Raw genomic sequence first — 72,089 nt, 5'->3', positions numbered from 1 at the left:
GAACAGAAAATAAATAATTTTTGAACCTTTTTTTTTATCAGGTTTCAAACAGGTAATGAGTGAAATAATTAAATATGTTTAATCTAAAAGTTTGGGATTTTTAGGAACACTTTTATATTTTAACTGTTTAGCAATGGACACGATATAGCCATCCGGGATAAACTGTCGGTAGATAAATTTAAAATCAAGGTTTCTTAACTGTTTAATTATTGAAATCATTGTAAGTTTCTTTTGTCAATACACACGTCCCTTCAATTTATTTTAATCCGTGAATCAGAAATAGATATGTATTATTATATTATCATGATTAGTTATTCCATGATCTAATAAGTTAAACGAGTGTACTGTATGTGTTTTGTTTCTTGTCTATCTATTTCTATCTATATTCTATATACACCTACATACACATATCCAATGCAAGAAAGATATGAAACCACCATCCCTCAATCTCTTTCTTTTTCTATTTAATCGTGATCAACCAACACCACAATATAAACCGATCATCACTCCATTAAACCACTACTACGGCATGCTTTCTTTTGTTCAATCAACCAATATACGATCAAACACCAGCAACCATCCTATAATCACCTTATAGCCGCCACCACCTGCAGCTCCTGTTTCACCATCGTCGAACGACCACCACCATCCCATGGTATTTATTTTCTTGTCTTGTTTTTCTTCCTTTTGTCGGGATGACCGAGAACCTTCACTAATTAAGCCGATGGATTGCAACTGTAAAACTATCACCACAAACCCGATATATAAATCAAGTAAGCTGTTATTTATTTCTGTTATTGTCCTATCCAGCTTAACCATCAAACCAATCATTATAAATTTTGTTAATGCAACAACAAGAAGGATGTTACTATTGTTGTTGCTCGATTGTAACCTGAAACCCAAAACCCATCGCCTTTTAAAATCACCTTTCTCAATTCTGTTCGTGAAGTTCATCTCCACCATTAAATATCACGACCTTACAACAAACACCATCATTGAAACCCTACTGCTACTCACATGTTGCTGTTTATTCGATTCAACCAAATTTTTTTTTTAACCGTTGATGATGATGAAAGTTGTTAAGGAATAAAGAAGATAATGATGATATTTATATTAATGGAGACATAGAGGATAAAGATGAGATGTGGTGAGCTGTGAAATGATATAATAACAAGGAGTAGGTAAACAAATAAATTTTTTATTATATCCTTATTTTCGTCGAGCAGTGTTTTTGTTTCATCACCGACACCTTTTTTCTTCTTTTCTCCCCAAACTTAATCTGATTAAATAAATGGCGGCCTTGTCTTGTTTACTTAAAGTGTTGGGCTGTTCCTTGATTAAATGGGCTGCCATGCCCTTGTTTCTCCTACTGGACCGTGATTTTGTTGTGGAATCAGTTTTAAAACCCACCTTTTTGCTCGACACAATCACATTGCACAGCTGCTACTTCGTTTATATTTATTTTTTGACGATGCATGATATGATAATGATGATAGGTATAAAGATGATGATGCCGTAACTTATTGATGATGATAAGCGATGATGATGATGATAATGATACCGATGCTGACAGTATGATGATTATGATGATGTTGATAATAATGACAGTTGTGTAAACTTGGTGGAATTATATGTTGATGAGGTTAACCAGGCTCGTAATCGTTAAGTAGTATAACGTGTCAAATAATTCAAGAAAACTAGTAGCAGAGCAATGGTTTAGGCATGTGATCGGGGAACGAGAGGTCTCGGGTTCGAGCCCGAGCAGTGACGTTTATTTTATTATTTTTTAAGCTCATTACTTGGAGGTAGTAATTTCAGTATTTTATTTATTATTATTATCATTATTATTATTATTATTATTATTATTATTATTATTATTATTATTATTATTATTATTATTAGAATAGAATTAGAATTAGAATTAGAATTAGAATTATTATTTTCAATATAAGTACCAATATTAGTATTATTATTATTATCATAAAAAGATACAAATTTTTATTTACTATTATTTTACAAAAAGTTATATAATAATATATTTAAAACATATCGCATAACAACATTAATTTTTTTTATAATAAATACTGATTATGTATCCAAAGTATACAAAATAAAAATAGTTAAATAAGTCATTAATAAAACACATAAATTATTAAAATAACAATTAATAATAATGTGTATATTTGTTCGATTACAATTATATGTGTTAATATATGTATATACTTAATATAGGTTCGTGAATCCGAGGCCAACCCTACAATTGTTCAATGTCGTCATATGTATTTTTACTACAAAATACAGTATGGTGAGTTCATTTGCTCCCTTTTTACTCTTTATATTTTTGGGCTGAGAATACATGCGCAACTTTTATAAATGTTTTACGAAATAGACACAAGTAATCGAAACTACATTATATGGTTGAATGATCGAAATCGAATATGCCCCTTTTTATTAAGTCTGGTAATCTAAGAATTAGGGAACAGACACCCTAATTGACGCGAACTCTAAAGATAGATCTATCGGGCCCAACAAGCCCCATCCAAAGTACCGGATGCTTTAGTACTTCGAAATTTATATCATGTCCGAAGGAGGATCCCGGAATGATGGGGATATTCTTATATGCAAATTGTGAATGTCGGTTACCAGGTGTTCAATCCATATGAATGATTTTTGTCTCTATGCATGGGACGTATGTTTATGAGAAATGAAAATCTTGTGGTCTATTAAAATATTGGAAATGATTATTTATGTTAAACTAATGAACTCACCAACCTTTTGGTTGACACTTGAAAGCATGTTTATTCTCAGGTATGAAAGAAACATTCCGCTGTGCATTTGCTCATTTTAAAGACAGTATTTGGAGTCGATCATCGCAATGGAACCAGTTGTTGGTGACTTCGTCCAGATGGATTAGGATGGGTCCTTTCAGTTGGTATCAGAGCGATGGTCTTAGCGAACCAGGTCTTGCATTAGTGTGTCTAACTGATAGTCGTTAGGATGCATTAGTGAGTCTGGACTTCGACCGTGTCTGCATGTCAAAAGTTTTGCTTATCATTTTTGTCGAAAATCATCTGCTTATCATCCTTAGGAGATTACCTGCTCATTATTCTTAAAGTCTAGACACGTCTTACTGCCTCTATTGCATGGACTGTGTATAGATAAATTCATATCTTAGCGTATCTGTTATTGTTACCTTTGCCTGACAGCTTCCGTAGATTTCTCCATAACTTATGGAGTTTTAGTATATATATGCATATATAAATTATGTATTGCAGGGTACTATTCTACATTTTATAATCTATTTTTATTGAAAATCCTTCATCTGATCATACGGAATGAATCCTTCAACCAGTTCAAGTCCCTCGAATTCCGATAACTATTCTGATAGTTATTTCGACAGCTATTCCAACGAAGACGTTCACCTAAAATCCGAAAGCAGCGTCACCAGAATGAACCAACCAACCATCCCCAATTCATAAGATGAGTTCGTAGTCTACTTAATCATTGGAGACAAGAAGAATCGATCCCTTTCACCCACCATATTGTTCGCTGGGCGAAGAACTTGAAACATTCACTGGCGAACCAATCCGAAACACCATCTTCACCCTCATTTCCAGAGTAGCTCGACAAGATTATATTCTATCCACAATTCTGAACCTTATTCATCCGCTCGTTCTGATCGACAATCATCCTGGAGTAGTAAGTCAACGAACTTCGCGCTCGAATAATCAATTCGGAGAATGTGGTGCAAAATGTACCAGCTTCAGCAACATCACCGGCACCAACAGTATCATCAATAACAACACAAGTACCATCAACAATCCATGCTTCAATATCATCATCTGTACTTTGAGTATGATCTTCGTTCTACGTATCGTTCTACCTCATTTATCTTCGTTCGACATGGCAAATATGTAATCTCTAAAGTTTTAGAGATTATTTATTCTAGTTCCAACCGAAAAGCAAATGAATTTAATATCATATTAACTCATTAAATCCATGAATACATCTGAAAAAAATATATATGTATATACATATTCATAAAGATTGAAATTAAAAATTCTCTGGTACAAACTGTTAATGATGAAAGTATTTTAACGGGTAGGTAATACACGAGGAATATTTAAATTTCACATTAATAAGTTACACTGTATATTCTCCGAATCTGATTCAACAGTTATTCACTATCCTATTTACAACCACCGAGATACGTATCCGTTCACCAAAGAATAACTATTTTCATTCAAATTCAATTTCATATTTGGATTTTGACCTATCAGAATTCAACAAGTGGCATAATGAAGAAATAATGGACAATAAAAATTGATTAGAAACAGACTAATTAACAATATTAAATTTTATTAAGAAACCACGCTAACAAAATCCTAGCTAACTGTTCCTAGCTAACTGTTAAGTCCGTACTACATTTTATTTATCGCAATTTAATTATCGCAATTTATTTTATCGCAATTTATATTCTCGCAATTTTATTTAATGTCATTTAATTTCTGTTATTTACTTTACGCACTTTATTTATCGTCATTTAATTTCTGTTATTTATTTTACGCACTTTAAATATCGGGACACGTATACAAGTTTTGACATATCATATCGACACATCTATATATATTATTTGGAATCACCATAGACACTCTATATGCAGTAATGATCGAGTTCTCTATACAGGGTTGAGGTTGATTCTATAATAATATATATACTTTGAGTTGTGATCGAGTCTGAGACGTATACGGGTCACGACACGTATTAATTAATTCAAATATTATATATTAAACTATATATGAATTATTGGACTGTCAACTGTGGACTATCGACTGTGGACTAATAATATTGGACAATTAAAATGAATTAAAATATGGATTATAACATATGAAACTAAACAACACTTCAAGTTTGCCACTTGATTTCATTCTAAATCTCATTTGTATCTTGACGATTCCAATCTGTGTACAAACCATTCATAATTCTTGAAAACACCTCAATCGAGAGTATGAACCAACCGCACTTCATCTACGGAAGAAGAGATTGACGCATATAGTTATGCACCTGAAAACACTCGGAACCTGAGTAAAACGTTTAACCCGTATCTGTGTTAGCTCCTTTAGCATTATTATTACCCAAAATAACTTGGTAATCCCTTTCAAAGTAGCAAATTTTATCACAGCCCCAGCAAGTCAACTTTGACTTTTCGTTCGAAACAACCTTATTATAACCACGATATATAAGTTTGTCTGTTGTCATCGTTACCGGGGAACCGTTTATATTCCACCACATTAGCAGTAAACTTACCAGCAACTTCATTACTCATTGGCTTAAGTCTCTCCGAAGAACCATTATAGTTGTTCGTTAAAACCTATTCATATACTCATCCGCATATTGTAACGAGAACTGCCATAGTAATTACCGGGAATCAGCAATCAGTACTTTGAAAACTCACCGCATATCTACATCAACAGTTATAGATATAACATTTATCTCTTAGAATTATGACCTTTCATTATGAAATTCTGAAAAGCACTCAGTCTACAAATCAATACTCTGAATGTTGAAAAAGCTGAATGAAGCAGCAGAAATCGTAGACAACCGTAAATGACCTTAATCATCGGAAGTTTGATGATAAAGAATAGTATGTTGGAAAAGCTCAGAAAAGTTGGAACTGGAAAACGGATTGAGCTAACCACGAAGGAGACCAAGGATAAATACAAGGACCATACCATATATTCAAAGAATCCAGGTAATTTTGAATCCGATGAAACCTTCAACGAATATCTTGCTCCGTACTCATGTAAAAATCTTGCGGAAAATCTTCCTCATCAACCATCGAACTTAGAAATTCCAAAATATCATCATAAATATCTTCGATATTTCTGAAGATATTTTCATAAATATTCTCGTCCGAAATTAATTATCTCTCCGCGCTATCTGTATTATATCATAAAAGGAAACTGTTTTAGTTTCTATATTCTGTGAACCTTCAAATTTAAAATATGAATGTTTTGAAGTAGTGTTGGAAACTGATGCATGAGTTAGCATAATATAATGACACTTGATCAACGTGATTATATTACAGTAAGTCATGCTGAGTTCTAATGGGACATGATGGTTCACAGTAGATCATACCACCATCATGTGTCATGTTACATAACTCTTTCATTCTAATTAACTTCTGAACATATCAAGAAAGTATATTCTTGATAGCCCTATTCTCAATGATTCTGGTAATTTGACGAATGAAATCGTGCTATTACGTTCTTTCTTGATTATAACATTAAATTCATTCGAAACTCCATACTTACAAATTCTAGACCATTACTCGTTTTACTAGAGATCGAGAGGAGATTAAAAAGACAAAGAGCTCCGAAACATAAAGGAAGATATAAAACTCGACAACAACACTGAAATTACAATAATTAAAAATTAAAACATCACGACAATTAAAAATTAAAAGATTACAATCAAACTACTCGTCGTCGTCAATTGTCATCTACAAAGTAGCGTTCACCAGTCATTTCACCATCTGTGAGGTACTCTGGAGACATCGGTATTTCTCTTGATGCCCCAACTGCTGCTTCAGCTGATTCATCGAGGTAACGATAACCCAATGTCTCTTCATCTTCAAGAACCGCATACAAAGAAATGCGTTTACCGCGATCTTCAATGGTATCTTTTATAAAGTACCATTGATCATCGGTACACAGAAAATTTGCCCTACAATCCGCATCATAATCGTCTTTATACAAGAACACAGACGTGAATTCACAAGGAATTTTTTCCTTCAGAAAGGATAGCAAGTCTTGTAAACCAACATCACGAATGTCGATATATTCAAACGAAATACTTTCGCCCCACTTATATTCCTTCATTTGATTACGAAAATCACCTCCGTAATGAACATCGACTGAAACAATCATTGGGGGAAGTGTTAACATTTTGTAGTTTGGGAGTGATTGATTTTGATTTTGAGAAAGGTGGAAATATAAAAGAAATATATAATTGAGTGTATAAAATGAAGTATATGGTTGATGTTTTTATAGTGTAAAAGTGACCGTTGGGATAGCCGTTGAATTTATTTTTTATTTTTTATTTTACTAACGGCTAAAAATTTGGGCAAGTTTTTGGGCGAAGGTGGACGATTGCCCGTTGGGATCTCTCTCATGATAGTTTCATTCGTGCTCTTCGAATAATCGAATTATTTTATATGTATTATTCTGTAATGATGAAAACTCTATTTATCAGCTCATATTCGTCATGAAAACATTTTTATTGTTAGCCATGGCCACCTCACTCAAATTTCGGGACGAAATTTCTTTAACGGGTAGGTACTGTGATGACCCGGGAATTTCCGACCAAATTTAAACTTAATCTTTATATGATTTCGACACGATAAGCAAAGTCTGTAATGTTGAGTCACAAATATTTTGAACTGTTCTATATATTCGTTTGACTTTCGACCATTCCCGACGATTCACGAACAACTATTTGTAAATAGATAACATATATATTTAAATAGGTATTTATAATTTGAAATATAATTTAGAATATTATATAATATGATTATTAGGATTTATATTATAAAATAAATAAAATAAAATGCGATTAATGGAAACTATAGAATATATAGATATACATATAAATATTACTTGTAAATATTACTTGTAAATATATAAAGTTATATTAAATCTATTTGTTTAAAAATATATAATATATTTGTTTTAGTAATTAACTTTGCTATTTTAAAACTGTTTATATATAGAAAGGGAATATAAATGATTTCGAGCTTAATTAGTAAACGTCAGTAATACTCGGTTGACATTTCGTTAGCGTTCATATAGATTTAATATAAGTTTATGATGGATTAAAATAAAAGTTGAACTGTAAATCGATTACAAAGATTTTAGATTTGTTAAAAGTATTTTTTTTTAAGTTTAAATATTAGTACTCCGTACATATAAATCGGAACAGAAAATAAATAATTTTTGAACCTTTTTTTATCAGGTTTCAAACAGGTAATGAGTGAAATAATTAAATATGTTTAATCTAAAAGTTTGGGATTTTTAGGAACACTTTTATATTTTAACTGTTTAGCAATGGACACGATATAGCCATCCGGGATAAACTGTCGGTAGATAAATTTAAAATCAAGGTTTCTTAACTGTTTAATTATTGAAATCATTGTAAGTTTCTTTTGTCAATACACACGTCCCTTCAATTTATTTTAATCCGTGAATCAGAAATAGATATGTATTATTATATTATCATGATTAGTTATTCCATGATCTAATAAGTTAAACGAGTGTACTGTATGTGTTTTGTTTCTTGTCTATCTATTTCTATCTATATTCTATATACACCTACATACACATATCCAATGCAAGAAAGATATGAAACCACCATCCCTCAATCTCTTTCTTTTTCTATTTAATCGTGATCAACCAACACCACAATATAAACCGATCATCACTCCATTAAACCACTACTACGGCATGCTTTCTTTTGTTCAATCAACCAATATACGATCAAACACCAGCAACCATCCTATAATCACCTTATAGCCGCCACCACCTGCAGCTCCTGTTTCACCATCGTCGAACGACCACCACCATCCCATGGTATTTATTTTCTTGTCTTGTTTTTCTTCCTTTTGTCGGGATGACCGAGAACCTTCACTAATTAAGCCGATGGATTGCAACTGTAAAACTATCACCACAAACCCGATATATAAATCAAGTAAGCTGTTATTTATTTCTGTTATTGTCCTATCCAGCTTAACCATCAAACCAATCATTATAAATTTTGTTAATGCAACAACAAGAAGGATGTTACTATTGTTGTTGCTCGATTGTAACCTGAAACCCAAAACCCATCGCCTTTTAAAATCACCTTTCTCAATTCTGTTCGTGAAGTTCATCTCCACCATTAAATATCACGACCTTACAACAAACACCATCATTGAAACCCTACTGCTACTCACATGTTGCTGTTTATTCGATTCAACCAAATTTTTTTTTTAACCGTTGATGATGATGAAAGTTGTTAAGGAATAAAGAAGATAATGATGATATTTATATTAATGGAGACATAGAGGATAAAGATGAGATGTGGTGAGCTGTGAAATGATATAATAACAAGGAGTAGGTAAACAAATAAATTTTTTATTATATCCTTCTTTTCGTCGAGCAGTGTTTTTGTTTCATCACCGACACCTTTTTTCTTCTTTTCTCCCCAAACTTAATCTGATTAAATAAATGGCGGGCTTGTCTTGTTTACTTAAAGTGTTGGGCTGTTCCTTGATTAAATGGGCTGCCATGCCCTTGTTTCTCCTACTGGACCGTGATTTTGTTGTGGAAAATCAGTTTTAAAACCCACCTTTTTGCTCGACACAATCACATTGCACAGCTGCTACTTCGTTTATTTTTATTTTTTGACGATGCATGATATGATAATGATGATAGGTATAAAGATGATGATGCCGTAACTTATTGATGATGATAAGCGATGATGATGATAATGATACCGATGCTGACAGTATGATGATTATGATGATGTTGATAATAACGACAGTTGTGTAAACTTGGTGGGATTATATGTTGATGAGGTTAACCAGGCTCGTAATCGTTAAGTAGTATAACGTGTCAAATAATTCAAGAAAACTAGTAGCAGAGCAATGGTTTAGGCATGTGATCGGGGAACGAGAGGTCTCGGGTTCGAGCCCGAGCAGTGACGTTTATATTATTTTTTTTAAGCTCATTACTTGGAGGTAGTAATTTCAGTATTTTATTTATTATTATTATCATTATTATTATTATTATTATTATTATTATTATTATTATTAGAATAGAATTAGAATTAGAATTAGAATTAGAATTATTATTTTCAATATAAGTACCAATATTAGTATTATTATTATTATCATAAAAAGATACAAAATTTTATTTACTATTATTTTACAAAAAGTTATATAATAATATATTTAAAACATATCGCATAACAACATTAATTTTTTTTTATAATAAATACTGATTATGTATCCAAAGTATACAAAATAAAAATAATTAAATAAGTCATTAATAAAACACATAAATTATTAAAATAACAATTAATAATAATGTGTATATTTGTTCGATTACAATTATATGTGTTAATATATGTATATACTTAATATAGGTTCGTGAATCCGAGGCCAACCCTACAATTGTTCAATGTCGTCATATGTATTTTTACTACAAAATACAGTATGGTGAGTTCATTTGCTCCCTTTTTACTCTTTATATTTTTGGGCTGAGAATACATGCGCAACTTTTATAAATGTTTTACGAAATAGACACAAGTAATCGAAACTACATTATATGGTTGAATGATCGAAATCGAATATGCCCCTTTTTATTAAGTCTGGTAATCTAAGAATTAGGGAACAGACACCCTAATTGACGTGAACTCTAAAGATAGATCTATCGGGCCCAACAAGCCCCATCCAAAGTACCGGATGCTTTAGTACTTCGAAATTTATATCATGTCCGAAGGAGGATCCCGGAATGATGGGGATATTCTTATATGCAAATTGTGAATGTCGGTTACCAGGTGTTCAATCCATATGAATAATTTTTGTCTCTATGCATGGGACGTATGTTTATGAGAAATGAAAATCTTGTGGTCTATTAAAATATTGGAAATGATTATTTATGTTAAACTATTGAACTCACCAACCTTTTGGTTGACACTTGAAAGCATGTTTATTCTCAGGTATGAAAGAAACATTCCGCTGTGCATTTGCTCATTTTAAAGACAGTATTTGGAGTCGATCATCGCAATGGAACCAGTTGTTGGTGACTTCGTCCAGATGGATTAGGACGGGTCCTTTCATTACCTTTCTTTCTGCTTTGTATATTATGATCATTCGAAACTCCATACCTACGAATTCTAGACCATTATTCGCTTGACTTGAAGTCTAGAAGGAAAAACAAGAGCATAGAGCTCCGACATATAAGGGAAATTATAAAGCCCGATAACAACATGGAAATTACAAACCGTGTATATCAATGCGTATAGCAACATAAAGACACGGGAGAATTAAAAACACTATAACCCCAAGGTAATTGTAGAAGTAAACAGATTCCTCTAGGGGTAAATGAAAAAGAAGAATGACAGAAAGTATAGAAGTGGTGAAGATAATGAAACAGAAGAAGCTAATTTATAGCAAAATTCTAGACACAACAATCAAGGCAATTTTAATTTCTTTAATTACCGGAGAATCAAATCTTATACAGATTATAAAGATTTTCTTTAAATCCCTTGAATTCCGGAAATCACCTTTAATTATGTCAAAAGTTAAGGCAAACTGATATTTCCTTATTTCAAACTTTTAAGATAACTTCATTAATACTCTTCCTATAATCGAATCGTTTTATCCATATTACCCAATGTTGATAAAACAATATTTTCAACTCATATTCATCATTCTTGTTGTAAAGAATGACAATCTCTATCAAATTTCACGACTATAATTTTCATGAACTCCTCACTATTTTGTCTACCCTAGCGTGGTGGCATAAACGCTCAAGGTTTAAATGAGCTTGATATTATTCATAACACATTTTATATATCCAATTTACTGAAATGCCTTGTATAACATCATCATTTTGAATGATCTCCGCATTAATAATAAAATACACTTCGTAGAAGAACTTGTAGAAATTATGGTTTGTATGATTTTAATTCTTGAAACAGAACAATATTCTATCCGTTGGAATTCACGCAAGGCCCCGAGCATACCTGGGAACGTGAAAACCAAATAAAACGTAAATATCCTCGTCTATGTACGAACAACACCGATTAATGGCCACAACTAAATTTCGGGACGAAATTTCTTTTAACGGGTAGGTACTATAACAACCCTCATATTTCCATACCTGAATTGACTAATTTGACTATAGGGTTGTTATCCATACGTAATATATAATTAAATTTGACATTGATCAAATATTTATTTTTAGTCGACACTTTTTGTTAACTAAAGTTTACACTAATTATATAAAATAACTTTAGTTAATATTAATATTAATGCGTATTATATTTAAAACTATATGAAACATAATTATTAATTAAATGATAAGTTATTTTAATCATTATATATATATTTTTAGCTTATAAAAAAGAGATTTTTTTTATAAATTAAATAATGAGCCCATGAATTTTGACTAAATATTTTCAAAAACAAAAACTTATTAAAAACATTTTTAACATTTTTTTATTTTTTGTCAAAATTGGCACCTTTATTTTATTTATATTTTTTTCTTTTCACCAACCATTTTTTTCCCTATAAATACCCACTTCTATTTCATAAAAACTTGTATCAAATCTTTGGAAAAACTCTCTCACAAACTTGGGAAAGTACTTGAGGTATTTTCTATATTTTTTATCGAATTGCTTTTATTTTTTTGTATATTCTTTAAAAATTCAAATTTAATATATATAAATTATTTTTACATGTTATAATTAGTATTATAAGTATTATGATGTATAAAAATAATTTTGATAATTTATGGAATATTATTTATAATTAAATACGAATTATGTAGTATTTAAACATAAAAATAATATAAAATTCTTAATAAAATATTAAACAGTAATAAAAATAATTATAATTTTTTTTTGAGATTATTATACTTTTATAAACAATTGAAAATTATAAAAATTAAATAAATGGGACGATTAGTATTTAAAAAGAATTTACTTTTGCATTATTCTAAACCGAGAGAAATAATAAAGAAAATACAAAATAAATACAAACGTGTATTAAATATTTTATAAAATTTTTATATGATTAGTAGCATCACTAGATACTTTAAAAAAAATATAAAAATTAATTTTAAATTATTTTTTCTATATATTTAATTATAGGCCGATTACAATGGTTAAATAATTAGAAAACATTAAATAAATAATATTTTGATATAAAATTTGATTTAATAATTTTTATAACATTTTTACATAATATATAACCTGTAAAAAATATAAAATTATTTATTTAGGTCAATTTAATATTTATTACCTAATTAAATTTGATTAATATAAACCGAGTATATATATAAAGAAAAGTGGGAAATAAATATAAAAACTTGATAAAATTATTTTTATAAAATATCCTACTAAATTGTATAATTAACTAAGTTTATAAAAATTATAAATATAATATTTAATGAATTAATATTCGAATTAACATATATTAGTATGATTTTCGATTAACATAAGTATATTACATATACTAAATTAATATTATTATTATAACTTACGGTTAATAACTAAGTATACTATATAATAAAGTATAATGCTTATAATGTAAGTTAATAACAATACATTATTAATAAATACTTATTTTATAACTATACTAATTTAATAATAATAACTTATAGTATATAATATACGATAATCAATTTGTTAATACATTAATAAATATAATATAACATATATAATAACATATAAACCTAAAGTGAAGGTTAATCAAAGATAATGTACAATTTATGTGAACTTCATCGCTACTCACGGTCGTAAGTGAATGATGTCTAGGTTGCCATTTATGGGTAAGCTTGTGGATCTCGAATGCCATGACTTAGATTCTGGTCAAGAGTCCTGGGCCCCCGGTTACATCTGGTCATTCCTGACTTATTTGATAGCAACGAAGTTTGAGTAAAGTTATACAACGTCTTGCTAAAGATTAACCCGAACTTTCTAAAATTGGAAAATTACTATAAGTGGAAACTTTCCATAAATAGTAACCTTCCGAAAATGGAAATTCTTTAGTGAACCATTACTATCAATATAGTACTATATACTATTGTCTGTTAGGCAATGTCTGATCATACGTTCTATCTCTAGGTTGAGATCTCGATCACATCCTTCCGTTCAATTCTTTCGTGGAATACTTTTTTGAGCTACTAAGGTGATTTTCATAGCCCCACTTTTACTATTTATTTAACTATTTATAACTTTTGGGGTGAGACACATGCTTGCTTTATAACTGTTTTACACTTAGACACAAGTACTAAATTGTTAACTATGTTGTCATGCTTTGATTCATGCTAAATCCCTACCGTAATATCGTCAATTGCTACGTTTAAATGCAAACTTAATTATTGTGAGTAGGCCTATTGAGAGTAACGTCTCTAACCATTCGACCGTTGGTCTTTGGTTACATAATAATGATTTCACGACACTGACAGTACAAGGTGTCATAGGGTAAACTTGTTTAGTAGCGATATTACAAAATGCAGCAACACTTTTAGATTGATATTTCTATATCAATCAACTTTAAACTAAATCTTGTGGTCTAAAACTTTGGATATTATTTATAAACCTGTGAATTTCATTCAACCTTTTTGGTTTAAGCATGTTTTGTCTCAGGTGATGATTGAGCTAGCTGTTTGCAACTTTGTGATGATAGATTTAATGCTTGCATGGAGTCCACATCACATATTATATTTTAGTTCATAAACATTTATTTTACGTTTTAATAATAATGTAAACATGTATTACTGCTTCCGCTGTTTTATTAACAAAGGTTTTATTTAAAAAGTCTCATATTGAGTCGTTCTCGTTTATACAACTGTGTTATGATATGATTGATCACAATTACCCTTGGTCCATTTTAGGGGGTGTGACAATGTCAAATAACTAAATATATATAAAAGATTAATAGCTACAAGCCTACAAGCTTTTAGCTACTAGCTACCAAATAATAGCTAAAAGTTAGCAACTATCAGTTAAAAGCTAATAGTTATCAGCTAGTTTGTCAAACATAATGTTTAACACAACATGTTTAAACCATATTTTTTTCTATAGAAATGGGAAAACATTATCATTTTAATTAGCAGTTTAGTTTTAATTTTTTATGTTTTTATTAATATTGTAAAGTTTGTAATTTTTTTTAACAGCAAACAAACTTTATTATGTATTGAATAATAATAAGACATTTACAAGCGCCATGTTCTATCAAAACGAGAAAATTACAACTATAAAAATGATAAAACAAGATCTAACAGCTAAAAAACGAAAGATATAAGCTCACTGGTATCGTAGGAAAGCATCTTGGTCCGTTAATTATCATTAAGGAGGAGATATTACTTGAGAAGACAAGTTGAGATGGAAACAAAGCACAGTGTTGACAATTCAACGACAAAGCACCCCGAACCATCCTAATTTCTCCCCTCCATTTGTAATATAATTTATAATAAATTTACAAAAAAAATACATAGAATTAGTAAATTGTTTTATCTCTTCTCATTCATTGAGTTTCATTCGGTCTTTGAATATTTTCCAATTAAACTTATTTAAATATAATAATAACATAATTTAGATTCAATAGAAAATAATGTGAAATAATATTTTCAAATAAACTTATTGTTGTTGTACTACTGTACATATTACCTTCCGGAAACCAAACTTCTTTTTTTTGTATTTGTTAAATAATCGAAAGATAATAAAAAGAATAGTTATTTTGTTAAATATAGTAATAGTAATATTGTAGATGTGTTAGCATTATAATGAATCATCGTAATTATACAGAGAATAAAATCTTAATCTTTTGATACGTTGTACAAACGGAATAAATGGCCTATCCCACTTGGTTATTAAATTAATTTTCAAAATTGAATTGTACTAATGGATCACACATTATTTAGGACAAAATAATTTGTTTTGTTGTGTAGTTGTGTAGTAGAAACGGTATTTCAGTTTCCGTTTGTTATAACTTTAGGCTTGCTATGTTTCCTAGCAAAACGTATTTACTACTATATTGGTGAAGCTGTTTGGTTAGGCTTGTTTAATTTGATTAGGAGCTCGATTTGAATTTATTTGTATAGGTTGTACATGTTATGCATAAAGCTAATTTTATTAAGTATTTCAACATAGAAGTAAGTTACTTCAACATCAAAACAGAAAATACAAACCACATTTCTTTATCATAAAGTAGACTGTCATTATCAGTGATATATGTGGCAACTTGGATCAGGAGAACGAGATGTTGCCATGTTGATTCCATTGCATTTTACCTCAAATGGACAAAATCCAAAATTCCTAACGACAAAATAATAAAATGTCAAGGTCAAATGGGTCAATAAAATCAAAAAAATCCAACAACTATTGTATAAGTGATTCTTATTAGTACGATTTTTGGTCGATCTATTAAGTTTAAGGGTGCAAACTAAAGTCCTACATCGGTCATGGGAAAAAAAATGTATGTATATAAGTCTAAGGGAAAGTCTCTCTATTACCAATTGGTTTTAGAAAAGGATGGACTCTTGAGTTTATATTGCAGGACATTGTGTTTGGGCTATTGATCCCTACATTAAGCACATTAAATGTAAATGCTAAATTCATTTATTTTAATGACCCATTTGACTAAGAAGCTTGTGTTTTTACAAATATATAGAGACATAATGTAAGTTAAACATGTACAATAAAAAACTAGTGAAATGACCCGTGAAATCACGGGTTTGTTTAAACGAAACAATTTAATGACATGTTTTAGATATTAAGTAAATGTAAATGCTAAATTCATTTATTTTAATGACTCATTTGACTATAAAGCTTGTGTTTTTACAAATATATAGAGACATGTATTTTCGCATACATATGTAACGTAATTAATTTCCTAAAAAAAATCCAAATTTGAATATTAATAATATAATAGTTATAATTATATTTATTATATTAAAAGTAAATAATAATAATAAAGTTCGTTCAAAGTTGAGTATTTATATTTATATTTTTAATAATAATAATAATGTTATAATATATAAATATATATATATATAACTGGATAGTCAATTATTGATACACAAAAGTAATATTATTGTATTACCTAAACTTGTGATATTTTTGCTATAAATAGCCATGAATGCAAGCATTAAACTTGCACCATTTCTCACACTTACAAAGTGTTTCTTTCTCTCTATTATCATCTTTGTTCTTACACTTCATTATTAGTATTCTTAATCAAGAATCAAACCACTAAAGGTAGTTATAAGCCTACTGAATTATAACATCAAGAATCAAACCACTAAAGGTAGTTATAAGCCTACTGAATTATAACACTTTATCAGCACGATAATCTTAATACTAATTATGGTTGGCTCTGCCACCTAAATGATATATGATCGGTTATACCACCTGAATAATATATGGTCGACATTGTCGCCTAATTATCATTTATGTTACTAACATTTATATTTCTATTATCTAACATTTATATGGTAGACACTGTAGCCTAATTATCATTTATGTTACTAACATTTATATTTCTATTATCTAACATTTATATGGTCGACACTGTCACCTAATTATCATTTATGTTATATAACATTTATTTATGATTGCTTACATATGGTCGACAATGTCGCCTACTTATCATTTATGTTATATTAAATTTATGTTTAATGTTTATATACTTATGAATATAAATTGACTCTAATTTATCATGTTGTTTGTTTTAATTTTTGATAATAGAAAATGTCGAATCTGAAAAAGCTTAAATTTACTCCTTTAGAATCAACTGGAAACAACTACATGCCATGGGTTATAAAAGTAAAAATGCATCTTAAATCAATGGGCATTCTTGAAACCATAAATGAAAACAACACTTGTTCTGAAAAAGAACAAGCAACGGCATGTTGCTTTATTCATCAACATATTGATGAATGCTTACAAAATAATTATGTAACTGTAGAAGATCCCCATGTTTTATGGGAAGGTCTCAAAAGCAGATTCAATAATCAAAGAGAAATTTTACTTCCAGCAGCTATGGATCAATGAAGAACATTAAGGTTCCAAGACTTTAAGAAAGTAAATGAATACAGCTCAGCTCTGTATAATACAGTCTCACAACTTAAATTCTGTGGACATGAAATAAGTGATGTAGACATATTGGAGAAAACTTTCTCCACAATGAATGCTGCCAACATCATAGTGCAAAGAAATTTGAGAATGCTAAAGTTCAACACATATCCTGAACTTAATTCATATCTCTTGGTTGCAGAGCAAAATGATGAGCTATTAATGAAAAATCAGCAATACCATCCTACTGGTACACTTTCAATCCCTGAAGCAAATACTGCAAATAATTATAAACAGGGACAAGGACGCGGGCAAGGTCGTGGTTATAATAACCATCGCCATCATCATGCCAAAAGCCATAACTATGGTAGAAACCATCCTTATGGTAATGGGAATGGGCGTGGACGTGGCCGTGGTCGTGGCCATGGTGGTCAAAGAAATAATAATCCACGAAAATATAAATATCAACCACAAAACAAGCCCACTAAACAAGATGTTGAAGAAAATTCTTCTAAAAATTTTGAAGAATCTTGTTACAGATGTGGTAGAATGGGCCACTGGGCTAATACTGGCCGAACATCTAAACATCTTGTTAAGATGTATCAGGATTCGCTGAAAGGTAAAGAAAAGGAAGTAAATTTTGTGGATAATATTGATCCAACAGTCACTGAGCAACCATCTGATTTATATGAAGATTTCTTGAATTAAATTAATATGTTTCTTTTATAAATAAACGATTTAACCTTTGTCATCATGTTTTCTCAAATGTTTCAGTTCTATATGTTTTATCAAATGTTCCAGTTCTATGTTTGATGTTTCAATTCTATGTATGTCAAATGTTTCAGTTTTATCTATTTGTGTGCAATAAACATTTTGTGTAACATTTATATACTTACTGTTTGTTTCTTATATATGAAGTTTAATATGAATTCTGCTGGAACACAACATCAATTAAGTAGTGGAGATCTCTGTATAGCAGATAGTGGTACTACACACACTATACTTAAATCTGAAAAATATTTCATTGATTTGAAACCAACGGAAGGAACTATACATACAATATCAGGTGCTGCAAACTTGATAGAAGGGATAGGAAAGGCAAAATTCATATTACCAAATGGTACAACATTTTTAATTAATAATGCCTTATTCTCTCCTAAGTCAAGTAGAAATTTATTGAGTTTTTCTGACATATACCTTAATGGGTATGATTATCAGTCAGTAACGACAGAAAATGAGAAATATTTAAGTATCACTGACAAGAGTCATGTGGTTGAAAAATTGCCAAGACTTAGTTCTGGATTACATTATACACATATAAATGTACCAGAAATACATATGGTAGTTAATGAAAAATATATTGATCCCGGTGTATTCAGTTTATGGCATAACAGATTAGGCCATCCAGGATCAACAATGATGAAAAAGATTATTGAATGTACTCATGGACATCCACTAAATAATAGAAAAATTCATCATGATACAATGGTTCCATGTACATCTTGCTCTCTAGAAAAATTGATAACTAGACCCTCACCACTTAAGGTTGAGAAAGAATCACCAATGTTTCTTGAAAGAATTCAAGGTGATATATGTGGACCAATTCATCCACCATGTGAACCATTTAGATATTTCATAGTTCTAATAGACGCATCTAGCAGATGGTCTCATGTTTGTCTGTTATCAAGCCGTAATGTGGCATTTGCAAAATTTCTTGCCCAAATTATTAAATTGAGAGCTCATTTTCCTGATTACACCATTAAAAGGGTGAGACTTGATAATGCTGGTGAATTTACATCTCAAGCATTTAATGACTATTGCATGTCTATAGGAATTGTTGTTGAACATTCTGTTGCTCATGTGCATACACAAAATGGTTTAGCCGAGTCATTGATTAAACGTTTACAGTTAATCGCTAGACCATTGATAATGAGAACAAAACTCCCTGTATCTATATGGGGTCATGCAATTTTACATGCTGCTGCATTGATTCGCATCAGACCAAGTGAAAGTCATAAATATTCCCCCCTACAACTTGCTTTTGGTCAAGAGCCAAATATTTCCCATCTTAGAACATTTGGTTGTGCAGTTTATGTTCCAATTGCGACACCACAACGTACAAAAATGGGTCCTCAAAGGAGGTTGGGAATATATGTTGGATATGAAACATCTTCAATCTTAAGGTATATTGAACCTATGACAGGTGACGTTTTTACAGCACGTTTTGCTGATTATCATTTTAATGAAACATTGTTCCCTAGATTAGGGGGAGAAATAAAAAATAAAGAAAATGATGTTTCATGGTGTGAACCTCAATTAAAGTATCTTGATCCTCGAACAAAAGAATGCGAGACAGAAGTTCAAAAGATAATGCATATACAAGAACTTGCAAATCAATTGCCTGATGCATTTACAGATACAAAAATGGTGACAAAATCATATATACCAGCAGTAAATACTCCAGCTCGAATTGAAATTCCAAAAGCTGGCAATAACGTCACTCATGAATCTTTGCCACGTCAGAAACGTGGAAGACCAATTGGTTCCAAAGATAAAAATCCTCGAAAAAAAAATCAGCTGATAATAAGGTAAAAGAAAGTGTTCAAGAAGAACCACAAATCAGTACTCCTACTGCAGAGGAGATTGATGATGTCAATACAGAAATTGCAATCAATTATGCACATTCAAAAATATTATGGAACCAAAATGAAATGAAAAATCTTGATGAGAAATTTTCATTTAATGTTGCATATGACATCATGAATAATGATGATGATCCAGAACCAACATCTATGGTTGAATGTCAAAATAGACATGATTGGGCTCAATGGAAAGAAGCAATACGAGCTGAATTAGAATCACTCAATAAAAGAAAAGTTTTCGGATCCATCATTCTCACTGCTAAAGATGTGAAACCTGTAGGATACAGATGGATTTTTGTCCGAAAAAAAAAATGAGAAAAATGAAGTTACAAGGTATAAATCTAGACTTGTAGCTCAAGGTTTTTCTCAAAGACCGGGAATTGATTATGAAGATACTTATTCCCCTGTTATGGATGCAATTACTTTTAGATACTTAATCAGCCTGGCAGTTTCTAAAAATTTAGAAATGCATCTCATGGATGTTGTGAGTGCTTATCTATATGGATCACTTGATAGTGATATATATATATATGAAGATACCTGAAGGATTTAAGGTACCAGAAGCATCAAATGCAAAACCCAAAGAAATGTATTCGATTAAATTACAAAGATCTTTATATGGGTTAAAACAATCGGGACGTATGTGGTATAACCGATTAAGTGATTACTTGATAAGCAAATGGTATACAAATAACCTTACTTGCCCTTGTGTTTTCATTAAGAAAACAACATCCGGATATGTGATCATAGCTGTTTATGTTGATGATCTTAACATCATAGGTACAAATAAAGAGATCCATGAAGCCATTCAACTTCTAAAGAAAGAATTTGAAATGAAAGATCTCGGAAAAACCAAGTATTGCCTTGGTTTACAAATTGGGCATATGCCTAATGGTTTACTTGTACATCAAACAACATATACTGAAAAGATTTTGAAACGTTTCAATATGGACAAGGCAAAACCATTAAGTACTCTTATGGTTGTTAGATCACTCAATGTTGAAACTGATCCATTTCGTCCATGTGAAGATCATGAAGATATTCTTGGACCAGAAGTACCATATCTTAGTGCAATTGGAGCTCTTATGTATCTTACAAATTGTACAAGACCTGACATTTCTTTTGCAGTTAATTTGTTGGCAAGGTTCAGCTCTGCTCCTACCAAAAGACACTGGAATGGGATCAAACACATATTTCGATACCTTCGAGGAACTACTGATTTAGGATTATTTTATTCTAACGAATCAAAACAAGATTTGGTTGGTTATGCTGATGCATGTTATTTATCTGATCCACATAAAGCTAAATCTCAAACTGGATATGTATTCCTAAATGTAGGTACTGCAATATCATGGCGTTCTCAAAAACAAACACTTGTTGCTACATCATCAAATCATGCCGAAGTGATTGCATTACATGAAGCTACTCGGGAATGTTTTTGGTTGAGATCAATGACACAAATCATTACTGATTCTTATGGACTAGAACGCGATAAAAGTCCAACAATTATCTATGAAGATAATGCAGCTTGCATAACACAGATGAAAGAAGGGTATATCAAAAGTGACCGAACCAAACACATACCTCCTAGATTCTTCTCATACACTCAAAATCTCATTAAGGACAACGAGATTGAAATGAGATATGTTCAATCCAGCAAAAACTCTGCTGATCTTTTCACGAAAGCACTTCCAACTGCTATTTTCAGAACACACGTTCATAACATTGGCATGAGACATGTTCAAAAGATGTAACAACTGAAGCGATGTCTACTTGAGGGGGAGTCAACTCCATGTTGCACTCTTTTTCCCTTAGCTAAAGTTTTTTCCCACTGGGTTTTCTTTAGCAAGGTTTTTAACGAGGCAGTAACTTACAGTTGATCTTCAACAAACAAAATTGCTATCCAAGGGGGAGTGTTATAATATATAAATATATATATATATATATATATATGGATAGTCAATTATTGATACACAAAAGTAATATTATTGTATTACCTAAACTTGTGATATTTTTGCTATAAATAGCCATGAATGCAAGCATTAAACTTGCACCATTTCTCACACTTACAAAGTGTTTCTTTCTCTCTATTATCATCTTTGTTCTTACACTTCATTATTAGTATTCTTAATCAAGAATCAAACCACTAAAGGTAGTTATAAGCCTACTGAATTATAACATCAAGAATCAAACCACTAAAGGTAGTTATAACCCTACTGAATTATAACAAATAATAATTAGTAATAATAAATGTCTTTTAATTTTTTTTAGAAAATTAAAATTACAATTTAGGAGAGATTAATATTTCATTTTATAAAAGATTTCGTATTATTTTTTAATTAAATTAATATATAATTATGACATTATTGAAAAGTAAAAAGTAATTAGTTTAATGATAACATCATTATTTTAGAGTTTATATGACTATAAAGATGTGTAATGTGTAACCATTCTATTCACTTTTTCCCACGGTTTTTATAAAATAAAAACCGGACACAGGCTTGTTAGAATACCAAAAGTGATGCATCAACAAACCCATCCTTTAATATTAGGAGACAATTAAGAGATTTTGGAGAAACATCACACTTAGATTAAGGTAGGCACACCAAAAATGATTGAAGGCATTAGTCTTGTGAATAAAGTTGTTTCATTGAAGGTACACCTCAAGCCTTTTAATCATTTCACAGGGAGAAAAGAAACCATCCATGTTCTTAACTAGACCAACTCCTTAAAGACATCTTGGTCCACCCCATTCAAATGGCCCTACAAAATTATGCCTTTACAGAGTTTTGCTTTATCTTTATAACAATTGAGAGTGAGACTAGACCAAACCTTTGTATGTTAAGTGTAGTATTAATCAAGACTGGTTGGTATGTTCATAATTGTGCAAAATAGAATCTTGGTGGATATAAATTACATTACATATGAACTAGAGAGAAGAGATTATTTTTATTATTCCTACATTTAACATGTTGGTGGTATATCTTAGTATGGTGGTGGTTGCCCATCCTTTAATGTTTTTATTATCAAATCATGTGAACAGTAAAAAAAAATATTATGCAATATTCATTGCTGACAAAAGAGAACAACTAACCCTAGCTAACCTCACTAAACATGAAGTATAAGGGTTTCTATGCTCATACTATATTACTATCCGGTATACTTACTCAAATATACACGACATAATTACGGATGTTTTCTCTGACAATTTGAAAATGTGCTGTTAGTGAAATTTAGATATCATCATAACGTCAATTATTATGCCAAGTTGTGATGGTTATCAATTAAAAAGACAATTTCTGCAGCTTTCGAAGCCCGTAAATTTGGATAAATTCGTTCTATCATCATATAAGCACAGCTTAAATGTGAACAAAACCAATTATACAGAAACTCATATTAAGCCCAATAACTTCTTTCCACTATTCCTCAACTAAACTTTAAGAACCAATATATTTAATCAAGGCCCAATTAGAAAAGAGCCCGAGACAAATCAGTTGCTCGATTACACAAAGTTTTGGATTCACATGCAGGCCCACATCCCACATTTTATCTTTATTGGCTAGTTATTACTCTTATTGGGATGACAATGAATATCCGATTCATCATATATTCATCCGATTCAATCAATGATTAAAATAAATGATAAGTGGATATGGATTAATTTAAAATATTAGTTGATTGGATATAGATGACAATTTATCGTTCACGGATATTATTTAATGGCTCTATTAATCGGATAAACAGCAAACGTCGATTTATTGGCGAATTGATTGTCGCTTAGAGCCTAAATTGAACTTCATGCAGGTTTAAAACCCATGAAAATTTGATTATACCATTTTCATGGCATCTCACTTTTTTTTAATCTATTTATTGGCCGGAGGTCCATTCGGAAGCAATCTCTATCCATAAAACATTGAGATGGAGGATTTTCTCTACTCTTGGAGTGTTTTCACTCTAGGTGGAGATCTTTATTATATGATAATGATTGTCTACATCTTACCTTCACATAACTCACTTTTGTGAGATTAGATTTTGTTGTTGTTGTTGTTGTTGCTGTGGATATCACAAATTACCACGTGATAGACATTACATGTGTACATATATTAAATATATGCATATACATTTACATAACCTAATATACATACATTATATAAGCTATTAAAATATTATTGAAAAATATAGATTGTTAATATACAACTATGTTAATTAATAATATTAAATTCAGATATCTTACACATATTACATATCTTTGTTAAAAAATACTTTGATGAATTAACTTTGTAACAGAACTATTTTAGAAAAACTTAACATCTAACGGATCTCCGTTAATCCGTTTAATCTAACGGATATCCGTTAATCCGTTTAATCAAACGAATATGAATATAAAATTTTAAAACTAAATGGATATGGATATTTATATTAATATATGATCACCCGATCAAAAGCCATCTTTAGTACCAAAGGGCCATTGGCTTGTCGGTATCGAGGTGACCCTTTTAACCAAGAGGTTGAGGGTTCAAGTCCCGTAGTGGACATATTTTCGTGGATTATTGTAAATATTTCGTGTAAAATGTGTGAATTTGTCTTTAAAAAAAAAAGTTATTATAGACGTTATAAACATATAAACTAAAAACATGTATCGACCAGTTATTGTATTACTATAGACATATTAAACTAAAATAGCTGAACTGTCGTTAAGCCGTTTTTTTTATTGTTAGGAGTTTTCAATATATAGTTTTAAAACGTTTAATTCAAAAAATAAATCGAATGAAAACAGGAAAAAAAAACGATTCAGATTTTCGCTTTGGTTTCCAAATATGAATGTTCGTTTGGTTTAAATTATTTGATTTCGGTTAAAGCACAGTCAAAATCAGAACAAAAATCGAATTCAAAATAATTTTTTATCTTGGTTAAATTATGAATATTATTTTTTAAATTTTTGGTTTGGCCAAAACTGAACCGAATTTAAATTTAGTTTTCTGTTCGATTTCGACATTGAGTATGAATTTGATTTTTGTTCGATTTTTGCTTCTGAACTAAAAAATTTCAAAATTGAACAAAACGAACAGAATAAACAAAAAAAAAAACTGAGTGATGATATGTACACAACTTTTTTTTGTTATGTAAACAACCAAAATGCTTTATACTCCCTCCGTCCCAGATTAATTGTCTCCAGACAAAAAATACACAGTTTAAGAAATGTCATTATTACACTGTACTTTTTCTGTACTTTTTTCTTACTTTAATGTTTTACCCTCAACTAATTAATTAGAAATCTCTCTCACCTTTGTAATTTAATTAATTCATTAGGAACAATATTGTAAACTTTATCAAATTTACTTTCCATATTAGGAAGTGGACAATTAATCTGGGACATCCCAAAAAGGAATACTGGACAATTAATCCGGAACGGAGGGAGTAGTATGTTAATGAGAAAATTACCTAGATAGACACATTGAAACTTCTCTCTCACATATAAACGTTGTCAGACATATTTTTTCAAGCGTAGACATTGACTTCTCGAAAATAACTCGGTCAACCCTCGTGCATCGCGAAAAATCCTTTAAACCAATTAAAAATCCCCACGTGGCTACCATACTCGCGTATCGCGTAATTCTTGTCTCGAAAATCACAAATCTCGCGAAATTATGTCTCGGAACAACCGGTTAGGGTTAATCGCGAAAACCCTCTCGAAATTTGTAATAATTCGCGAAATTTTAAATTATTACGCGATTGTTTCCCAAATGCATCGCGATACTTGTATTTGTGTATCGACGGTTAGGGTTTCACAATTTTCTCTCTCAAGGCCACCGCAACCACCATATCCATCGACACCATATCCATCGCCATCGCCACCGTTGACCGTCGCTATCACCACCGTACAGCATCGCGTCCGTACTCCATCTCCCACAAATGATCGCGTAGTTCTAATTTTGTTTACGTAGAAAGGGTTACACTACCGTACAGCCACCGCCATTAATTGTAAAGCTTCGTAATCTTTATCTTGTGTTTATAATTAAAGTTTTGATTTTGTAAAGCTCTGTTATTAAAAATCTGAATGAATGTTGATGTTCATGTGTTTAATTATCGATGGTACTGTTAGTATTACTTGTACTTGTGTATCTCGGCACTTGTTTATGACAAAATTGGCAAAAAAATGTTTTCTGTTTTGTTAGTATTACTTGTACATGCTTGATTATGTTTTATTTGGTTTTACCTTATAATTTAATGGTTAGGTTGTCAAGTGGAAATAAATTTAAGACCCAATCTATAAAGAATGTATATAATTACAGAATACTAGATGTTTTTGACAAAATTGGCAAATTCGTCCCAGTGTTTTTTCTAGTCCCTATCTGTTGTTTTATGTGTTAATAGTTCATATGTTTTAGTATACTAATGAAAGTGATGGTATTATAGGAACAACATATAAAGCGTTGATATAATGAAGAAGCGTAGAGATGAGCCCGACTTCACACAATATCCGGTAATACGAAATAAAGTAAATTAAATTAAGTTGTACTGTTTGTTTTTTTATATATATCATTTTACTAATTTTTCATTTCATTTAATTTATTTTTTGTAGTTATATAGAGCGACAGTGACGATGAGGAGTCAAATGGGTTTACTAGTTGGCATCAGGAGGAAATTAGTCGAGACGAATAGGGTTGGGTCATTCAGGACAACATGTTTTGGTAATTGGTTGGATATTGATAACCCACAATTTGAAGGACGGTTGGTTCATGAAATGTTGCAACATGAGGTAGATAATGGTACGAGTAAAGATGCTAATGTTAGTATTTTAAGTTACAAGGTTGGGGATTACACTTTAAATTTTAGACCCCAAGAGTTCTGCTTAATTTCAGGACTCGCTTTTGGAGATGATGATTTGCAAAAGCATAAATCTAGTTCTAATATGGGGTTTTGTGAACGATTATTCCCAGATGTAAAAGGAGTTTTCGTTAAGGATGTTTATGCCAAGTATGAGAATGATGATGAGTTTATTAAGCTTGATGAGGGTGATGCAATTCGTGTTTGTTTACTTTTGGTTTATAGTCTTGTATTTCGTGGTAATGAGATGAAAAGCAAGTTGGATCGTAATTTATTGAGGTTAGTAGAATATTTAGAAGAATGGAATAATTTCCCATGGGGGGGGGGGTCTCATTTGTGGAGGTATACATACAAAACTCTTAAGCATGCACTACCTTGTCGAATAAAAACGCATTTGCAGTATGTGGATCAGAAGAAGGCTGTTAAGTATTCGCTTCCTGGCTTTGTTTGGGTGTTTAATGTAAGATTATATATAATACTAAGACGCATTATTCATCAAGTTATAAAATTATTAGTTGTAATTTATATGTACTTTGTTATTTAGATATGGATTTTGGAGGCTTACCCCATTGCTCGTGAATGGTGGGCAGTTCGTGCGAAAACCCTTCCAAGGGGTATTCGTTGGAATAAGAATCACAGTTTTGGGATAGAAAAAGAGACGTTTCTTTATGGCCCGTTTGCAATTGTAAGTGTTGTATTTTTAGCTGTTTTTTTTTATTATATATATGGATAAAGAGTCATACCGTCGGGTATCGGGTTTCCCCACGGGTAATCGGGGATACCCATTTACTTACTAAATAATGGATTAACGAGTTTCCTCACGGATATTGAATATCTAAAAATACATATTACATGAAACATGTTACTGTATTGATTATCAAACAATGATTTATCAAATTTCGTATAAAATGGTCAAGCTTATTTTAGGTTAACAATGATTTAAAATGATTTAAAACAAACAATATCAGGTTTCTTGTTTAAAAGATACTAAAAATTTTGACCTAGAAATAGTAATGTTCCTTAATGGCGTTATGGTACATTGTGTGACATAGTAGTAGTACCAACTACTAATCAAACGTCCTAACCTATTTCATAAATGATTGTGGGGACAAATGACTAATATACGGGTATAACTGTTTTAGTAATTTATAACACGTATTCTCGTATACCTAATACCTAAACTAATTACTCCGTATCAAATAAAAGACTACTACAGAGTATTATGTTCTATTTGATCGACACACTGAACCTATAATTGATTCTCTTAGTTTTTGTTAACCCAAGTGAAGTGACTCATGTTTACTCTAAAGCTAGAATTTTGACCCATATATAAAAAAGGCCATAATTTTGACCTATATTGACTGTCATGACCCATTATGACCCTTATTGATTGTTTTAAAGAAAAAAGTCAAAAGTTGACTGTTTTGACCCATGTTTATTGTAAAGCCACAATTTTGACCCATGTTAGACTATTTTGACCTTACATTTAGACACACTGAATCTATAATTGATTCATTAGTTTTATTAATTAATAATAATAAAACGATTTAGCTCACTGATTAGCAAGATCACTAGTATATAAACCATCCCTAATTTTGACCCATATTAAAAAAAAAAAAAAAAAAAAAAAAAACTTATGTACACTGTTAATGCAAGTGACTCATGTTTACTCTAAATCCCGAATTTTGACCCAAAAAAAAGGCCAGAATTTTGACCCATATTGACTGTCATGACCCATTATGACCCTTGTTGATTGTTTTAAATTTTTTTTTCAAAAGTTGACTGTTTTGACCCATATTTATTGTAAAGCCACAATTTTGACCCATGTTGACTGTTTTAACCTTACATTTAGACACACTGAATCTATAATTGATTCATTAGTTTTATTAATTAATAATAATAAAAAGATTTAGCTCACTGATTAGCAAGATCACTAGTATATAAACCATCCCTAATTTTGACCCATATTGAATAAAAAAAAATAACTTATTTACACTGTTAATGCAATTGACTCATGTTTACTCTAAATCCAGAATTTTGACCAAAAAAAAAAAAAAAAAAAAAAGACCAGAATTTTGACCCATATTGACTGTCATGACCCATTATGACCCTTATTGATTGTTTTAAAGAAAAACTCAAAAGTTGACTGTTTTGACCCATGTTTATTGTAAAGCCACAATTTTCACCCATGTTGACTGTTTTGACCTTATATTTAGACACACTGAATCTATAATTGATTCATTAGTTTTATTAATTCATAATAATAAAAAGATTTAGCTCACTAATTAGCAAGATCACTAGTATATAAACCATCCCTAATTTTGACCCATATTAAAAAAAAAAAAAAAAAAAAACTTATGTACACTGTTAATACAAGCGACTCATGTTTACTCTAAATCCAGAATTTTGACCCATATAAAAACCATAAATCATGTAGAATACAATAGGCTTAAGATAAATTAGTAGTTACTTTTATCTCAACCATGTTTGATTAACATTTGAATTATTGCTTTTACAAGATAATATACCCAAACAATGGCTTGAGATAGAAGATGATGAGTTACTTTGTGGTTGGTGGTTAGCTAGTGAAAATTTTTTCAATCGTCATAATGTACCAAGACATATTCGTATTGTTCCTCGTCTCCATGCTTCACCATCTCCTCAAGTTCCACAACCTCCACCACCTCCACAAGTTTTTCCAAAATCGCAAGTTCCACAAGTTCCAGTAGTTTCACAACTTCCACAAAATTGTAAACAAATTCATGAATTTTATCTAAAAGAACTAGACGCGGTAAAACAACGTCAAGTGAAGTTAGAGCAACGTCAAGTGAAGTTAGAGCAAGAGGTATATTATTAACTTTTTTTACAATTATTTTAAATTGTGTGTTGTACTTTAATTCGAAAACAAACACATGCGATGCAATTTGCTTTACCCAGTGACTAATAATGTATTTACTTGTTATCATTTAAATTCAGTATAGCGCATTTAGAGCAGCTCAACAAAATGGCGATGCGTTTGATGCATATAGTCAAATTCCTAATCTTCCTCTTAGCCATATGAATGGAAATGCTGATAACACATTTCTTGACTTGAACGTTGATTTACCCAATTTCAATGACAACCATCAAGTTAGTTTTTAACCTTAAATTTTTATAAAAATTTATTATATAACTATACTGTAAAACCATCAAGTTAGTTTTTAACCTTAAATTTTTATAGTTCGATTTAGGAAATGACGACAGTTGTTATGATGGTTTGAGATCTTTGTCAGCCGTAGCAACGGGAGATTTGGATGTTCAGGATAATTCTTTATTGAATTTGCTTCAAGAATCATTAGCTAAACAGGTTATAGTTCCAATTAATTGAAATTTCGATTTATATATTTTAGTTTCAATATCCTTTTTATATGAAGAAAACCTAAGTTTGGAATTTTGTTTTAATAGATATATAATAATAATAGTCAGACGGTCTCAAAGGTTGATAAAGAAGATCCGGAACCAGTAATGACAAAGCGGGAGAAGAAGTGTGGACAATACGACAAGTCACCATGGGTTCTATTTCCAGTTAAAAAAAGAAACGTGTGATAAGGCCGGGGAAGGGGTTGGTGATAGAAGAATCTGTCGATGTATGAATTTTATTGATAGTTTGAACCTTTTACATAAGGATGTAGTAATAATAGTTTTATTACCTCTATTTTACATAATGACGTTTGTTAATGAATTATATTAATTAGTTGTTGATACAAACTTATACTTTTGCAGGTAAAAGAGGTATTGAATATACCGAGTGATGATGACAAAGGCGGCCTTATTCTACCGAAACTTTTGGTTCCGCCAAAGGATGTTAAGCTTTTTACCGAGGTAATTTAATCACTTATTGATATGTCAACTGCATTAGCTACTTGGAATAACATCATGTTTTTGCATTTACTCTATGTTACCATGCAAACTATGTCATTTAGTCATTATTAAGTAGCATTTATCATCCTCTTAAACTGTTGCAGTTTCTGTTTGCTAATTATTTTACCTTTAGTTAAATGCGCGTAGATTATTCGTCTAAATACATATACTAAGTAACCTTAATTTGTCACTGTTGTTACTATTATTGTATTATATAGGATTTTGTAAGGAGACCAGGTGCTGGAAATCAACCATACATACCTCCAGAATTTGAAGATTGGATAAGCTCAGAAAATGGAGATAGAGCGAAGATACACATTTACTCTGACTCTGTTTTGGATGTTTATAGAATTTTTTGGTATGCTTTACTACGTTGGCCAACACCAACGCAATATATCCTTGACCGCAAAAACCCCGACTATGACACCAAAAAGGGATGGCTATCAGATGATGTAAGTAGAAATGTGTCATAATAATTATTAATTGTTATTATTATTAGGGTAAAGTGAGTATGGGGTTGTCACTCATTTATATCTTCTAACATCATACTAATTAGTTTATGTAATGTACCTTGTAACAGCATATTAAGGTATGGATATATTATTTAAATAGACTGCGCCCTGAAGATGCCAATTGGTCTACAGTCGATTGTTATTTCCTAACTTCAGTCCAGGACCATGAATATTATGAGATTCCTTCAAATTACTGTAAGGGTTACCTTTATCCTGGTGATTGGAAGAACGTCACACACGTAAGTTACTTATTTAATAAGTACATTTTTACCACATTATATGTTGTCTACTAAGATATTGTCATCTTTACTCTGTTTACTCTCTATGCATATTCGTTATGATGTCGTGCAATTCATGTTATTCTATTTAAAACTCGTAAAATATTATACACACTGAAGATTTATATGTTGTCTAATAATAATAAAACTTTTTAGGTATTCATTCCGGCAAACGAGGAAAGATCACATTATTGTATTATGGTGTTGGATATCATTACCGGAGTCATCACCTATTATGATAGCATGATTTGTGAAGTGAATGGAGTCCCAGTGCGCAGCTTCTATTGGACGAGGATGGAGACAATTTTAAAGGATAAGCTCCCAAAATACTTACAAATGAATGGCGTATTGGAGAGTAAAGGATTGGATTTCGACAAATACAAGATCACCTTTACGGCTCATCCCAAACATCTTACTCCACAACAAGCATTGGGTTCGGGTGATTGTGGTGTGTTTGTATGTATGTTTTTATATCGATTAGCTTTTAAGAAGTCGGTTCAACACCCCGTTCTTGTACCGCCTCATCATGCTGGTTTATGGTATCGAGAGCGGATGTTTGATTTATTTTGGGCATGTAAGATGTAGCAAGTAGGAACTAGTCAATTAATTAAATGTATTTATATTTTGTACATCCTTGAACTTTGAACCCCACAACATCATGATTGAAGGATTAACTCGATACCGCTAGACCTACAGTTTCATTTTATATAAATCGTCAATTTAATATTTATATTTTATGTATATTCTTGTTTTTATAAATATGTGTGAAAACATGTGTGAAAGTTTGAGCTGATATAAGAAAACAAGAAAGGAATTGGATATTAAGTCGCAATAGCATTTGAACACTTGTTAGCTCCATGGTGATTAGCTTAATTGGAAACTTTGTAGGGTGTGATTGTCTACCTCAAAACATCTACAAGGGTTAAGTAAAGTAATCTGGTAAAACACCTAACTAAGAATCAATATGATCGCAAATTTAAATGCATGTACATTAATTAAATTAAACAACATAAGGTTAAAACAATACTAAACATGTTTAACAAGCATTATGGTTGTTTCAAATCACAAGTGGGGAAAAAATATGATTTTGTTGAAGTCATGGAGACACGACAATGAATACTTTGATGATCGTCAGCACCACATCGCCTGCAAACTCTTATTTTCACCCTCTCGCCTTGAGATGGAATTCTTGACGTTTTTTTGGGTCTACCAGCATTGCGCTTGTTTGTTGTAGGAGGTAACAAAACTTGATAATTATCTGGAATAACCCAATTACAAACATCACCTACAAATGTAGTTTCCTCAACATAGGTAGACGTATAACTTGCCATTGTGAACCATTATTTCGCCAAATCAGCACAGTTATCAATACCATTTTCCTTAAATACCGCGATAATGTGACCACATGGTAAACCAGAGTTAGTCCATTGTTTACACAAACATTCTTTGGTTCGCAAGTCTACGAGACAATTAGATTTTCCATCGTTGACTTGGTAACGAGTTTTACTAATCCCATACACTTTCCACATGTTAGATTTACGTATTCTTTTGTAAATCTTTGTCTCCGCGTAAGGTGTAAGTATATGACCAAGTTTTTCGTACTTCTCTGCACAATTAAGCACATTTCATAAATATCACGTTAATGAGCGAAACATGTAATTTAAATTGAGTTTGGTATTTTACCTCTAAGTGCACGTCTTTCAAAAGACCATCTTTGTACCAAACCTCTAAAAAATTCCAATATCATTGTTATAGGCATTTTTTGTGCGCAAGCTGATAATGAATTTACCGACTCAACATAATTAGAGGTTAAGTAGTTATACCTATTTACAGGACAATGAGCCCTATACCATCTACCTAACTTGACACGGTTAAGCTTATCATATGCATTTTCATTAATGATACGAAGTTGTTCCATGTAATAATCAAATTGTCTCACTGTATGAGCTTTTCATATTTTCCAAAAGAGCCAATCATGTTTTTTTGGTAAATCAATGTTCATCAATAAATGACGACAACATATACCATGAAAAGCATCCGGGAAGATTTGACGAATCCCTTGGGCAATACCTAAATGCCTATCAGAAATGAAAACTAAATTCGCAACATCGCCTATGCATTGTCTTAACTTAGTCATAAACCAAGTCCAAGTTCTACCAGACTCACCGCCACAGATCCCGTAAGTGAGTGGGACAATATTATTGTTTCCATCCATTCCCACAGCAACCAAATTAGACCCTGGATATTTCCCCTTTAAGTGTGTCCCGTCAACAATGATTAAGGGTCTGAGATTTTTTAGAAACGTCCGTATCTAAAAAGATAGTAAAAGTTTATGTTAAAGTACATATTTAAATATTTTGCTACAGTAGATATAATAATTTTGTGTAAAACTAATAAGGTAAAAGATAAAGAAATTGTTACCGAAACACCCAACATCATGAAACACATATCAAAACGACCATATTGATCGGTCATTATCTCGGTGAATGTGCCAGGATTTTTTAACTTCAAGTTATAAAAGTAATACGGAAGCTTATTGAACGATTCTGCATGACCGCCTCTCAACTTTTCCAAAGCTGCTTCCCTACCACGCCAAGCCTGTTGATAACTTATTTTAATGTGATAAGTATCACCAATGTCTTCGATTATATCCTTTGGCCTATAAAATCTGTTTGGATCTTTCAACTTTTGGGTCAACAAATCACCCAATATAGCTTTGTATGCGTTGCGGTGTTTTGTTTTGATTTTTGTCATTGGACAAGTATGTGTGTCATTTATGAAGGTAACGTGGAAAGGATCTCCATGTGTCACGCGAGAAGTATTTATCTTCCAGCCACATCCTTTATTAATGCACACAACATCAAATCTGGTTTTAGAAGAATTTCTTATCTTATATTCGTATCCCTCTTGAATAGAATTGTGTGCAATAACCTTCTGGCATTCATCTTTGTTGACAAACCAAACATCTTTGACTAACGTAATCTTTCTATTATCATTTATTTTGGGTAATGTGATTGGTTTAAAGTTTTGAGCAGGGGTTGGTGGGGGGTTGGGCATGAAAGAAAATGTATTTTCTTTCCAGTCCTTCGGAGTCATGTATTTCGGTGGACAATCATCATTTTCATTTTCCTCTTCATCTTCCTCTTCACTGATGAAATTGTGATCACCATCAGAGCTTTCAATTTCAACATGTTTTCGATGTTCACCATGTTCATTATCTTCATCATCTTCATCATCTTCGTCATTGTGACAATGTTCGACACTTTTTATGCCAAACTTGTCATCACAATCATCACCGAGATCCACGACATATTCTTCCATTAATTCAACTTTATCATTTGAGTTACGCTCAGGGAAAAAATTGTGGAAAGAGGTACCGACATCGGCAGATGAATTACGATTATTGTGAGAATGATGTGGAAAAAACGAGTTGTAAAGTCCATTTTCTTTGGAAGGGATTGAAAATGAAGTTGGAGTTTTCAGGTATTGAATAAACGTTTGTTTACTATCATTATGGTTTTCAAAACTTTCAGGAATTGTAGGTGGACGATAATATTGAGGACCTGAAAAATAATAATTGTGTGGTTGGTCGAGACCTTGAGTATTTTGAATGGAAAAGTTATAGGGCTGGTTGGGTGGATATTATGGAGGTTGTATAAAAATGTTGTTTATTTGGTTAGGATACTTAGGACTAGATTGATGTTTAGTAACAATGTTTAAGTGCTCTGTTTGTTGAGAGATTGAAGGTGCATGAACATATACCTCAAGTGGTCTTTCAATGGAATTACGTGCTGCGTCTATAAAGAATGAAAGCTCTTCATCGTCGGCGATTTCCATTGAATAATCGGATTGTTGGAATTTATAAGATAAAGTATATCCAAGATGCATTTGTAGATCAAACTTTTTCCCAATATAAGTAACAAATTTCTCGTACGTTGTATTAACGTTCAAGTTAACACCACGTCTACTAGAACTTGTCACTAACATTACCTTTACAACTTCTTTTTGTGCACTCATTGTGTTATTAAAATTATTAATGAAATATTAGGTAAAACGGAAGTTTGATGTAGAGGTAATAGATAGAATCTCACATCCTTTTATACAAAGATGATGATGTTGAAAAAAAATTATGAAAAACTTTGGTACAAAATGTTTCTGAGAACTCAATGTTTATGTCAGAACACAATTATTTTTAGTGAAAAATTAGTACAATTGAATAGACAACTAATTTATTTTCGAGATAGTTTGGTACAATTAAATAGACAACTCATTATTTTCGAGATAGTTTGGTACAACTGAATAGACAACTCATTATTTTTCGAGATAATTTGGTACAACTGAATAGACAACTCATTATTTTCGAGATAGTTTGGTACAACTGAATAGACAACTCATTATTTTTCGAGATAGTTTGATACAACTGAATAGACAACTCATTATTTTAGAGATAGTTTGGTACAACTGAATAGACAACTCATTATTTTCGAGATAGTTTGGTACAACTGAATAGACAACTCATTATTTTTCGAGATAATTTGGTACAACTGAATAGACAACTCATTATTTTCGAGATAGTTTGGTACAACTGAATAGACAACTCATTATTTTTCGAGATAATTTGGTACAACTGAATAGACAACTCATTATTTTCGAGATAGTTTGGTACAACTGAATAGACAACTCATTATTTTCAAGATAGTTTGTGTCAACTCATTATTTACAGAAAATGTGGTACTCTTGAATAGACAACTCACAATTTTCGCAAAAATCTGGTACACTAAAATGGACAACTCCACATTTTTGCGAAAATCTGGTACACTTTAATAGACAACTCAACATTTTCGCAAAAATCTGGTACACTTGAATAGACAAAGCAACATTTTCCAAAACGGATAGTTTTTCAATTTCCACTATAAATACTCCCACATTATTCAAATTAAAACACACATTTCACTTCCCAACTCAAAAACATAAACACATCTTTTTTAAAAAAAAAATGCTAACCTTTCCCCCCATGATTGTTGCAATCGACGTTCATTATGGAGGTGACTTCCGAAATGAAATGAAACTTTCTGATTACAAGTATCTATCGAAAGCGTCATTTGAAGGAATTGATATTCGCGACTTTGGTCTAAAGGACCTTTTAGCCTTTTTGAAAGAAAAGGTTCCGTTCGAACATACAGACGTCATGTATTTTGAAGATGATTCTGATCCGGAACTTACCGCTACGTATCTCACTACTGACCAACGGTGGAATGGTATAAAAGAGACCTTGGATGCGCGTTCAAATCGTATTTCTCTATATTTGATTTACGAAGATGAGGAGAGCATTGCTTGGCGTTATGTCGATGAAAATGTGGAACTCGAAAATGATGAACCGTCTGGGCCTATTTACGATACTGATGGACGTTTTGGAGATTCCGATTATTAAGTTGTTGGTGTTTTCACTATCATATTGTGTTTTAAGTTATTTATCTTTAAGTTAAAAAAATTTGTAACCGTATCTGTGTTTTTAATAAAAGTGATGTTTGAAAAAAATATTATATTAGACTTGTAATAATAATAATAATAATAATAATAATATGAAAGAAAACGTATCTTAATAATAATAATAATAAGAACATAAACTTAAAAAGTAAAAAACTATTACATTACAACGCATTGAACGTAAGCTTACATTATTACAAAATATAAGGGTTACAAATACAACCCTAACCACACCGAAAATTCCATTCAAACCCAAAAAATGATAAAATTACTAAATAGAACAACACTACCAAAGTCGTACACAATCAATCAAAGATTTCTTCTAATTTAGCCCGAGATGATCCACTATCTTTGTAGAACACCTGTAGAATAAATAATTAAATCTTAAGATGAGTAACCATACTAGTAAGATATTGTTAAGATTATGATTATAGGTGAACTTTAAATACCTTTACCAAATTCTTCTTAGTTATGTTAAGTGAAGGACTTGAGTGTGGAGGTTGAAAAATAGAAACTTTATGGAGTACCAAAACGGATCCTACGCATAAACCCTTGACATCTGGAAGGAGTTTGTGATGAATGTTACCAGAACATGTACCTGTTGTATCCTAAGGATGAAATGAAAAAACAAATAAGTAACCAAATATTAACAATACATGCTAATATGAACATCATAGCAAATTGATAAACTTACTTTCAACACTACTTTCAGTTCACCTAGGTCAGTTGGAACACAAGATATTATAACACCAACAACCTAATTAAGATTAACAACCACAAATTGAGTTGATAAAGTTTAAAAATTATCAAAACAACCAATCAATGTGATAAAAATACTAGTAATACCGTTTCGAGTTTTCCGTTTTTTTATGAGCCTTTATATTTCCCAGGATTGACTGACCACCATGGGGATACGTAAACTCCATTGCTGAAAGCCACGGACGGTGTTTAAAGTGATCATCCTGTTCAGGATTTTCAGCCACTTCCCTTATATAATCTTGTGTATCCCTTTGATACCGGCAGGACCTGAAATGTTATGTAATAGAGGTGAGGTTTGGGTTTCACATTGCAATTGAGACAAATTGCAATGGGGTTGAAAAAGATTGGAGTCATCAATGTCTAGGCTTAATTCCCATGAAGATGGATTGTTTTGATGTTCAACCGCTTTATCACGTATGTTTTCAACCCTATTGGCTTGGAGTAAACCGGTAGCACCTGGAATGTTATGTAATGAAGGTGAGTTTTGGGTTTCACATTGCAATTGAGACAAATTGCAAGGGGTGGAAAAAGATCGGAGTCGTCAATGTCAAGGCTGAATTCCCGTGAAGAAGGATCCATTTTGAAAGCTTTAGAGAAGACTTATTTGAATGAGTTCCCATGAACATCGGAGTCGTATTTTATAGTTTTCAAGTAAAGTAACATAGAACTGAAAATTACAATTGAATAGACAACTCATAATTTTTCGAGACAGTTTGGTACAATTGAATAGACAACTCATAATTTTTCGAGAAAGTTTGGTACAATTGAATAGACAACTCATAATTTTTCGAGAAAGTTTGGTACAATTGCGTAGACAACTCATTGATTTTCGAGATAATTTGGTACAACTTAATAGACAACTCATAATTTTTCGAGAAAGTTTGGTACAGTTGAATAGACAACTCATAATTTTTCGAGAAAGTTTGGTATTTTTGAAATGACAACTCATAATTTTTCGAGAAAGATTGGTACAATTTAATAGACAAGTCGTGGTACAGTTGAATTACTAACTCATATATAAAGATATCTATATAAATCCTTATTTTTCTAAATGATTGGTCCCCACAATTTTTAGTTCATACAAACACTTTAAACATGGTTTATCAACATGTCTTTAGATCACCAGAGGAGCCAAAATTTTATGAACACGATTATCGTATGTAATATAACTTTTTATTTTGAGTATTATTGTTTTTGAACCCTCGATTTTATGTATGTATAACGTGTGATTGTAGGTGAAAATCCAGCATATTTTTCAATCAAACTTCACCACTATGGATCATTCACGCAATTACCAAGCAGGAGGTTCGAAGATGGATTGATTACCTACGTGGACTACGTGAATGTGGAAACATTTTGTATGGATCAACTAAATAAGATATTTGAAGGTTTAGGATATGCTGGAAATTCTAGTAGATTCTTTTATTTTAAGAATCCAAATTACGACTTAGATGTTGGTCTTAAACCCATAGTGGACGAGATCAATGGGACCCTAGAAATGATTTTGCTAATACAAGAAAAGGTTAGACAAATTGAGGTCTACGTGTCTCGCACTAAACTCAGTCCACCTTATGATTGTTCAACATACAAAGAGCATCGAATCTCGAATGAGCCGTATAATTGTTCAAGAAGATTGGAATTTAACTAGTTGGTTATTTATGATGATAATAATAAAAATATTGCAATATGTTTGAGTTATTTATTCCGAGTTTCTTAAAATGAGATACATAAATTTCACAACTACTACCATAGAAACACACATAGAGTTACAAGCATAACATTATTTGACCAGTTACCACATTACACTTGCCCTAGGTACGGTACGAGATTCACCAAGTTCCGGTATGTTAAGATAATTAAAGAGTTTTGTAAGTAACATTCCAAAAGGTAAAGGATGCAAGGGCTGTTCTATAGCGTCTTGCATCCGGTTAAGAACGATGTTTCCAACATCAAAATGTGTACCATTCATGATCCAAAAAACAATAAGTGCCTCCAAAACCATCACTTCATCAACAAATACCGGAGGTCCTCGACAAGTTATGTTGCTACGTGTGATGCCCCGAACTAAATCATCATGTACGGATCATCAACAACAGGATCATTACAAGGTTAAGTACTATATGCGATTTCAAAAGAAGTTTGCATTCATATAAATAGTGATGTCATAACCAACATCGAATGTTTTACAACCCAAAAGCATGCTTCACTAAGTAGAAGCAAATAATAATTATAATAAAGTTTGTATGCAAAAGTAAACGTTCATGCGGGACATCTCTAAAGCAGCGGGTTGTCTACAGCAAGACTAGTACAACAACGGAAGCAACCTTAAGCACCTGAGAAAAACATGCTTAAAAACGTCAACACAAAGGTTGGTGAGCTATAGTTTAAGTATAACAGTAATGTAAGTAGGCCACGAGATTTCAGTGCTACAACGAGCGTTTCAAAATAGTAATCCAAATCAGTATGTTTAAGTATATGCTCAACCGTGGGCACTCGGTAACTAACTTAACGTTTAAATAATATATCACCCCCTGAAAGTACACTTGGCAAGTGCGTATGTTTACGAAGTATTAAACACTCGTTAAATGCTAGCGCGACTAGCCCGAGTGGGGATGTCAAACCCTATGGATCCATATCTAAGATTCGCGTTCACGGTTCAAAAACCAATGATTAAACGTTACCGAGCTAAAGGGAATGTTTATGCCGTTGTATAACCCACACATATATAAGTTTAAGTACTCGTGCCTAGTATGTAAAACATAAAATCCGCATGTATTCTCAGTTCCCAAAATAAGTTAAAGTAAAAAGGGAATGCTATAACTCACAGTGATAAAAGCGGTAAAGTCGGTAATGAAAGTACGCAAGTAGTAAGTCGGTCCGAAAGGTCGTCAACAAGCAATACTAGAAAGGAAAGAAAGAAAGAACAAGTGTGTGTGAAAACCAAAATGAGCAAGTGATTTGAATGAGAGGTAAATGGCTAGTATTTATAAGCAAGGAATTTGACAAGAAATTGATGACATGGACAATGGCTAGTATTTATAAGCAAGGAATTTGACAAAGATTGATGACATGGACAAGGGCTAGTATTTATAAGCAAGGAATTTGACAAGGATTGATGACATGGACAAGGGCTAGTATTTATAAGCAAGGAATTTGACAAGGATTGATGACATGGACAAGGGCTAGTATTTATAAGCAAGGAATTTGACAAGGATTGATGACATGGACAAGGGCTAATTAATTGGGTCACTAGATAGAGTAGGGTGGGCTTGAGCCCAACAAGGTAGAAAGTCCAACAAGACTAACTATTGTGCATAATTAAATTACTACGCGTAATTAAGCATCCAAAAACCCAGGTAATTATTATTATAAAATAATAATTAATATTTCGCAGTCATAATATTCCGATTATGACAAAAGTTAAACGTGCGCGCAAGTTCGCGGTTTATTCGAAACGTCAAATAACACTAACGGTTATAAAGGCTTCCAATGATCAAGTTATGTATCCTACGTACTCTAAGGCACGTTTTAACATATAAATGGAAGTAAACCACGTAAATCAAGTTTCCAGAGTATAAAGTAACACAGTACGCACAAATACGCAGTTTCGCAAAAACACAAGGCACAAAAGCAAGTCGAAAAAGCCGGGTCGTTACATTACCCACCTGTTAATGGAAATTTCGTCCCGAAATTTGAGGAGTGAAAAAAAAATGGTACCGTAATCGATTAAGAGGGGTGTATCAAAGTTCCATGAGACCCGTTGGCTCAGAAGTAAGTTATTTACCCTGAAAGGTATTTCGGTGTATGAAAGTAAGAATGGGTACATGCCATTAATTAAGTCTCTTGTCCTAAGAGATCAACAAATTGATTCCGTTTCCGATTAACCTGAGTATGTCATCTGAATGTATATCTACAAAAAGAAAGATGGTGTGTCTAGGCTTACAGGCATCTTCGGTAAGTTGAATGCGTGAAATGCATCATGAATGATTCTAAGCTCATCAAAAACATTGAGCGTGAATGTCGTAATATAAGCTGACGGTAGAATGGAAAATATAGTGATTACAACCATGCGATTTGATGTCTGGATAGCGTTAGCCACGGATTTTACCAATCTCTTGGTTTCGGAAGGAGGCCATAGGCATAGGAACTCGATATTTAAGAACGTTTCATTTGAATAAGTGAATTGAGATTTTAGCTAAAAGTGATCAATCGGACTTGCAAGCCATAATTATTCATAGTGCCTTCAGAACGGTCTGAACGAACAATGAGGAATATCACCTAGTTTACCATACTGCAGGTGAACCTTCCCTTGGATGAAATGAAAGCACAGTTCTGTAATGTAACTTCATCCTTTCAGTTACATGTTGAAGTAGGGTTAACGTTAACTAGAGCAACATACAGTTGCAACCAATGAAGGAAGGAACATATAGAGTATCCATATCAGTGTCGTAAATGTTTTAAGCAGTCCCCTCCCAAGGGATAACAAGATTCATAGGTTCTCAAAGTATCTTATATTACATTTTCGAAGGAAAGTCGCACGAAAGGTGTGGTCTTTGAATCGAGAGTGAACTCTTCAAGTGGTTTGTTCCGAATTTATCCGTGTACTTAAGGGGTTGTGCGGATGAGAAGATACGTGAACCCTTGGTTCTAACGAATGGTTTACTCCGAGTGAAAAGAATCTCCAAATATGATTCTTGTGTCTCAACATACTGATTCATAGAGATGAGGTTTAAGAGGGCGTTGTGATTTGCCGTGAAGTATTGAGAACAGTAACCCACCTAGTACCTTTCCTACAATAGGGTGGCCAATGAGTGTACCTAAAAAAAATTGATTTATTGGCCCGCGTTTTTGTCATGTTTAGCTTTTAAAAGAACATTTTATGGGCGCAAAGATTTTCTCACAAATTTTATAAAACCGCCATCCAAAGTGGCTCAAGGGTTTTTTTTTTTTATAACAAAGATCTTAATAGTAAGTTTCATCTCTAACGGAGGGCGAGAAAAGTGTGATCCATACATGGTGTAGTCTAATATGAAAACCTTTAATAAAATCAACTAAGGGGGTTTTGAAAAACAAAACCTTTAAACGCTTGTTGTGACAACGTAGACGGAACGAAGTTCCTAGTAAATTTAGGAGTAGGTACAACATGTACCATTTTGCTTAAAACTATTTGACTTAAGTTGAATAACTCGGTAAAGGAGCGGTTTTTAAATATTTTGAAGATATAACTTAGTATCAAAATAAGTAAGTATAAATTTATACATATATGATTTTATAAATCGTTTAAGTGACCGAAAAGTTTTTAGTACTTTCATTGTCTGTAAACCTTGTGACCGAAAAGTTTTTAGCACAAATAAACGTGTAATAAAAAAAATTGATAAACATAGTTTTTCGTATTTCAAAGGTTACGAGTTGAAAAAGATTGAGTGAAAAAAAAAAAAGCTTGGAATCCTCGGGTGACCAGTTACTAGGTAATGAAAACTAATGACATAAATGTAGTTTTGGTAATTATCAGGACACAAGTCTTTGGGCCAAAAATATTTACGTGCGAAGCCGTTGCTAAAAGTGAGGTACGAAGGATAAAGCACGAGGATGAGAAGTTAATTGCTTCTTGAATTTGCAAAGTGCCAAACAGGTTATGACTAGTATTAAAGCCGGAATAATGATGGTATTAATACCACTAAATGAGAATTCCTTGGAATGAGTCAGGACTTAGAGCCATGTAAGAAAGAGCATTGTTCCAACACGTGTGGTGAAATAAATACATGGGGTAACGTAATAGTTTTGAATGGTTTAAGTGTTAGCGGATGCCCGAAGGCCTTGCATGACGTGGTAGTCAGTGCCTTTATCACATACACATGAATCTTTCGATTTCGACGGTTATAAAGCTTTTAGGATGACTTGGATACGAATAACACGAAAAGTTTTGTATAATACGGAACGAAAGTTTTATAGAAATTGTTTATGGTGACAATGCAAGAGAAGAAACGAAGTTCTTAGTAAATTAGGGTTATGTACAACACGTACCGTTCAAAGTATAATATCTTCTGAATAAAAGATTTGATTTGTAAAAGTGAAAGTAAAGTTTCATATGTATTTGTCAAAAATAAGTAATCATTTACTTTATTTTACATAACGGATACGATTTCAAAAATTTGCATGAATGGCAGATAAAATAAATTTATTTTTATAAAGCTTTGAGAGGATAGCACAGTAAAATAATGTGTGTAAAATTTTGGCAAACAAAATTTTTCATATTTCGGAGGTTACAAGTTGGAAAAGATTGATGAGAATCGAGTAAAAGACTTTTGAAAATTTCGAGTGATATTTGAGGTAATAAAACCCATTAAATTTAGATGAGATTGACAACTATTAGTAGGGCATAAGTTCCTTGACCAAAAATGCCTAAGTGTGAAGCTGTTGCTTATGAGTGAGGTACGAATGGGACAGTATGAGGATGAGGGTTAACCACTCATTGATTTTAGGAAAATTTTGAACTGGTATGACTAATATTGAAGTGAGAAGGATGAGGTTGTGGTTATCATCGAATAAGAAATTCCTCGTAATAAATTAGGATTTAGAGTTGCGTAAGAATGAGTATCAAATGAGATTCTTGGGGTAATCCTCAATATAGAATTTGAATTGCTGAAGTGACGGAATACAATTTCCTTTAAGTATCGCTGTGCAAGTTTGTCCATTGTATCGGTTTCTTTCATGGCTAGAAAGTGAGCAGTTTTGGCGAGATGGTCAATAATAACCGAGATGATGTCCTATCCGCATACCGTCTCTGGTAGTTAATGATGAATTTCTTCCCATTTCCATTGTGGGATTTCGGGGTGTTGTCATGTAACTAATAAGGTTCCGTTTTCGGGCTACATCTCTCCCCATAATAGTTTCACCATTCTTGCGAGGTATACAAATAAATTTTTCCCATTATAAATAAATTCCGCTTTCCTCCTTGAAATTCAGTTCGTTCCAACTATTTTATCAAAGCTTCCTGGCTCGATGAGTATTAGGTTAAGCTTAAAGTTCATCCCAAATCAAATCTTACTGTACTACTGTGAAAAATTCTATCAATCTTTTCGAATAGTGTATACCTGTACGTAGGTAACTAATCCCTTTTCAACTACTACATTAAAACTTCCAAGTTTGGTTAATACGAGGTCATCTCCAATGACCCACCTGTTAATCTTAAAGTACTACCTTAAATTATTCCTCTATCTTCCTCAGTTTACCATTTGCTTGTGTCCTATAGAATACTTAATTCCCATTGTTGTTGATGGTTTACTATTCATGATAATGCTAAGGTTCTTAGATGTAAGGTTTCTATCATTCTAGTATTAAACAACTCCGAAACAATAAAACGTTGTGCCGAAACGTACCCTAACAAGAATCAGGATCCATGCAAGTTTCCATAATGATTTCTTTACCGCAGGTAAGTTTAAAGTTTTTCCTATATGAGAACTTTTTCATTAAATGCCCAGGGTGTCGATATCTATAACAAATTTTCGGGTTATCAATTCTGTAATCAAGGCCCCTCTTGTACAGTATCTGGGCTACGTGGTTATTCCTTCCCTACCCTTAATAGACTATAATGCGTATGCTCAAGTGATCCCTGCCAAAATTTTCCCTGGACCACCTCATATTCCTCATGTAGTAACATTGGAACTTCTGCATGATTTACTTCAATATAATCACGCTGGCCTGGCGTCATTATATTGTACTAAATCGTACGTTCATTCCAATATCACTTCATATTGTCAATGTGACGTGATCACTTCAAGTTCTACTCAATTTTATCTAACGGTGCTTTACCTGTGTTGTCTTAAAATAAAATCTACATAATCAATCTCACGGTTTCTTGGTGTGGATGCGTAAGCTCCATAGGTCATGCATCAATGCCTAAGTGCTCCGAAATTTCTTCAAAATATTCGGGTTCAAGTAACATCGTTAGATTCCTTTCTAGAAATTCAATCTGGGTCTCGTGCCGAGTTGTACGTGTAGCAAGTAGTGATACGATATGTCTCGAGGTGACTCCCAAGTCTGTGGGTATGGCTGAGCATCAGTAGAAGACACTATGACCTCGTTAAAGGGAATGCCTTCCCGACTTCTTCAATGCCTAAATATAGAAGTGTTAGGGACCTAAGTCCAGAAGTGTCGTTAGACCGTCGAGCTGTGGTAAGGAATGAAAGAGTTAAGTGACGGTCACAAAAGCGTACAGGGTATGTGTCAACTGTACAATCTTCTAGATCGCGTGAAGTAATGTTTCGATCTCTGGAACAGTGGAGCAGTAGTAACAGGTCGATTACACTATTAGTTCTTATGGTTAGACGAGTGGGAAAGTAGTTCGGGAAAACATCTGAACTCGGAAGGATGAGTTCTCCAAGTCGGTATAGTGAACAATAGGCATGTAGCAAGAGTGTAATCAGGCATATCAACTACAGCAGCCTAGATCGTTTACGACAGCACGTAACATGGCAATAGTAACAGTATCATACCGAGGTAACATGTTAAAAGCAGATAGTAGTTTGCAGTAGCGAGAGTAAACAAAGGCATACAGCGAGTTTACATAGCAGTAAAAGGAAACGGTAGCATGCAGTAAGTTCATACAGCAGTAGAAGTAAGCAGTGACAGGCAGTAGTAGTAAACGGTAACATGCAGTAATATAACACAGTTGCATGCAATCGAAATCAGATAATAGCATGCAGTAGTGAAAACAGGTAGTAGCATACGGCATATAGCAGTAAAAGTAAGCAGTAGCATGCAGTAAGTTCATCGGAAACAAGTAAACTAACAAGTTGTAGATTAGTCCTATTAGTGAATCCTACTCGGGTCGGTCTTAGACTCACTAATGCAACCTAATTCCCTACAACCAATGCTCTGATACCAAATGTGATGCCCCGAACTAAATCATCATGTACGGATCATCAACAACAGGATCATTACAAGGTTAAGTACTATATGCGATTTCAAAAGAAGTTTGCATTCATATAAATAGTGATGTCATAACCAACATCGAATGTTTTACAACCCAAAAGCATGCTTCACTAAGTAGAAGCAAATAATAATTATAATAAAGTTTGTATGCAAAAGTAAACGTTCATGCGGGACATCTCTAAAGCAGCGGGTTGTCTACAGCAAGACTAGTACAACAACGGAAGCAACCTTAAGCACCTGAGAAAAACATGCTTAAAAACGTCAACACAAAGGTTGGTGAGCTATAGTTTAAGTATAACAGTAATGTAAGTAGGCCACGAGATTTCAGTGCTACAACGAGCGTTTCAAAATAGTAATCCAAATCAGTATGTTTAAGTATATGCTCAACCGTGGGCACTCGGTAACTAACTTAACGTTTAAATAATATATCACCCCCTGAAAGTACACTTGGCAAGTGCGTATGTTTACGAAGTATTAAACACTCGTTAAATGCTAGCGCGACTAGCCCGAGTGGGGATGTCAAACCCTATGGATCCATATCTAAGATTCGCGTTCACGGTTCAAAAACCAATGATTAAACGTTACCGAGCTAAAGGGAATGTTTATGCCGTTGTATAACCCACACATATATAAGTTTAAGTACTCGTGCCTAGTATGTAAAACATAAAATCCGCATGTATTCTCAGTTCCCAAAATAAGTTAAAGTAAAAAGGGAATGCTATAACTCACAGTGATAAAAGCGGTAAAGTCGGTAATGAAAGTACGCAAGTAGTAAGTCGGTCCGAAAGGTCGTCAACAAGCAATACTAGAAAGGAAAGAAAGAAAGAACAAGTGTGTGTGAAAACCAAAATGAGCAAGTGATTTGAATGAGAGGTAAATGGCTAGTATTTATAAGCAAGGAATTTGACAAGAAATTGATGACATGGACAATGGCTAGTATTTATAAGCAAGGAATTTGACAAAGATTGATGACATGGACAAGGGCTAGTATTTATAAGCAAGGAATTTGACAAGGATTGATGACATGGACAAGGGCTAGTATTTATAAGCAAGGAATTTGACAAGGATTGATGACATGGACAAGGGCTAGTATTTATAAGCAAGGAATTTGACAAGGATTGATGACATGGACAAGGGCTAATTAATTGGGTCACTAGATAGAGTAGGGTGGGCTTGAGCCCAACAAGGTAGAAAGTCCAACAAGACTAACTATTGTGCATAATTAAATTACTACGCGTAATTAAGCATCCAAAAACCCAGGTAATTATTATTATAAAATAATAATTAATATTTCGCAGTCATAATATTCCGATTATGACAAAAGTTAAACGTGCGCGCAAGTTCGCGGTTTATTCGAAACGTCAAATAACACTAACGGTTATAAAGGCTTCCAATGATCAAGTTATGTATCCTACGTACTCTAAGGCACGTTTTAACATATAAATGGAAGTAAACCACGTAAATCAAGTTTCCAGAGTATAAAGTAACACAGTACGCACAAATACGCAGTTTCGCAAAAACACAAGGCACAAAAGCAAGTCGAAAAAGCCGGGTCGTTACACTACGGACAGCTTTATAAATTTTCCTGGCACGGTCGTTGAGTTGATAACCTGCAATCATTCTTGCATTTCTACATCCCTGAAGTTCGTCATCTCTAACGACACTTTCTATAACGTCGTTTATGTCTACACCTGTATACTCTTTAGAAACACGATCATCATTAGTTTCAAATGTGTCAGAGTAAAATTTGATACCATTGGTTGGGAGACCGAATGCATTTTTTATTCTTTCCGGCTCCCATACATAACCTTCGCCATTAAGCGTGAAATGTACCGTTTCAACGTTTGCACCTCGTATATATTCAAAACTTTTATAAAACTCCCGAACACATTCAGGAAAAACAGCAAAGTCGTCTTTTATAAGACTATGTATGCCGAGAAACTCAAACATTCGGTACTCTTGACGATGTGTTGGGCGTAGTGGATATGCCATTTGACAACTTCCAGTTATAATTCCCCTCGTATTAACATCAGAATGATACATTTGTAACATTACAAAACTTAAGAATTAATAATTATAAGAAAAGTATTTGTGGTGTGGATGTTTGTATCCTTGAAACATTGATATATATATATATATATATATATATATATATATATATATATATATATATATATATATATAAAATGTATTTAGATGACTAGACTAGTCATCTTTAAAGCGTCGTTATCATACATTTTGACAAGACAAATCATATTTAAATCGTATATTTTGTACAACTGAAATGACGTTACAATAGAATAGACAACTCATAATTTTTCGAGAAAGTTTGGTACAATGAATAGACTACTCATAATATTTCGAGAAAGTTTGGTACAATGAATAGACAACTCATAAATTTTCGAGAAAATTTGGTACAATTGAGTAGACAACTCATTGATTTTCGAGATAATTTGATACAAATGAATAGACAACTCATAATTGTACGTTTTGACATGTCTAGTCATCTTTAAAGCAGACTTACATATTTTACAATTTAGTTGGTACAATGAATACACAACTCAGAAAATTTTGAGAAAGTTTAGTACAATGAATAGACAACTCATAAATTTTCAAGAAAGTTTGGTACAATTGAGTAGACAACTCAATGATTTTCGAGATAATTTGGTACAACTGAATAGAAAACTCATAATTGTACGTTTTGACAAGTCTAGTCATCTTTAAAGCAGACTTACATAATTTACAATTTAGTTGGTACAATGAATAGATAACTCATAAAATTTCGAGAAAGTTTGGTACAATGAATAGACAACTCATAAATTTTCGAGAAAGTTTGGTACAATTGAGTAGACAAATCATTGATTTTCGAGATAATTTGGTACAAATGAATAGACAACTCATAATTGTACGTTTTGACATGTCTAGTCATCTTTAAAGCAGACTTACATATTTTACAATTTAGTTGGTACAATGAATACACAACTCAGAAAATTTCGAGAAAGTTTGGTACAATGAATAGACAACTCATAAATTTTCGAGAAAGTTTGGTACAATTACGTAAACTCATTGATTTTCGAGATAATTTGGTACAACTTAATAGACAACTCATAATTGTAAGTTTTGACAAGTCTAGTCATCTTTATAGCAGATTTACATATTTTACAATTTAGTTGGCAACCTAAAATCAGAAGTTGAAGTGTCGTACAATTGATATCGACAACAAAAGTTTGGGACGAACTTAAACAAATTTTAAACCTAAAGTACTGTTGAAATTCATGTTCAAATACGGTTAGAATAAATAGTGTCCGTCACATAACGCCTATAGTAGTGTTCAAATTCGTGTGAATCACAAGTTACATGAACCGGATTACCGTGTGCTAACATTTCGACAAAATAACATACATAAATTCCACAACTACTACCATCGGTCTGTTAAGGAACATTTCTTCCAACTTTGATGACTAATTGTAAATCATCCACTTTCTTGACTTTTTCTCTTTTCCAATAATCAAGTTTGTCTAAAAATATAGGTAGTAAACTCGACAATTTAGAGCCAATGTCTTGTATAAACTTCTTAATTTCCACATATTCGCCACATTGTTTGAACATACTATCATAAATTGTAAGCACCCAAGTACGCAAATCTAATTCTCCCAAAAACCAATGTTTATTGCCAACATTCAACGGTATAAGAACCTGAAAAAAAAACACTAGTTTATATAAATCTACTAGTAGACGACAAACTAAATCGTTAACATAATACCAACCCTGTGTAGAGTCCACCAAGGCTGACAAGGTCCTCTTGTGCCGTTTGCCAACTCGTATAACTCTGTACAATCTTCTAATATCCTATGAAATAAAACTGGAAGAATGCCGCACCTCTGATCCTTAGTTGGTGACGTCGCAACAATCATTGACCATATATCAATATGCTACAATAAATGTCATTTTAAGTAACTTAAGAAGATAAATATATCCACAATCGGCATCTACAAAAGGGTATATAGAACTTATAAAAAATATGTAAAACACACCTCATTTTCTAGCCAACCACCGTCCTCTAATTTGAGAAGTCTTCCCCAAAATTCCAGTTTTAAATGATAAGGAAAGCCTTTAATAATGCAATATCGCTCAACACTTTTACTTAAACTTTCTGATCGTCCGTTATTGTAATACTCAAGTGCCGTGCCTTCAACCAAAACATATCTTTTGTCCACATCCTCAAAAAACAGTGAGTATAAAAAAATATTACAAATAATAATAATAATAATTCTATAACCTTATAATTAATAACAACATAATGTAATAAGATACTTACTTCAGCATTATCATTACCATCACAATTTAGGTAATTTTGATTTCTATCAACAACTTCAAATAATTGAGACAATGCTTCATCGGAAATACCAAAATCATCATCTTGTTGGCCAACATTAATATTACCATCATCATGGCCTTGAAGGCTAACGACAATTTTAGGATGATCATCATTTTTCGAGTTTACTTTTTTTTTCTAGGGGGAGATAATTTAGTAGTAGGCGACCACGTTATGGTCGGGTAAGCTATCTCCCAAAGTGCCTATTATGTATAAGCGAAAGCATGATGATCCTTGCTTCTATAATGAAAAAAGAATGATTCAAGTAGTCAAGCTTGATGTTTAAAATACCTCAAAAAGATCTGGGATGTTCCGAAATTTGGTAATTTGAGGCTTTACATTCAGGTCATCGAAACGACGTTCAAATCTAGCAAGTACTTCTGCTTCACTTACCCCGTCTAGAAACAACATGGTACGCTTATAGTAATCATGTGATTTTTCAAGAGCCGTTGCCACCATTTCACTCGGTCTATACTCGCTCTACAATTGAAAATTAAAACAAAAATCAACATGTCACAATAAAAAAACACAATAAATAGAGATTAAGATGTAATTTAACTACATACATACGGATATTACCTCCATGGACTTCTTTTCCAACTCTACACACCGTACCCAACCAATGGCTTCCGTTTGTTTCCAATCAACACTTCGAGGACGCTTGTAACGACCCGTCAAAATCGCTATTGACGCGGCACGTTAATCATTGATTCCACAGTGAGGTTTTGACCTCTATATGATACATTTTGATAAAATATTGCATTCATTAAAATAAGTGACTTTCTAAACATAGAAAGTTATAAACATGTGGGCGAGTGCTTAGGTATAAGCAAAACCCCGAAATACATAAGTCTTTAATTTACAGGTTGACATCACAGTCCAATTATTTATTACACAATGCAGTTTTATTTTGAATGCAATAAACTTTGTACAAAGCATGAGAGACTCCATGCAGGCAACAAGCACATCACAGCGGAAGCATTCTAAGGACCTGAGAATAAAACATGCTAAAAAGTCAACACGAATGTTGGTGAGTTATAGGTTTAATTGCTCGAGTCATAAACATATATAAAGATAGACCACAAGATTTCATCAAAAGTTTATCAATAGATTCTACATAACAGAGCACCCTAGTAACTAAACTTAACGCTATAGTGATAATTACCCCATTCGTTTTAATACACGCAAACCAACGTGTCTTAAACTCAAATAACATACGTCCGTTAAAAGGCTAGCGCTCTAGCTCGGACGGGGATGTCAAGCCCTATGGATCCATATACAATTATTCGCGCCCACCAGTCCATATCCTATGTACTGGCAGCTACTAGTTACCAAAGCTAAGGGATTTTCGGTTTAACTCAGTGTAGAATTTAGTATGTACTTGTGTCTTATCGCGTTTAAAATAAATTGCATGTATTCTCAGCCCAAAAATATTTAAAGTATTTAAAAAGGGAGACTATAACTCACAGTTCAATATTGCGATTCAATATTGTAGGTAAATTGCGTAGACGTAATGATGGTAGACGACTGTATGGTTGGCCTTGGATTCAAGAACAATACCCCGAACAATACCCAATATTTTCTTAGCTTAAAGCGGTTTGAAACCCGAATTAAAACACCCTCGTATATACTTTATTATTATTAAACTTAAATTAAAATTAAAATTATAATTATAAATATAAATTTAAATTTACAGAAGAAAGAAAAAGTGATTATATTTCGTCGAGTAAGCTGGCCTTTTATAGGCATGTTTCCTGATTTTGGTCCCCATGCGATCGCATGGATTTTCAATGCTTTTGCCATGCGATCGCATGGCCGTCTGAACCCCTTTTGTTTGCTAGTTTGTCGACATCAAATAGTGTTTACTGTAGCCCATGCGATCGCATGGGTTTTCAATGTTTTTGCCATGCGATCGCATGGCCGTCTTTTCCGTTTTTGTTTGCTAGTTCGTCGACATCAAATAGTGTTTACTGTAACAAATAGTGTTACTGCAGCAAATAGTGTTTACTGTAGCAAATAGTGTTTACTGTAGCAAATCACTGTAGCAATCACTGTAGTAAAGAACTGTAGCAAATCCACTGTAGCAATGTAGTAAAATACGGTTTCACTGTAGCAAAATACGGTTTCACTATAGCAAATAGTGTTTTACTGTAGCAAATAGTGTTTTACTGTAGCAAATAGTGTTTTACTGTAGCAAAGTCGTTTTTACAGTAGCAATTAGTGTTTTACTTGTACATCTTATAATATATATATATATATATATATATATATATATATATATATATATATATATATATATATATATATATATATATTTACATAATATTAAATCATATAGAGAATTGGTTTAAATTAGTCGAAATTTTTCGGGTCATCATAACGCTCCAAGCATCGCTCCTTTATCGAATATTCACTTAGATACGGCAGCACTTCAAAAATCCATATCTATTTTTCGACATAAACAAAATAATTTATTTAATTATCTATAATAATTTAAGTATGAGTAATTAATACTATAACAACAATTAACCTTAAAAGCAGGGATGAAACCTTGAAGACCATACACTGGATTCTCAACAGGACGTTCAGGAAAAAATGTTACCGCACGTCTTGGACATTGAGAGAGCTGTTTAAAAGTGTGATGCCAAACATAGCTACCCCATGGAAAACTATTCCAGGCATCAAAATCCTCAACTAGTCTTAGTAACTCATCATCAACAACATAATTAGCATCAGATTCAATAAAACCGTGAACTAAAAGCAATAACAAACAAATTCGAACAACATCCAAATCTGTGTAATTGTGATGATGTTCGAAAGCATACAAAAGATGAGACCCAAGTACATATTGTTTTTTGTCCACAAATGCGAATACCCGAGTTCTTAAAGGTCCGCAACCTGTTCCAGATACTATAGGCAATTTCCCAAATTCCAAACCAGTAATTAACATGAATTCCTTCAGGCCAAAAAATAGTTTCTTCCCGGCAACCTCAAAAATCAAGCCCTCCGTCTTATAATTAACATCAACTAAGTTGGAAATCATAAAATGTATCAACGAAGGTTCTCCGAATTTACAGTCAACCCACAAAAATTGTCCAAAACATGTCTCATTAAATATCTGCCGACATCTAAACCTATATAACCTAAATAACCTATTTATTTTACACACAATGTTGATCTTAGACTTTATTACAACATCCGCATAATAGTATTTTCCCTGGAAAAAAAAAGATAACAATTAAGCTACAACTAAATATATACTATAATATTTACCATAAAATGTAGTTATAAGAAACTTACGATATTCTGTTTTGAAGTCATTGATCTATAAGTCGGTGCTTCAGCGACTTTACCTCATTTGTGCCTAAGGAACAAAATATTGTTGTAAATGTAAAGTAAGTCTATGAAGATATTAAAAGGTAATTGGGATAAAAGTAAAAACGGGTAAACTAGAAAATAACAAAACACGTGCAATTTTGAGGGAGAGGTTGTGGGTCCAGGGGGTGCAACAGTGATTTTTTACCCTCCTATATAAACACACTCCATGCTTCCATACCTCAACACCATAAAAACTGTATCAAATTAATCCAAAATCAAACAATCTTCACAACAAGAAAATAACGGGTTTGTTATTGGGAAGAAAGAAGAAAGAATGATACAACGGAACCCACCATGACGGTTACACAGGGATTTGAGGGATCGAGATGCAATGGTTAAGGAAATAAGAGATAAGCAAGTTCACAAACAGTTAGAGGCAGATTTAACCGAGCACGTTTGGAACTTATCACCTTACTTTCGTACCGCTAATATTATTGAGTAATTTGTTATGTATTTCTAGTTTCGGTTAAGATTTTTAAATTATGTAATTTTTAATTTCGGTAATTTAAATTAATGTTCTTTGTGTTTACTTATTGAGTAATGTAATATTATTTTTAAACATCACTTTTATTCAACACACAAACGGTTACATTTTTTAAACAAGAACTACATTAAACTGAAATACAATATAAGATCTTAAAACACAACACAAACATCGATGAATTCAGTAGAGTTCATCAAAAAAACGACCATCTGTGTCGTACTCTCGAGCCACCGGTTCTTCTTTTTCTTCTTCGGCTGCTTCATCGATGTAACGCCAACCCAACGTTTCTTCATCTTCAAGAACCACATACAGAGTAATGCGGTTACCACGATCTTCAATGGTATCTTTTATCCCGTACCATTGATCATAGGTACAGAGATAGCTTGCCTCCATCTCATCATCATAATCGTCTTCAAAAAACAACACATCCGTGTATTCACACGGTACATTTGCCTTCAGAAAGGCTAGCAGATCGTCTAAACCAACGTCACGGATATCGATTCCTTCGAATGAATTTTTTTTGCCAGACTTGTAGACCTTCATATGATTACGGAAATCACCCCCGTAATGAACATCGTATGCAACAATCATTGGGGGAATTGTATTCATTTTCACTGATTGGAAGTGTTTTGATTTTGAGTTGAGAAGTGAAGTGTGTGAAATGAATTGGGTTAGTGGGTGTATTTATACGTGAAAAAGTATCCGTTTTTGAAAGGAAAAAAAAATAACTGTCGGATTTTAAATCCGTTTATTTTTTAATTTTAAAAATTAAATTTGAAAATATTAATAATAAAACAGAAAAATAAAAAATAAAATGCCACATCAGCTTTCCACTAACCCACACCGCAAACCCACACCACCACTACTTCACTCAAACCACCCACACGTCCTAGTCATCAAAAAGCAACCCACGCCCCCAACTCACGCCCCCTACCATTACGAATGGTCTAAGTAGTATGTTCGCTAGTACTAAAGGTTACTGAAAAGTTAGCGTTAAACTTCAACAATCTTCAAATGTGTTTGGTATCACATAACATCAAAACTTATACATAAACATTAAAGGACTCGTGCAGATTCAATTCTTACATAGTAAAAAAGGGTATAAATTCAATGCGAATCAGATCTACAATGAAACTCAGATCTACAATCGTGCATCACTAGCAATTAAACAACAATCATGTTTAAGACTATGAAAGTAACAATAAAATTCATCAAAAAACAATCACCGAAATTTCAATATGAAACAAAAACTAAGATATAATCAACATATACCTTTATTGGTGGCGATGGTTAACGATGGTGATGATGTAGGTGGTGTATGGTGGCGGTGGCGATGGAGAAGGTGAAGGTAGTTGCGGTGTATGAAACTAATTGAATGAAACGCTAACAGTCAAAGAACACAACTATCGGTGGTGCATTGAGTAAAACAATCTCTCGAAATAATTCAAATTTTTGCGATGATTGTTGTTTTCGAGAAGGTTTTCACGACTTATGCAACTGTTCTGGCATAGAAATGTGTTTTCGCGACTAGCCCTCAGATCGAGACACAAATTTCGCGAATTATTACAAATTTCGAGAGGGTTTTCGCGATCAACCCTAACCGGTTGTTCCGAGACATAATTTCGCGAGATTTGTGATTTTAGAGACAAGAATTACGCGATACGCGAGTATGGTAGCCACGTGGGGATTTTTAATTGGTTTAAAGGATTTTTCGCGATGCGCGAGGGTTGACCGAGTTATTTTCGAGAAGTCAATGTCTACTCTTGAAAAAATATGTCTGACAACGTTTATATGTGAGAGAAGTTTCAATGTGTCTATCTAGGTAATCTCCTCAAATTTCGAGAGGGTTTTCGCGATTAACCCTAACCGGTTGTTCCGAGACATAATTTCGCGAGATTTGTGATTTCCGAGACAAGAATTACGCGATACGCGAGTATGGTAGCCACGTGGGGATTTTTAATTGGTTTAAAGGATTTTTTGCGATGCGCAAAGGTTGACCGAGTTATTTTCGAAATGTCAATGTCTACTCTTGAAAAAATATGTCTGACAACGTTTATATGTGAGAGAGAAGTTTCAATGTGTCTATCTAGGTAATTTTCTCTATGTTAATGGTGTACATAACAAAAAAAAATTGTTTACATATCACTGCCCAAAAACTTAACCAATGACCACCCCAAAAATGACAATCAATGAACAGCGAGACCACATAATGCTGGTTTATAATAAATAATCATAACAATAATGTCTACAGGGATTGATGACTACATAATACATCGACCTCAGAGTCTCAAAAAAGTTATGACTACATCTCAAGTGTTTTCTAGAAGTGTAATAAACCGCAATATCCTAATAGGCCAAAAAAAATATCGGGTATGAATAAACTAGGTTCTCTTTTAAGTTCGTGGGATTATGCATTGTAATCGTAATAAAGTGAGAGAGATCTACACCAACAAAGTCATGACTAATATGACGAACACTACAAGCCTGGTAGCAAAAATGGCATCCGTTGCAGTAGCACCTAAAGATGAATTGCGAACATTTGCATTTACGGACGGGCCATTGGTGGTAGATGCAGATGGTGGAGCTTGTCCTGGTGAACCCGTAAAAGGAGTTGTTTTGTTAAAGAAAGGCGCATCGTCCCAGGGACCCGCAGACGATGATGGTGCATCGGCAGATGATGATGGTCCATTAGCGGCGTTAGACATGGGCGATGGAGAAGGAGCCTGAAAAAAAAAAAAAAAAAAAGATTTACCAAGTGTATTTGACATTAAATTGTCAAAAATTCATCTTTCGAATAGCATTTTTGCACTTGGTTTGTTCTGATAAACTAAAATATAAAAATAAATGTCTCATTGCTATACAATATACATATACATAGAAAATCATATTACAACTGTTCTCTCTTAGATACGAATCAAAATCTTTATATATATATATATATATATATATATATATATATATATATATATATATATATATATATATACACACACTCCCTCCGTCCCATATTTATTATTACCAGACAAAAAACACACAGTTTTAGGAAATAACACTAACAACCAATGAAATATTTTCTCTCTCCAAATCCACCAATGAAATATCTTCTTTCCTTTCTATTTATGGAAGTGAACAATTAATTTGGGACATCCCAAAATGAAATAGTGGACAATAATATAGGGACAGAGGGAGTATATATATATATATATATATCTAATTAGAATAATATACGTAATTAGGATGATATATGATACTATAATCGTGTCATTAATTAAGACAAAATGATTACTAATCATTCCGTAAATTTTAAAAATAATTTGTTAAAAAATAAAAATTAGACAATGGCACATGGGTATCCCAACTTTCGGTGCTATGGGCGACTGTGCAGTTAAACGTTTATCAATCAAATACCATTTGAACACGTTAGAAGTCAACAATAGTCAAACTAATGTCAGAGAAAAAAAATTACCAATGGCGCGTGCAAGATCCCGACGTTGTAAACTTGAGTAAAATCGGGTCGGAATAACCCGAAATTCTTCTCATCCAACGACGGCCCTTTCAAATTCTCATTAAACAGAGCAAAAATATACGTCTCAAACTTCCGTCCAGGCATTAACGGCGTTCCGTCACCGGAACTAACTTTCTTTATCAACCCACCAATATAGGCCGCCGCATTTATAGGATTTGCGTGCACGTTTACCGGGTCACCACCTGATGGCCACCCCGTTTCCGCGACCACGATATCCACATCTGGGTAACCCAGTTTCTTCATTGACACGTGTACGGCGTCCATTAATTGATCAAATTGATTCGTGTACCTTTAGTTTAACCCACCAATAAATGTAAATTAATAAACTTTATTCTATCCATGTGTAAAAGTTATCGTTTTTAGCTAAAAATGGAAAAAAATAAAAATAAAACTTACGTTATTCCGGTGTTTTTATCGAATAATCCAGCATTGGGTTTAAAAAGACAAAAATTAGCATTCGCCGGAGACCACCCGAAATACGTATACGGGTTAACCATAAACCCGGCTTTAGTTTCATTCAAAAACTGAAGCATCGGAGCCAAAGTACCCACATCCCAACCGGGTCGGAACGAAGCATTACTTGGTGGATCCGACGAAAGCAAAATACCCAACGAATGCGGACTCGAGATCTTAATTTCGTTAAACCCTTCTTCCACAAGTGCAGCTTTAAGCACTTTCATAGCTGGAACTAAACTATCAATAAGTGTTTGTGGGCCCCAATGAAGCACTTCAGTTCCAACACATATGTAATGAATTTTAGTTGCTGGGTAAAAGGGTTTGATGTTAGCATCGATCCAACGGCGGGCGTTACGTTGGTCCGTTAAAGATGGGATGTCGCCGTTAGGAACGGTAACGGAGACTAAGATGTTGGTGTTAGCGAATGCTTTGATGATTGTTGTGTTGACGTCGAATATTTTGACGCTGTCGATGTTGGTCCGGGTTTTAAGGAAGTGGGCGACTTGAGACGGCGGTGGGAGGTTGTCGCCGAGAGTGCCGTAGTTGACACCGATGGAAAGTACGGCCGGTAGGATGATGAGAAAGATGAGGGTTTGGAGAAACTGGTAGTTTCGTGTTTTTGTCATGAGGTTTTGTTTGTGGATTGTTTCTGTCAAACTGTGTAAAGTGTTTGGTTGAAAGTCGGTTTTTTAAGGTCAAAAGCAAATTCTCGACTTAAAATATGTGTATGATTCTAACGGCTGGATTAGATTTTTTTAATAGCAAAAAAGATTTAGAGATCTAAAAGTTGTGGTATGTGTAGGTTTTAATAGGAAACTGAGACAAGTGTGGAATTTTAAGATGAGAAAGACAAAATATTAAATAAATAGATACAGTAATTTATTAAAGCTACTTGTTGTGTTGTCATACAATGGGCATATGATGTTGATGGCATATGATGTCGATGACATATGTCGATGGCATATGATGTCGATGGCATACTACGTAGAACGTTTCATTTATTTATGTAAATAACACGATGGAAGTTTGCTGTTGCCAATATGTAGGTGACAAGTCTATCGATATTAGTATGATTTTGTATAAATATTCATTGTATGAATGGTATAAGCTCTAGTTGGATTTAAGTGGTAGTTGACGCAGTGGAGATATTCTTAAGGATTCTGTTGTGGCAAATAAATGTGTGCCCTAAGCTACTCGATTTAATCCAAAGCACACTGGGTACCCAATACAGCAATGGTGTGTGAAGTTTCTCCTAACGCGTGTATGGGTGATAAATGAGAGTATTCGATATCGAAATAGCCGTTAAAAAAAAAGATTTTGTATAAATAGGCCAACCAATCAATCACCTAATAGCTCAGAAGTACTCTTCTACGTTAGGAGTTCACAACTTTTGTGAATCTCGGGATTTAAATCTGTCAATCTGCGGCATCTCAATCTGCGACATCTTACACAAGTATTCGGTAGAAATGTTACACATATATTTTTACAAGGTGAGTTTGTTGACTTGATAAAAGACACAGTTAAGATGTGCAGCCGATTTACATTTGCCACAACATGCCATAGTTAACCATATTCCTCCCGTCCCCTAGGCAATGTACAAGTCTGTTTCTGCGATTCCATATTGATCAAAGTAACACGTACCTCGAATCCAAACATGCCTTCATAATCTCCTTAGAACCGAAGCAGTAGTTAGCAGAGCTATAGGCATTTGTAACACCTATGAGATTGGATCCGAAATTTACCACCAATCAAAAAGTCCTTTCCAAAGTGGTGAAATATATCTACAACTTGTAAATAAGTGATCCATATCCTTTTGAGAGCAATGGCAAAAAGGAAAACTATAGGAATCTATCATCACAACGCGCTTGATCAAATTGTATCTTGTAGGAAGTGTTGCAGAAATCGGCTAACTCGGCCGATAACTCGCCAAGTCTCCTTTTCAAATGCTTGCCGTGTTCTAGAGCCCTAAATCAGCCACAAAAACGGTCAACGGAAAAAATCAGAAAAATCGGAAAAAAAAATCTACAAAACGGTCAACGGAGAGCGATTTCTCACAAGACTACAAGCGTGATTTCTCAAAAGACTAAAAGCTGCAATTTTTATGTTCTCTATTTTGGTTAAGAAGAAGAAGACGAGATGACAGGTGTAATCGCATTCTATAGTAATAATCCAAATGAACTAACATATTCAATAATCAAAGTTATGTATTATGTATTCATATACTGTAATAAATTCTTACACCTGTAAAGTAATGAGTATAAAACCTTCAAATAAATCTCCTTATAGCCTCTCAACAAACAGAAAACTTACGGATTAAGAAACAAATTTAAAATTAAATAAAAGAAAAAACAAACCAAAACTTCTTATGATCCACATTACAAAACACTGAGGATCAGATTATCATCAAATGATGAAATTAGAAACTCACAAAACTCTATCAAACAAGTATACCACCCCAACAGGATCTCTGATTGCCATAAAAAAGAAGCATCGATCTTGACGGGATTTCATTATTCGTTATCAGTTATTTAACCGTAAAAAACTCTTCACATCTCATAGTGTTCTTAGCCTCCACCTATCAACTTTCATCCGACCCGAAACTTTCTTCAAATGGTTCCTATCACTTTCCATTTCAAACTGTATCAAAGTTTTAATTCGATTCAAGTGTCCAGCACAACGTTTATGTTCCGAAACAAACGGGTGATCAGAAACGGTTTCTAAATCAGGAAGAATGTGTCTTTGATACTGAGAGTTCCATTTCGATTGAAGATACGCGAGCGATCTCCACGGAGGAAGCGGCATTGAGTTTTGTTTAAGCGAAGATTTAGCGGCTTCAACCATTACTTGAAGAAACTGTTTTAGTTTCGCGAGTGAACCAACGTAAACGATCGGAAGCGATTTTAGTATCCGATTGTAGGAAGGAACGGCTCTAGCGATTTCAAAGTGACTTCTAAAGTCAATGTCAATGATTAAACGGTCAGAGTTTGGCGAACCGTTGTAGTTGACTATGTCAATGTATTCATGATCTCCTGCGTTAATGCAAAATTTGTATAGTTAACAAAAATGTAGATAAACATTACACGATAAAATTATTAGATAGAGCATCGATCTGGTCAACAAAACAAAATAGCTTTAAGCCAAAATGGCCATTTTTGTAAAAGCGTCTCAGCCGACTAGTAGGTTTAATGACTAGCCCGTCCCGTTTCGTCAAAAACGTCTAAATAGTCTGTCAACGCTAAAAAGTCAAGTCAAAGTCGGTTAAAGTCCAGCCGGTCAAAGTCAAACTTGGCCAAAGTTAGGTTAAAATGTCTTTATTCAAAAAAGTCAAAATGCTAACATTTTTATACACGTATTTTATGCTCTATACATATATTTGAAATATTTACGTTTGATATATTTATGTGTAAAATATCTAAATATGTTACATATATATTACTAAAAGTCAACGTTAGTCAACGTCTACTCAACACCCGACTCGACCGGCTATTGAAGTTAAAATACTTAAATTATAAAATTTAGGTCAAAGATCACCTCCGGGAACTTTTCCGGTGCCCTGCCACTTTGATACGCAGACAGCAGCGTCATAACCAGACCGCCTCAAAAGTTTGACCAGAGAAAACCGTATGCAACTAACTTTGCATGAACCGCATTTGATAAACTCAAGGTCCGACATGTTAATAGATAAGATGAGCGAGTTTACGAGCGACAGAATGTCAATCCCATGTTGATCCGGCAAAACTTTGTAATGCTACATGAACGAGCAAATTAATCATCAAAGAAAGGCCTTTGTAAGTTTTAATAACAAGTGTATCACAACAAAAATACAAATCACTTCATTAAGACAAAAATGTAATTAAAGATTGACGCTAAAACCAATATCCTAAACAAGTCGACCCGAGAGCTTAAATCCGATATCTTAACACAAATTGACCCTGGAGCTTAAACTATTTTATAAACAAGCGGAAGCACTTCGAAATTATTGTTGCTTTTTATGATAGAAAAAATAAATGCTACATAAATTTTTCAATATTCCTAACTAATTAAAGTTGGAAAAGAAATAAAAAAGTGGACAACAATGGCAGCACTTAAAGACTCTTCAACCAACGTATCCCATTGTGAGTACATATATTTTAAAACTATCATATACATATGAGATATACAATACACAAAACTCAAATTTTAGGGGGGCAGACGCCCCTCCCTGGCCTTACTATGTTTCGACCCTGCTTAAAGGCAAATAGCTATAATTACTTATCTTAAAAGGAATATTGAAATATAAAGATTTTCCTAGATCCACTAGGAAGATCATACATAAATTACGATATCCAACATAAGCATAAAACAACGGTCATGGGTTCAATCTCAACCGCATGTCCTTTTAATCACGAGTTACACAATTTCACCTTTTTTTTTTTTTTTTCTTTTCAAAACACCTAATTGACATAAGTTTACATGATGGCTCCTGAAATAATAACAAAATACCCTGTTTCAAACAGGCAATATCATTCATGTCTCACCTTCTAATTCACCTTCTAATTTTACAATGAAAAATTACGATTTTCCAATATAATGGACCTAAACTAATTTAAATTAAGATGATACTAAAACTCGACATACTCTAACAGTTATAGCAATTGCTATTTCAGAACAAACCATGGGGAATAAAAGGTTCATTCAACAAAATTGACATCTTTTATAAAAATTTCAATCATTCCACATCCACAAAGACTTTAAAATGCCAGAAAAAATATGGGGCCTAAACAACATTCTGCAACTGCAAGAACTATGATTGAATAGCCATAACTTGAAGAAGAAGAAAAACTTGATAGTAACACACAATAACAATAATTGATTGAAAAGTGTGTATAATAAGATAATGATAATTATTATTGAATATATAAAGACAGAATGATACCGAAATCTTGTCGGAAAGATGAGCAAGTTCACAAAAACTTGAATCGCTGTCACTACTACACCTTGAATCACCACCACAACTACTTCCATTTTCCAAAAAATCACTAACCATTGCTGCCAAATCATGTTCACTTTCATGACTAAATGCACCACCCAACAACCCACCACCACCACCGCCGGCGGCGGCGGAACCACTTCCAACCATCATCAACCACGGGTCCCCAGTTGCTGCGCAGACTCTACAATCCATACTCCGCCACCGGGCAACCCAAACCAACCACAATTTTAACTTTAATCAAAATTCAAATTTTACTATTCAAACATTCAAAAAATCCCACCTTTTTTCATATGATCAAACACCCAGTTATAAAGTTTCAATCTTTTTCAAATATTAATAATATCAACACCCAAAAACCCTCAATTATAGAAATACAGATTGATAAAAGCCAATAAAAAACACATAAACCACAAATCAAATTCCCTCAAAGTGTAAAATCAGAAAAAAGGGTATCGGAATATAATTGTATTATTAATTACTCAAAAGAAGAAAAAAAATCCAATCTTTCGATATTCTTGTTGTTTGTTCTTACAAAATTTAAATTGAAACGAATTATATTCAAATAATTGATGGATTTAGAATGGAAAAAACTGTTTGGGATTCAATAGTTATTACTCCGTAATAAATTATATAAATTATAAATTATATTTAATTAAAGAGATCAAAAGGAACAAAACTGAGAGAAATTGGGAAGCGGTTTGTTGGGTTATTTTGAATACAATGAAATCAAAATGAAATGATTCAACCCACGGAGACAGAGATGATGGAGAACGAAAAATGGGGGAAAGTTTGATATAAAGAGGATTTGGGTGGAATGTGAAATGACTAAAAAGGGCTTTTGTCGGAGGATTTTGCGTGAATTTGGACCTAGTTAAGTGGACGTTTTAGGTGAATTACGTATCTTAGACACAAAATTACGAGTATATTCCATTTTGGGGTTATTTTGTCATCTCAATTTACGAGTATTTGGTACCTATATTTTTTAAGGATTAAAAGTCTCAACTAATTTATAACTTGATAGGTTTTGATAACTTATTATGAATTTTTGTAATGACAAAAAGATTGTCATTAAGAAAAGGAAAATGGTAATAACAACTCTTAGGGTTATCATTAAAAATTAAAATATTGCAAAATTGGTGGTATTTAGAGTAATTATTTTCATAGAGGTGATTAATGTTTATCAAAGTACAAGATTTATTGCATTTCCTATTCACTCAATGATAACCCTTAAAGTTGTCATTATCATTTCCCTTAAGAAATAAATATATGTATAAAAAAGTGATACATGGAGGTGGTATGTTTACAATTGTGTAATGCATGTTTGAACGGCTTAAAGACCGCCCTTAGGTCTCTCAGTCTCTCACTAAAAAATTTCATTTATCATAATGAGTTTTCTCTGTATTTTTAAAATTTCATTTCATGAGATGTTTAGTAATATCATTTCACTTGTTTGTTAATAAACCTAATTCGCACGTGATGTATCTTTCATTTATACTCCTACGTGTATATTTTTGAAAACATAGTTTTAAATACTCCAAATAGAAAAAGTTATTGTAATAATCGTAATTTTAGTTATGCAATTAAAATCATAAAATACGAGTTATTCATCCATGAGATCTTCATACAACAACGAAAGCAATTAGTTAGAAGATGTGAAGCTACGGTTACTATATGAGAATATCGTCATTTAATTGTTCAAAAACCATACACCAAAACTAATTACTGTAATACATTTTGGTCGTAAACAATGTTCAAAAATACAAACAAAATTGTAGTAAAAGCAGGAGGACAAAAGAGACAATTTGCAGATGACGGTATTAGACGGAAAAGTAAACGATAAGAGCGGAGAGATGACGTGATTGAGAGGGTCACCGCGTTTGCACACAACAGTGACAACACCACCCCATTCCGTTGGATGCTTTTAATGACTATTTGTAAATCATGTGATGTTCTCACTTATTGCAATTATTTTATATTCATACTAGTACTAGTAGTATAATAAAATAATGGAATACTAATACAGTAATACTAATGATAATAATGATAATAATATAAGTACTAAACTTAAAATAACACTTTAAAAAACTCTATCCATACCATATATCAAAGTATGATAATTATTATACGGAGTATCATATCATTATCATATATATATATATATATATATATATATATATATATATATATATATATATATATATATATATATATATAACGATAATAATGCAAACAAAATCAGACAGCACACAATTCAATCATTAACATATTAACACCCCATAGTGTCATATGAAACGTACTATGCTGGAGTATAAAACAAAGTTTTTATGGTTTGAATAATTTAAAATAAATATGGAAAATGGATGTATATGTAAAATTAATTAAAGCTGTTAACAACGCAAATTGTTAGTTTGCAATTACTATGATACATAATATACTACATAATATATTATTGTTTAAAACATAATACTATTAATTGATATAGCAATACCCATAACCTATTAATTGAGTATTCGTTATTTTCGAAAAAAAAAATAATTATATCAATTTATGGCTTGAGAAATACTTATATATTATTTTATGCTATTTGTACTTTTACTGAAACACATAAATTTTTTAATAGTAAAGTACAAACGTTAGCTACAAAGATATACTCGGTACTGGCATGAACTTAATCTCCATTATTAGATCACTCCCTATGGGTTAGTTATCCGTCATTACCTGCTCATTACCCGTAGTTACCCGTAATGAACCATAGGCACGGCTTAGTTACCCGCATTAGTTACCCGCACTCACCATGAATTTAACGGATGTGTTTAGTTAGTTATAGGAATTGTGGGTCCCGGTGGCTTTTTATTGTTGGACTTGATGCTTTATTGCTTGTATATTGTATATTAAGAGGAGTATTGTTTTAGCCATGATAGGGAGTGTTTAGTTATGAGTTAGTTATAGGATATTGGTGTTGATGTGGCGCTGATGTAGAAGGTTAAGAGGATGAATAGTTTAGTTACGATGGGGAGTGGCCTTAACAACTCAATATACCACCAATAATATAAATATTCTAGGCTTTGATGGCTTCAGTAGGATTAATTTATGTAGGCGAAGAATAAGGATCTTATTAGAACTAGTCTTGACTCGATCTAAAGGCGGAAAATAATAGACAAAGTGTTAATCGAATTACGGTTTGTTCTCAGGGCCGAAATACCCAAACCCATACCTATATCTAGATTAGAATGGTGCCTAGACGATGTAATTTGGTGGGTTGGAGGTAGGTTACGATTGCATCTCAGTTTGGGTCGATTAGGGTATGTGGAATGCGTAAGCTAAAAATGAAACACAAATAACGTATAAATAATTATATCAATTTATGGCTTGAGAAATACTTATATATTATTTTATGCTATTTGTACTTTTACTGAAACACATAAATTTTTTAATAGTAAAGTACAAACGTTAGCTACAAAGATATACTCGGTACTGGCATGAACTTAATCTCCATTATTAGATCACTCCCTATGGGTTAGTTATCCGTCATTACCTGCTCATTACCCGTAGTTACCCGTAATGAACCATAGGCACGGCTTAGTTACCCGCATTAGTTACCCGCACTCACCATGAATTTAACGGATGTGTTTAGTTAGTTATAGGAATTGTGGGTCCCGGTGGCTTTTTATTGTTGGACTTGATGCTTTATTGCTTGTACGTTGTATATTAAGAGGAGTATTATTTTAGCCATGATAGGGAGTGTTTAGTTATGAGTTAGTTATAGGATATTGGTGTTGATGTGGCGCTGATGTAGAAGGTTAAGAGGATGAATAGTTTAGTTACGATAGGGAGTGGCCTTAACAACTCAATATACCACCAATAATATAAATATTCTAGGCTTTGATGGCTTCAGTAGGATTAATTTATGTAGGCGAAGAATAAGGATCTTATTAGAACTAGTCTTGACTCGATCTAAAGGCGGAAAATAATAGACAAAGTGTTAATCGAATTACGGTTTGTTCTCAGGGCCGAAATACCCAAACCCATACCTATATCTAGATTAGAATGGTGCCTAGACGATGTAATTTGGTGGGTTGGAGGTAGGTTACGATTGCAACTCAGTTTGGGTCGATTAGGGTATGTGGAATGCGTAAGCTAAAAATGAAACACAAATAACGTATATATAATGTTTGCAGAGACAGTCGGTCGACTATCTGGTTTAGTCGATCGTTGATCAACTTACACCAACCTTACACTGTCGACCGACAGTGTCTTTAGTTGGTCGACTGTCTCACACAGTCGATCGACTGTCAGGTCAGTTTAACTATCGATTAATTCATTCACGAGTAATAACAACGATTCAATAGTCACAAACCTAGTTCAAAGTTACACGACTAAGTTATACAATAATGTTCATAGAACTATGAATTCAAATATGCACTAACAATTTAAGGATTGATTTATACTATTTAGTGGTTATGTATTGTTACAATGTATCGTCAAGATTCTTGCAAAATAAATATGGGATTGTCACCTAAATGTCCACTTTTTCTTACGTGTTTGACTCAGAACCTATTAAAAAAAAATAAAAAATTTGACAATTTGTCCGCGCAAGGCGCAAGGGCGCAAGATGCCACTTTGCGACATTGCTCCTCGGTGGACTCAAGGACGCAAGGTGCCTCTTGCTCCCTTGCTCCCCGGGGACGCAAGGTGCCTCTTGCTCCCGCCTGCATGCCATAATCAATGTTTTCTTTCAGACATTACATCAAACACCTTACGTGCGACTTAAATTTCGTAAAAAAATAAAAAATAAAATACACTTAAACCACATGCTTCAACATCTGTAAAGGAATAAATTATCCTTCGTATTGAGAAGCAAATAGAGGTACATGGAGTATTTGGATGTTCCTTGTGAGATAAAAGAGATTGTAGATCGTGAATCTTTGATCATGTGGCAAAACTGATTTGTATGGTTCATTGGCTATTTCTCAACCATGCATGATTATTCTCTTTTATGTTTTATGTCTTATGAAATATGGAGTAGTTGTTGAAATACGAAGACAAAATTTCATTACTCGTCCCTGAACTTTACATCAATTTTGACTTCATGTCCTTTTTTTTTTTTTGCATCCCTTATCCCTAATGTATCACAATTCTACATCCCTCGTCCTCCCGTTTACTTTCTGTCAATTCAGACGTTAAGTGTAATCATGTGCGAAGCATGTGAGGGTAGTTTCGTCATTTTACATATTTCTTTTCCATTAACCAAAAAAACATCAGATGTATAAAGGAACTATGTTTTTGGATCTGCAATCATCATCATCATCATCTTAAATCGTCTTCATCATCGCACGTTTTTTTTTTTTCCAAAGGCAAGCACTAAAATAAATCAACAATACAAACCAGGGCAGGGGATTGCCTAACCCAAAAACAGGAAATACAATGCAAATACGACCCAAATACAACAAAACAACATCCAAGCTAAATCATCTGGAAACTAGCCCCAACAATCTGCAACTCACACAGTTTGGCAACCAATTGGACATTCTTAGAATTTCTAACTTTAATACTGGACAACTTCATTCGAATGTGATTCCTAATGTAACATCCCGCATTTTTTTCCGTTAAATTATTTTTAACGTCCGTCTTTTTATTTTAAATAATATCTTCCGTATATAGATTCGTATCCTTCGTTAGCTAACGTTCTTAATATTTTCGTTATTTAATTATAACAACTCCCGTTTACTCTCGCATATTTAAAATATTCGTTCGGTTAAATCACATACCCGCTTTTAAACTCGAGGGACTAAAGTTGACACGGGGCAAACTAGTTGACTAGGTCAACTAGTCCACCCCAATCACCACCATTCAATCATCTCCATCTCTCTCTCTTTCTTTCTAGCAAGAACACACACACATTTACCAAATTCATTCATTCATCATCTAAATCCGGATCAAGAAGCAAACATCAAAACAAATTACATATTTGGAATCTTCTCTTCATCCTCTACAACTTGATACCAATTTCATCTCATTTGGGTAACTTTCTAAAATCACTAGAATTGGTGTTCTTGATGTTTTTGAATTATAAAAGTGTTAATTAGTGTCTATGGCTCGTGTATAACATGAATATATGTTTTGTTTATTCGATTTGTTGTTTTGAGTAACTAGTTTGAATACTTGAAAATGGGTTTGCTTAATCTTTGATTTTGGAAGATTAAATGTTGTTAAATTGTGTAGTATCACTAGCTTCATTTTGATGTGTAGGTTGATTTGTAAAACTTCAAAAACATGATTAATGATTTTGTGATTCTTGATTAGGGTTTGATCGTTCTTGAGATGAACTTTTTGATGCTTGAATGCCATGAAATGTTAATTGTAAGTGTTTAGTCGTAATGCATGTTTCATTACCTTCAAAACGGCATATCATATGTGTGAATTGGATTCCCGAAACTTAAAATGCATTTTGTGAACTTGAAACTTCGATTTTGAACATTTAACGATCATTTATTGAGGTTTTCATTGTTGTTAATGATGGATTTGATTCATGAAATGTGTTTAGTTGTATTCCTTGTTAAATTACCTTTCCAACGATATAAGATACATGTTTTGAATGTTTACGGTTCATAAGTTACGTTCGTTTGGAGTTTGGTTCGAGCCTACACTTAAAAACTGCACAGGTATCCTGTCATGCTTTAGCCCGCGGCGCGGCTTAACATTAACTCAGATGTATGAAATCATCAAAATTCTCGACCTTCAAAACTAGTGTTAGCCCGCGGGCGGGTCTTCCAGCCGCGGCGCGGCTCAAAGCGTGGGCAGATGGTTGTTCACTTTTCAACTTTCATTTGAATTCTAACTATGCTACGCACCTCCGATTGGCATGAAACTTGGCCAACATGCTTATATATGATTTCTAAGCTTAGAAAAATTGTCCGAGACCCGACCCTAACACGTTGACTTTTTCGTTGACTTTGACTTTGACCAAGTTTGACTTTTAGTCAAACTTAACCAAATACGTATGCAATCGTTCTGAATTTGCTTTTATACTTGTATTATGCATGAAACTTGACAACGTGATTCACATGCTATATAATTGAGTCGTAACGAGCCATAGGGCTAATTGAGCATCTTTGACCAACCGTGTTTACCATTATTGATACAACCTATTTGTTTAGGTCAAGACTAGCATTGTTCTTTGCACATTTACTTGTTGAAGTACTACTACACTCTTGCACTCAAGGTGAGATCATAGTCCCACTTTTACTCTTTTGAACTTACATTTGGGATGAGAAAACAATAACGTTTCTTTTAACTAAGTGAACACAAGTAATGAAAACAAACATTCTACATACGAGTTTAGAATGAAAATCCTCAATTCGATTATCATTAGTTATGCTTGCAGGGTGTAAGTGTAAGCGTGAACTTATGTTGTATGGCCATATGGGTTTGACAAACCCTCATCTAGGACGGTTCGCTACCGTCTATAGATGAAATATATTTTCGAGAAACAGTGTTGTTCTAGCACTATGAATGGGGTATCAACGGACGGAACGTTAAGCCTTGATAATTGGGTGCTCGTGAATATTAACTTTTATAATGTACTACTACTTTATCAATGTTGCAAATCTTGTGGTTCGACTTACTTTTACTCACTTATTTACTTAAACCTATGATTTCACCAACGTCTTCGTTGACAGATTTCTATGTTTTTCTCAGGTCTTTGAACGATATG

General features: G+C 32.9%; 2 protein-coding genes across 2 annotated transcripts; both read right to left on the bottom strand.

The window, feature by feature from the left end:
• Positions 1–57,621: 57,621 nt before the first annotated feature.
• On the bottom strand, positions 57,622–60,106 carry LOC139862710 (glucan endo-1,3-beta-glucosidase-like). Its single transcript, XM_071851334.1, has 3 exons — positions 59,344–60,106; positions 58,888–59,236; positions 57,622–58,144 (listed from the first exon to the last, which is right to left on the bottom strand). The coding sequence occupies exons 1-3, from the start codon at positions 60,027–60,029 to the stop codon at positions 57,863–57,865; spliced, it is 1,317 nt and encodes a 438-aa protein (XP_071707435.1). The 5' UTR covers positions 60,030–60,106; the 3' UTR covers positions 57,622–57,862.
• Positions 60,107–61,633: 1,527 nt separating this feature from the next.
• LOC139862540 (uncharacterized) lies at positions 61,634–64,897 on the bottom strand. Its single transcript, XM_071851155.1, has 3 exons — positions 64,319–64,897; positions 62,935–63,151; positions 61,634–62,432 (listed from the first exon to the last, which is right to left on the bottom strand). The coding sequence occupies exons 1-3, from the start codon at positions 64,565–64,567 to the stop codon at positions 61,957–61,959; spliced, it is 942 nt and encodes a 313-aa protein (XP_071707256.1). The 5' UTR covers positions 64,568–64,897; the 3' UTR covers positions 61,634–61,956.
• Positions 64,898–72,089: the final 7,192 nt, after the last annotated feature.

The sequence above is a fragment of the Rutidosis leptorrhynchoides genome, chromosome 8 (assembly GCF_046630445.1).
Source record: "Rutidosis leptorrhynchoides isolate AG116_Rl617_1_P2 chromosome 8, CSIRO_AGI_Rlap_v1, whole genome shotgun sequence".
In the NCBI taxonomy this organism is placed as follows: Eukaryota; Viridiplantae; Streptophyta; class Magnoliopsida; order Asterales; family Asteraceae; genus Rutidosis; species Rutidosis leptorrhynchoides.
Note: the sequence above shows the minus strand (reverse complement) of the source record. Positions and strands in the feature narration are given on the sequence as shown.

Coding starts and splice junctions, on each gene's coding strand:
- LOC139862540 (XM_071851155.1), bottom strand. CDS start 64,567: ATGGATTGTAGAGTCTGCGCAGCAACTGGGGACCCGTGGTTGATGATG. Junction 63,152..64,318: donor ATCTTTCCGACAAGATTTCG/GTATCATTCTGT, acceptor TCGTTCATGTAG/CATTACAAAGTTTTGCCGGA. Junction 62,433..62,934: donor CACCGGAAAAGTTCCCGGAG/GTGATCTTTGAC, acceptor GCATTAACGCAG/GAGATCATGAATACATTGAC.
- LOC139862710 (XM_071851334.1), bottom strand. CDS start 60,029: ATGACAAAAACACGAAACTACCAGTTTCTCCAAACCCTCATCTTTCTC. Junction 59,237..59,343: donor GATAAAAACACCGGAATAAC/GTAAGTTTTATT, acceptor GTTAAACTAAAG/GTACACGAATCAATTTGATC. Junction 58,145..58,887: donor GGATCTTGCACGCGCCATTG/GTAATTTTTTTT, acceptor TTTTTTTTTCAG/GCTCCTTCTCCATCGCCCAT.